This window comes from Pholcus phalangioides, unplaced genomic scaffold (genome assembly GCF_987345545.1).
Source record: "Pholcus phalangioides strain wild (caught in Gottingen) unplaced genomic scaffold, Ppha-v1.0 ptg000017l_1, whole genome shotgun sequence".
Classification (NCBI taxonomy): Eukaryota; Metazoa; Arthropoda; class Arachnida; order Araneae; family Pholcidae; genus Pholcus; species Pholcus phalangioides.
The window spans coordinates 46,578,604-46,643,389 of NW_028301610.1; the positions used below are offsets into that span (position 1 = coordinate 46,578,604).

The 64,786-nt window shown below is 34.5% G+C and overlaps 1 protein-coding gene across 4 annotated transcripts; it reads left to right on the forward strand.

Annotated features, from left to right (window-relative positions):
* Positions 1–21,423: 21,423 nt before the first annotated feature.
* LOC149073969 (E3 ubiquitin-protein ligase Mdm2-like) lies at positions 21,424–60,462 on the forward strand. Of its 4 annotated transcripts, none has more exons than XM_089247044.1 (11): positions 21,424–21,637; positions 42,278–42,359; positions 42,565–42,636; positions 46,100–46,233; positions 47,760–47,800; positions 49,339–49,392; positions 49,487–49,617; positions 53,066–53,215; positions 54,086–54,214; positions 55,777–55,959; positions 56,711–60,462. In XM_089247044.1, the coding sequence occupies exons 2-11, from the start codon at positions 42,279–42,281 to the stop codon at positions 56,909–56,911; spliced, it is 1,176 nt and encodes a 391-aa protein (XP_089103170.1). In that variant the 5' UTR covers positions 21,424–21,637; position 42,278; the 3' UTR covers positions 56,912–60,462. The 4 variants fall into 4 exon arrangements, with proteins under 4 accessions (XP_089103170.1, XP_089103172.1, XP_089103169.1 ...); XM_089247043.1 differs by lacking the exon at positions 21,424–21,637 and adding an exon at positions 21,950–22,036 and having other exon boundaries at positions 56,711–57,022; XM_089247046.1 differs by lacking the exon at positions 42,565–42,636 and having other exon boundaries at positions 21,498–21,637; positions 56,711–57,263.
* Positions 60,463–64,786: the final 4,324 nt, after the last annotated feature.

A 64,786-nucleotide genomic window follows, 5' to 3' on the forward strand; every position in this document is an offset into this window, starting at 1 on the left:
TGGTCTCCAGACCACTAGTCTAGAATTTATTGATCACCCTGTTAGTCCGAGTTCTATCAGGACCGTCTCAATATCATGGGCCCCCCCCCCCCTAAGCAAAGTGATGCTATGGTAGTCCCATACTTTAGCTAGAGTGGGACTGACAGAGCTACACAGCCCGGGACCTAATATGGTTTTCATCATTTTTTTTTTCATACAATAAATTTCATATAGGGAAGGGGGGGTCTGAAAAATTTAGCCGCGGAATTGAGAAAAAACCCCATCCTGGGGAACTTGTTGCAAAATGTAGGCAGTGAGGCCTGGGTGGGTCATGCCCTAAAGAAGGCCCTGGTTTTATGGGTGGTTTTGTTGGATTCTTTCTCTCACTGTAAGTGTTAGTCACTAATATAAAATCTTTATTTCTTCACACCTTAATTTTTCTTTTCAGCTCTCCAAACCACCTGTCATGGCCCCCTTTCTCCATTTTCTTCCGTGGCCCCCTTGAAGTATCCCAGTACCACAAGGGGGCCATATGGCCCCCGGTTGAGAACCACTGCTCTAGATCATGTCTTGTTTGAATGAATTCACTCTAACACTCTAGGGTTGCGGGATTTTTAAATTCATTTTTTGCTCCTATTGGCGTTCAAACTAATAATTTTGAGTGCCTGTAATAATTCCTCCGGATTTTCTTATATTTTTGTGCATATTTAAATGAGCAGAATCAGTATTAATTTTTTCAAAACTTTTTGAAGACGTCACCTGGACTCCCTTTCCTTGTTAGATCAATCAGCAAAGCAAATAACGATATATTTAGTAAGAATTCTACTAAATTACCTTCTAAAAAACTCTAAAATCACTTTGTTGTATTTTAATTTTGTTTTTTAATTAATTTAAGAACTATATAGGCTGTGGGAATAATCGCAAAAATGCTGCTCTCAAAACGGCTGTGTTAAAAATGTTCCCTTTTTTCAGTTGTCTCTCTCTCTCTCTACTCTTTTTGTTAAAGGTATACGGTACTCAAACTAATTTTTACAATTTATAATAATTTTTACAATTAATTCTGAATTTACTTTATGGTTAAACTTATTCCTTTCGTTAAAATTCTAAATTTTTTAATTTTTTCTTTTACAGAAATTAAAATTCTGTACTTTAAAATTAGGGTTCAAGGATTTCAGGAGTCCAGACTCATTGAGATGGCCCTGTTGATAATGCAGGCTGGACGAGATAGATCGGTGATTTCACATTACATGTTGAAGTTCAGCATCTCACACATTTAACTGCGACGTGTTTAAGCGTGTCTTGAAATTAATTGTCACCACCCTTGGTGAATTAATTGATCACTTCGGAGCAATCGGTAAAGGATTTTGCCATTGAAAAATGTTCAAGTTATCTTAATTATCCGGGGTCTTTAATGACTTTCGAAAGAAATTCGAGGACTCTCTTGATCGTGTTACTTATGTTACGGCCATCAATTTGTCATTCGTCGGCTTTCAGAAGCAATTACCGCAATTTCTGAAAAATGAGCCATGGCTTTTATGGTTTTAAAAATGAATTTATTTTTGGTTTCTGCGGTTATAACGACATGGAAGATTCCACGAAATCTTGCCATTTTCAAGACCTTCTTTGGCATACTTCGCATTAACTTTTTATTTGTTTATGATAGGGCTAATTTAATCGAAACAATTGCGGGAAATCGTAATAACATTTATATGGAACATGATCAATTGTCGCCAAACATGTTGCCAAATTTCAACGAAATTGCAGTATAATCTTGCTAATCCGTAGTAAACGGGACGGTGTCGTTCTCTGTGCGAACGTGCCCTGTGCGACCCGTGCTCTGTGCGGCCAAGATGGATATCGTCGTGCCTGAGCGACCAAATCCTTCTCCATTCTTTACTTGGGCAAATCCTTTCTTTTGTGATATCCTGGTGAACAGAGCAATCTTTCGATTAGATTTCCTTTCTTCCTTTGTATTGAAACTTTCCCCCATATCACCAATATATGTAGAACTATAGGAATACAGAAGATATACCATTTATACGACTTTCTTGAATATCTCCTTTGTGGTATTTTTACATTTATATGACGCATAGTGTCGGTATTTTACCCGAAAAGAGCTGGCCAAAATTATTTTTACATTTTCAGTACGCTATTATGAGCTGAAATGTCGACTGTACATCGTTTTAAAATACTAAAAAAAATAGTTTTACGGAATACTTCTACTCTACATCGATTATGGGTGTGAAGCACTACTAAAAAGTTCGGGTAGGCTTTCGTGGACGCATCCGCAAATTTACATGTAAAATAATCTATTTTAAGTCTTCATTGTTTGAATCCATCTCTATTAGCCGAGAAATTGCGTAACCAGTTCTGTGGTGTGTTTAAATTTTCATTGCATTCGAGATACAATGAAAATTTTTCACTTAAAAATTCTGAATTTCGCTGCTGAAGAAATTCCACAATTTCGACAGATAACATTTGAAGTCATAGTTTATTATTATAATAGATTTCAAGACAGAGAGAGGAGAGTGCATTTATTAGTAAAAAAACAGTGGATTGAGATGAATTCTTCGAGAAAAAAAAACTTCAACGTGGCAAATAGGCCTGTGACAGTGGCGTCGGAACCGGGGGTGCTGTGGGTGCTCGAGCACCCACGGAAGTTTGTAAAACGGGTTTGAGCGCCGACAGAATTGATTCAGAAATCGAAATTTCCTACATGGAAATCAAGACGAGAACCCACAAGTTCGAAACACTTCCGACGCCCCTGGCCTGTGATACACACACATGTTAGTGAGTAGCACAAAAGCATGCCAATTTCGTGCTACTTAGTAGCATGTGTATCACGGGCCATATGCGAGATGAATATTCCTTTTTATAGTCGTAATTATCGCATTTTAGTTTGAGTTAGGTAGATTGTTTTAATACTTGATTTCAATGAAGAATAAAAATTCAAGTTGGCTTGATTGAAAATGCGTAGAAAAGACGGGACATTTTTTCCAAAAAGTCGGGATGGTAAAAATTACGGGAATGTGATATGTGGCACAGTTTTAGAGAACTTAGCGGTCCCCAGTGCGGTTCTACATCACTCAAGTTACCCGCGGAACATTCCCAGATTACTTAAGTGATCCGTAGAATAATTACGGATTACTTGAGTGATACGTGTGATGCGTAAGTGGCCCGGACACATTCCCAGAGCACTTGAAGGATCCGTGAAACATTTAGAGATCACTAAAGTGGCTCTGTTGGGGACTTATCAATAGGGAGAATGTTAGTTCAGGTGCCCAATAACTATCGAAAGGTTTTTCCGTTTTTGGCTCACCGAATAAGATGTCATTAAGAATATTTCATATCTTCATAAAGGGTGGTTGATGACGTAAGCATCATCCTACCCGTCATCAAATCGGAAGGCTATAGCCCTGAGGTCCGGGATAGTTGCCATCATTTTTTGTTTTTGTTTTTTCATGCTATAAATTCACTTTAAAAGGGCCCGTGAAATGTTTGGCTTGGGGGACCACCAAAGATCCCAGCCTAAGAGCACTGCTCCAGGATGCCTTCAGTCTTTGGCAAGTCCTCTTCAAACTAAAATGTTCCTTCTTATTTCCTCTTCAGCTAAAAATCCAGCATTTGTAGGGATAATGAAACAAAACGCGTTCTTTGCGGAAACAATATATGATTGAGAATTTGGCGAAGTAAATCCGAAACCTCGAACTTTCGAGACTCGAATTACCAAGACTCTACTATGTACCAAATGGTTTTTTTTATAAGCAACCCTTGGCGCGAAAAAAAGTGCTACAGAAAATTTTCTAAAATGTAATTTCACGAGAAAAAAAAATGAAACTTGGCAAATACGTGAGATGACGCAGTGTATAAATTATGCAAATCGCCTTCTCATTTCTGATTCTTGTAAAGATAGGGAATTAAAGCAAGCTTCGTTGAAAAAAAACGGGACATTTTTTTTTGTAAAAAATAATCGGGAGAGGCGAAATACGGAAAATATTTCGTATAGTGGTCATGTCAATTATTAGGAAATAAGAACATCAAACACGCAATAAATGTCTTTTTTTTTTTTTTAATGCGAGGTATAAATAGAACACCAGACGAACATTTCTTGAATCAGATTAGCTCTAGTCTAATTTCGTGGGTGTGATCAGCCAACTGTTCTTACAAGAAAAGGGTCCCAAGAAGACGTCTTTCAAAAAGTTTTGAAAAATTTACCACTGGTTCTACTCGTTTAGGTATGCACAAAAATATAAAAATTCGGTGAAATTATTATGGGCCACTCAAAATTTTTTTTTTTTTTTAATATTATAGGCCAAAAATTAATTTAAAAATCTCGCAACTCGAGAATGACGTCATTTACACAACACTTGATCTAGACCCCTTTATATACGAAAGGCGTCTAAACTTGATCAAGTACAGCCAGTACCTCCTTGTGATACTACGGCCAAGCTATCTAGGAGATATTGGTACAGCACAGACAAAGAATGAGAAGAAAAAAAAGAGAAATAAAACTATACACAGGGTGATTCAAAACCCAACGTACAAACTTTTAGGGAAGGTAGAAAACACAAAAAACAAAACAGAATCACATAGGAATGTATGATCGTGAACCACGACCTGGTCAGCTGGAGGATAAACGAAGATACAGAAATGACAAGCCAATAATGGGTGGAAAAAAAATCTTTATTTAGAGATACTTTACACGAGGACAATACGTAGTCGTAGAAAAACGACTGAAAAACCAAAATATTGACCTACAGAGCGAGAGACCAGATCATTGAGAGACCCGGAGCCTGTGAACTCTTTCCGGCGCGGTGTGTCCCCATAGCGAAACAACCTTTTCAAAATTCCATCAAAAAATAACAAATTTTCGCACAGGAATCATTTAAATCCTATTAACTAGCTTAAGATTTGGATTTTCTGTCAGAGATGGCAGCATCATACTGACTTTGTTTGGCAAGTGGTAAAAAAATCCGCCATTTTCTCTATTTTTATATGCTACTTGATTTAAAATTTATTTCCTAATAAAAAAAAATGTTTTTTTCAAAAATTGCGGATGGTTTTTTATAGATCTTGTGTCCTATTTGTTGAAATCAAGCCATTCAATAAATCTAAGAATAGTTTAAAATCAAATTATGGAAGTTTTAAGAAGGGGGCCGTTCAAGTATTACGTCATCATCGATGGGGGGGGGGGGGGTTGGATAATGCTTACGTCATCAACCACCCTTTCTCAAAATAGGAGTTAGGATTCAGAGGGGCAGAGCTGCTGACGAAATTTTGCTGACGGGGGGGGGGGTCAAAAATGGCTAAAAATTTGCTTACGTAATACTTGAACGGCCCCAAGGTGGTTTCCATACTGAAGACACCGCAAGTGTCGTCAGTATGAAACCCATGGGCGGAGGGGGGCACGCCCCCCCCCCAGCATCAAAGGTGAAGTGGACTGATCTAATGCATATATGTATAGATGAATTGATGTATGTATAGATGAAATATGTATAAATGAATCATCATCATCGTGCCACCCCTCCCCCAGACTTCCAAGTCTATATCCGCCTATGATGAAACCACCACTCTGAGACGAAGCGACCCCTTGTTTTTCTTCATTTTCTCCCTTCTTGTTTACTAGAAAATGAGTGACCGCAGCAATGGCGTTGAAACATATCGGATGTGTATTTGTGGAGGAGTTTCGGGGGTTAGAACTCTATTGTTTTAACTTTATTTTCTGGAATTTCTTTTGCCTTGAGTTCCCCCCCCCCCGACTATTATGCATTTATTACTTTTATTGGTGGCTCGAGCAGCCACGGAAATTTGTAGAACGGGTCCGAGCACCCCCCCCCCCTTCAAAATTGATCCAGACATCAAAGTTTCCCACACGAAACTCGAGACGAGCACCCACAGGTTCAAAACACTTCCGACGTCCCTGCCCCAGATAAATAAATTAAAGCAAAGCTTACTGCATGGATGATAACGATAATGATGCTGCTGTATACACCAAGGGCGTAGCGAGGGGGGGCGAGGGGGGTCTGGTCCCCCCTGCAATGTGAGAAAATTACCGAAAAAAAGTGAAAAAGACCAAATCTACTGTTTTATCACTTTGCCCCCCCCCCCCAAAATTTCTGGCTACGCCCCTGGTATACACTCCCCCAGTGCCTGAATCTTCTAGAAAATTCAGATGGTTAGGGAGAAAAAAGCAAGAACCAAAACCCAGATTTCAAGGAAGTAGTGGGACCAGTGATGGTAACTCGTGGGAAAAATTGGCCAAAATTTGTGCAAGTGGGAAATTTTGAGAGTGCATCAAACAAAATAATTTTTCGAAAAAATAAAAAAAATTAATGCAGTGTAATACTTTTTTATTGTAAAATACTTGATTACGTATTTTCCCCGCTAGATGGCAGCACATTTTTTCGGCACATATACATGGAAATATTTAATCAAAAGGGAAATTTTTGAGGGAAATTTTGCTGTAAGAGGTTACCATCACTGAGTGGGACCATCTCGGGAAATTCTAACAATGCTGGATACATCGCCGATCTCGATGTTCTTCTTCTTTTTTTTTTTCAGTGTCACTGATGGAAAATTTGGCATTTCGAACAAATTTATACGCCACTCAAGAACGAAAATTTACACTGCCATCTCATTGAAAGAGATGTACTGGCTATCAGTATGCGTATATGTTGATCATTTTGTGCTACGAAATTAGTGGAAAGGGAATTTTTCGAACAAAATGTTACATTTCCTGCATTACAACCTAGGGAAACTTTCAGTGTTCTAGGCAGTGGCGTTGGAGCCGGGGGTGCTGTGGGTGCTCGAGCACCCACGAAAATTTGTAAAACAGGTCCGAGCACCCACAGAATTGATTCAGAAATCGAAATTTCCTATATGGAACTCAAGATGAGCACCCACAGGCTCGAAACACTTCCGACGCCCCTGGTTCTAGGTGGGCGGTGTCCCCGATGTGAGACCACCTGTTGTCAGTGCCGTCTTAAGGCATGACCCGGGGGCCTCAAAAGAAAAGGGGGCCTCACAAAAATGGGATCTGGTTGAGATTTTCGAAAATTTTGCTGGTAGGGCCTCAGAAAAATCATTTGGCCCGGGGGTCCATGATGCTCTTAAGACGGCCCTGCCTGTTGTTGGCTGGATTTTGATGAAAATAAAAGAATACTTGCAAAATACATTTGTATGAGTCCTATGTACCGAGTATATGAAGTTAGTTTGGCCAAAAAAAATGTTTTTTATATAGTGCCCCTCCAGGGGCGAAAGCATGTGAATGACCAAAAGAGTGAGCTACAGCATGTGCAAGCGTGTAAATGATTAAAAGAATGACCTGTAAAGCAAGAAACCATGTCCGTGAGGGTATCCGGAAATTTCACCCCTGAAACGTTTCGTCCCCTTTACGTTTCGCCGCCGAAAATTTCGCACCTGATATTTTTCCCCTGACCTAAATGTATGAGTGACTGACTGTGTGAGTGATCAAGTGATTAAGTAAGTGACCATATGAGTGGGTAATTGACCGTATGAGTGACCAAATGAGTGTGATATTGGCTGTATGAGTGAGTGACCGTATGAGTGACCAAATGAGTGTGATATTGGCTGTATGAGTGAGTGACCGTATAAATGATTAAGCGAGTGACTGAATTAGTGACTAAATGAGTAACTAAATGAGCTACCGTATGTGTGAGGGTGCAATTGACTATATGAGTGCGTGACTGCATGAATGACCAAAGCAGTGACCATATGAATACTCAAGTGACCGCATGAATGACCAAAGCAGTGACCATATGAATACTCAAGTGACCGCATGAATATCCAAGTGAGTGACCGCATGAATGACCAAAGCAGTGACCATATGAATACTCAAGTGGCCGCATGAATATCCAAGTGAGTGACCGCATGAATATCCAAGTGAGTGACCGTATGAGAGACCAAGTGAGAGATCATATAGTTAACCGAGTGAGTAGCTAAACGAATGACCAAGTCAGTGACTGTATGAGTATGTGAACGTGAGCGATTGCGTGATTGAGTGAATGACCATGTGAACGATAAAATGATTGACCGTATGAGTGACCAAGTTAGTGAGTGATTTGCACTATGAGTGACCGAGTGATTGACTGTATGAGTATGTGAACGTGTGCTATTGTATGATTGAGTGAATGACCATATGAAGGATCAAGGGAGTGACCGTAGGAGTGACCAAGTGCATGACCGAATGAGTGACTAAGTGACCGTCACTTGGTCACTCATACCATCATTCATATGTTCACTCATTCGGTCAGGACAGGCAAAATGTTATAGGGAAAATGTCCAACTCACTTTGATCACTCATTTAGTCACTCATACCATCATTCATAGTTCAATCATATGGTCATTCATAGTTCAATCATATGGTCATTCATACAATTACTCATACGGTCAGGGCAGGTGAAATGTCGGAGGTAAATTCCAGCTCACTTGATCACTCATAGGCCACTCACCTGGTCACTCATATGGTCAGAGCAGGCAAAATGTAACGGGGTAAATGTCCAACTCACTTAATCACTCAGACGATCACTCATTTAGTCATTCATACCATCATTCATATTTTCACTCATGTGGTCAGAGCAGGCAAAATGTAACGGGGTAAATGTCCAACTCACTTAATCACTCAGACGATCACTCATTTAGTCATTCATACCACCATTCATATGTTCACTCATGTGGTCACTCATTTGGTCAGGGAAGGTGAAATGTCGGGGTGAATGTCCACCTCACTTGATCACTCATAGGGTCACTCATACCATCATTCATACAATTACTCATACACTCATACGGTCGGGCAGGTGAAATGTTGGGGGTAAATGCCCAGCTCACTTGATCACTCATAGGGTCACTCACTGGGTTGCTTATACGGTCAGGACAGGCGAAATGTCAGGGGGTAAATGTGCAACTCACTTGATCACTGATAGGGTCCCTTATATAATCACTCACTGGGTGGCTCATACGGTCAGGACAGATGTATTGTCCGGGGCGAAATATGTCAGGGACAAAATTTCCGAGAACCAAATGCACCGGGGGCGAGATGTCGGGAACGAAATGTCAGTAGCATTTTCGTAAACCGTCAGTGAGCGACCAAAAGAGCGGCCTAGAGTGTGTACAAGCATGCAAATGATTAAAAGAATGACTTAGAGAGTGCGTAAGCAGGGGAGTGACCAAAAATGAGTGAAATAGAGACACGAGTATGCTTGCAGGAGTAGGGGGTATACCAAGCAGATTATAGCACAGGATAGCGAATTCGAGGCAGGGCCGTAACTAGGCTGGGGCAATGCCCCAGGGCCCCGAGACGAATAGGGACCCAAAAAATTTACACTTATTTTATATAATAACCCTTTCAAGAAGGGTCCCAAGCAAAAGTCTGCCCCGGGGGCCCTGAAAAGGCACACTGGTTCGAGGAAAGAGTAGTCAAAAAATTCGACTAGAATGGGAGAAGGGCGGAAAAATTCATGTAGCCCACAGAGGCGGCAAAACCATAATTGCGCCTCTGCTCAAGGCCGCAACTAGAAAAAATAAAATGTGGTCTGTCACTTGGGGGGGGGGGGGGTCTGTATCCATTTTGGCAACCCCGTCCCGTAATTTTTAACGGATACATAGTGAACTCGACTCCCTTCCTGGTCCAGTGCCCGGAGAACCCACCCTCTATACTACTCTCCTTCAGTTGCGGACCTATCTGTAGTCAGCCTTTCGCTATAAATCTTCAATTGTGCAATCAAAAGTGCTCTTAAATTTTTACTATGTTCATAGTAACTCCATAGTATATACTCTACTGCAGTGGTTCTCAACGTCTTCGAGCCCGCGGCCCAGTTTCATTCATTTTTGTAAGTCGAAGGCCCGGTCAAATACATGACCAACGGAAAATGAATAAGAGAAAATGAAACACTAATCACTCTCGCGGCCTGGTATGAATGAGGTCAGGGCCCAGTACCGGGCCGTGGCCCGGCGGTTGAGAAGCACTGCTCTACTGCATAGTTTCCCAAACTTTTTCTTCCATCGCCCTTTCTTCAGAATTTTTTTCTTTCATCGCCCCCCCCCCCCTCCCAACACAAGCTAACCCATAGGATCCTATGTTATACCCATTGCTTCTATCGCCCCTCCGGACCATTCCATCGCCCCCCCCCCAAGGGGTGACATTGCCCACTTTGAGAAATACTGTTCTACTGGATGGTTGATGCTAAGAAAAAAATACAGTCGAATCCCGTTTTAACGAGTACCATTATAGCGAAAATCTCGTTTTAACGAACACTTTTCTAATCCTCCCAGAGTAGTTTACATAGAGCCACGATGCAAAAAACTTGGAATTCCTTTATAACGAAGGGATTTCTCCGGTCTCTTGGAGTTCGTTATAACGGGATTCGACTGTAGTATATTTCAAAACAATGTACTGCTTGATCATTTTTTGTGATGCCCCCTTTCCCCTGGTGCCCTAAGCACATGCTTATTTTGCTTTATGGTTAATCAGGCCCCGAGACCCATGTATATAGAAAAGAAAAGATCATTCGTTATGATAGAGCAGTGGTTCCCAACCGGGGGTGCGAGAGGGCATTTTTGGAGGTGCGAGATGGAAAAAAAATTACAACATGTTGACTGATTATTCAGGAAAATTAAAATGGTGATAGAAATTAAATTTTTCAATTTCTAAAAAAAATTGAATCGTACCAATATTTTGACTTCTGCTTGCAGAAATGTGTCTTAGGCCGGTATTACACTGTAAAAGTTTTCTAAAAGTCCTTTTATAAAACTTGAAAAATTCAACCAATAAGATTATCGGTTGCATTTGCTCGAATGTAACCTATGAGCTTCATTATTAGGATTTTTTAAGTTTTATAAAAGGGATTTTATCCAACTTTTATAGTGTAATACCGGCCATAAGAATAATGTGTTGTAAAACAGTTTCTTTTTCGATTAGCGATCGTATTTGTTTTCCATTTCGGTTGAGAAAAAATATCATTATTTAATACTTAAACTATTTCGTGGTTTGTTTACATTGGTACCTCGTGTTATTATCGCATGTTGTGCTTAGATTTGATGCTGTCGTGAACACGCATAACTCAGGAAAAACGTCAAAAAAATTCAGTCAAGTGTCAAAAAAACATCAAATTATCCGACTACATTCGAGAGCACTTTTCTATAAAACGGTACTGGAGTGAACTTTAATAGCATTTTTTTGCGATAGAAAGGTGCCTCGAAATGGTGAAAAAAGTAACAAATTTTCGTCCACCTAATGTCATTTCCTACGAAAAAGGTCATCTTTATGTTAAATTTCAAGCAAAATTCACGTAATATTCGAAACACGATTGAAAAAAAAGTTTTGTCAATGAAATGTTTTGTTATTTTCACAATATATTTAGATAGTCGTGGTGCAGGTTACGAAGCAAAATTTGACGGATTGCATGATATGCTCATAAGTTACACCCAGACACGTTAACGTACGTGTGAATTTATCGAAATTTCATCCTACATTTATTTCGTCTACAAAACAATGCGATTCAAAAAATATATGTAATACACCTTAGATTTCTGTTCATAACCTAAGCAATATATAGCAAAATATCATATAAAAATTTCGTAATGATACAATGAATTGATTTTTAGAAATCATGTCACAAATTCAAGCAAAATGTCAAAAATATTGTTCGTAAAACACGTTAAAAATTTTTATTCACGAATTACTTGTATGTACAAACGCAACACTTAAGTAGACGTAACTTCGGTTCTGAGCGTAATATAAACAAAACAAGGCGTAATCACAAAGAATAGGGCTTTCATAAAACATATAAATAAATAAAAATCGATATTTTCTTCCAAAATGACGTTTTCAACGTAGTCGGATTCAGGGCCGCAACTAGATGATTGGTCACCCGGGGCAAGCGCGCATTTTGACGCCAGTGCCGTCTTAACGCATGGGCCCACCCGGGCACTTCAAGAGAAAAAGTGCCTCACAAAAACGAGATCTGGTAAAAATTTTCTAGAATTTACCAGGTAGGGCCTCAAAAAAATCACTTGGCCCGGGGGCCCTTGATGCTCTTAAGACGGCCCTGTTTGACACCTCCCTTGTAATGTTGAAGGAGAGGTTTCGGAATGAAATTTGCGCCCCCCTAGGGTCCAGCGCCCGGGGCACGAGACCCGCCTGTTCCCCACTAGTTGCGGCTTTGGTCGGATTCCTTAATTTATAGTTGTTACGGCTCTAATCAGTAAGTGAAGAACTATATAATGAATCTTTTTTTAGACATTTCAAATTTTTTTTTAAAAATAGTGGGTTTTTTTTCATTTTTGAGTTTGAATTTAACACAATAATTTTCCAAAAAAAAAAGAAATGAAGTCAAAATTAAATATTAGTCATAGTCGAAATTACATTAAACAATGAGTAAAAGAATTCATAGAATTTCTATGAATTCTTTTATAACTGAATTTTTAATTCTTGAATTATCTTAAATTATCGGATAATTAATGTAATCAATGACAGAAAGAAACCTGAATTTTCGAATATATCAAAAATGTGTCATCCAAGGTGGTACGAGAAGGCAGGGGAGTAGCCAGAAATTTCGTTCGTGGGGGACCAAAGTGATGGAACAATAAATTAGGCGATCTTTTTCCCTTGTTTTGGTTATTTTCTCCCATTTCGGGAGAGAGGGGGGGGGGGTGACTAGGCCCCGAAGTCGTCATCGTCCAACCCCCCCCCCCCCCCCCCCCCTCCCCATGCCTTTGCGAGAAGGTAATTCGCATTGCACTGGGGTTGCGGGAAGGAAAAAAGTTTGGGAACTATATGTATATACTGCGAGATAAAAAGAGATTTTTTGGCTTCGTCTGATAGATTCCGAGCTACATATTTAATTAATCGGAATATAGATGGCAGCACCTTATGCAAGAGTCGCCGAAATAAAGAAAATATTGGAAGCACTGAAAGTTTCCAGTTGTCCCGCAGTGCCAAAGCCTCTTAGATACTACTTCTAGGAGGCTTTGGCAGTGCCGGCTTAACACACAGGCGCACCCGGACAGCCCGGGGGCCTAAAAAGAAAAAGGGCCTCACAAAAATGAGATCTGGTCGAAATTTTCGACAATTGGAAAGGTGGGGCCTCAGCAAAATCACTTGCGCGGGGCCCACGATACTCTTAAGACGGCCCTGTTGTGTTGTCCCGTATATACGAGATTTGAGGCCTTCCGAAGGAGGGGCGAGTGGGGTGTTGCATTGTATATATATATTACTGCCAAAGCCCGGAAATGGCCGCTTCGCGAAGCGTCACGAAGTGGCCAGCCTAGTTGACCCGGACAATGTTCGAAATTCGGGCTTTCGCCGGGCAATGGCCAGCCCTATACGTCGTTCCGTATCTCTTTATATATATCACTATATATCGATATTCAGATTCCTTTGAACGTTAGGGTTGCCATAGCTAACAATAATAACTATGGTTAGCTATGGCTAATTATAAATGGCCATAATTATCATAATAATTATCATAAAAAAATTCGCCAACGCGGCGATGACCCCGAGTCACAGTGATCGAAAAAAGGATGAATATGTAGGGGCCGGCCAAAGACCGAATTTCGGACGTATCCTTCGAAGGATCTAGAAATGTGTCACGACTTCAGTGCTCTGGAACTGTGCTGTGTGTCACTCAAGTGATCCGTAATTATGCCACGGATCATTTAAGTAATCTGGGACTGTGCCGCGGGTAACTTGAGTGATGCAGAACTGCACTGGAGGCAGCTTAAGTGCTTTAAAACTCGGTCACATATCACTCAAGGGACAACGTACCTCTAAATGTGCCACGGACCACTTAACTGTTCTGGAACTGTGCTGCGGGTCTCTTAAGTGACCTGTGAATTTGCCACGGGCTTACTTGAGTGATCTGAAATGTGCCACGGGCCGCTTAAATGCTCTGGAATTGTGCCATGGCTCATTTAGGCGATCTGTAAATGATATCCAAAATGAGATCCACTATATCCACTTATAGGGGCACATTTTCACAAAATTAGGTTTGAGATAGGCACATCAGATCCCGAGGGCCACATTTGGAGCACGGACTATGGGTTTTATATATGGCTTCCTTAAAGGGTGGATCGCAATGAATTTCTTAAAAATGAATTTTGAGTTCTTAGCCTTCAAATAGCATTGAAATTAACAGAGAAATTGATTATAATAATATATATAAAAGTATTTTCTTCCAAAATTTTAATTTTCTTTAAATATTTTTTGCATCAAAGACACGAAATTTTGCTTACGCGGGGGGGGGGGGGGTCAAAAATGGCTAAAAATCTGCTAACGTAATACTTGAACGGCCCCTTTAACAAGGTGGTGTGGTCTAAGCGTATATTGTTACCAGACATGCCCTCCTTTTTGATGTCATTTCAAGCGTCCTCCTACGTTTCGGGGAAAGTTCTCCATTTTGTCCTCCTCCCTATTGACACGTTTAGAGAGGAATGCGATAGACACATTGGGGTAGATCGGGAGGCTATCCATGCTTAGAATAAGTTAGCCGTGAATATTTTTTATGGACATTGTATAATATTTAATCATGTAGATATGGTTTTTAGTTTTTGTGATTGCATTTGTAATTGGGTTGCTGTATTTTAAAAATATATGACATCCATATTTGTTATGTCGTGCACCCTTTTCAACGTCACTTTTCCCAATTTTCACAGCAGAGGGTACCACTACGAAACAGCATTGAGTGTTGTTTGCATCCCGTTTTCTTTGTTTTTGCATCCCCTCTCCTTTCCACCTTCAGTACACTAGGGTTACTAGACGTCCTCCTAAAGGTGCTTTGATGTCGTTTGAAGTGTCCTCCTACGTTACAGAAAATTAACCCTTTTGTCCTCCTATTCCGGTGTGTTTTCGGAATTATTTTCCTTTTCTTTCTGGAGAAATTTTCCCCACCAACCATCGGTTAATGGGTAGTTTGGTGGGTAAATTTTTTTCCACTCTGAAACATTAGGCTGTATCAGGAATAACCATACGCCCCGTATTTCCCGGGACAGTCCCAGTTTTTTCCGTTTTTCTGGCTGTCCCGACCAGAGCCGCAACTAGTGGGAGCAGACAGGTCTCGTGCCAAGGGCGCTAGACCCGAGGTGGCGCAAATTTCATTCTGAAATCTTTCCTTCAACATTACAAAAGGGCGTCAAAATGCGCGCTTGCCCCGGGTGACCACGCATCTGGTTGCGGCCCTGGTCCCGACTTTTTTGCAAAAATATCCCACGTATTTTCAACGAAGCCAACTTGGCTTTTTATTCGTCATTTTATTCATCAAGTCAAAGAATAAAATTATCTTCCCAACTCAGAGAAATTATATTACAACAATTACGACTACAAATAAGAATACTGATCTCACGTATTTATCGTGTTTTTTATTTTAATTCGCTGCAATTTGAAGTGGCGCTTCATTTCCCGCGATTGGCGATTTTCTATGATTTTAGTATGAGTTGGCAACTTTGCTTACTTTTGGCATCATTTTTGGTGATAATTGGCAATCTCCCGTATTTTCCCGTATTTTCAAGCCCGATTTCCTGTATTTTTCCCGAGAAAATATGGTCAGCCTAAAGCAAATATGGTCATCTCTTCATTGATATCAGTGTTTTATAGAGGGTTTTTTCCACACGCAATGACCAATATAGCCGTCGAAATTCACAGAATTTTTTTTCTGTTTTTGCTTTTTTTATGCAGTTTTGTTTCAGTTCAGAAAAATTATTGTTTTATGGCCGGTTTGTTGTTGTTGTTGTGGTTTTTTTTTAGCAGCGATCAGTATAGTAGCGGCATCTATTGTGGAGACTGGGAAAAGTGACGTTATTAAACAGTGAAAATCATTGAGATTCATCCAGGAGCCCCGTAATGAAACCTGCCAAATTTCTCAGGGGGGGGGGGGGAGGCTGACATAGACCATTGTCGGGCATCTATTCTGTGAGAGGGCCACGAAAAATTTTCATTTTTATTATTTTCACAACAAATAAAATCTAGGGCCCCAACCAATTATCCAACACAATTCGCATACTTTTAGTGGTGCCATAGAATGGCTTTATCTCGGGTTTCTGCTATTGCAAATTTCACAATGTTAAAAAACAAAAACATTAAGATTCATCCTGGGCCCCCCGAAATGAAACCTGTCAACTTTTCCACGGGGGGTCCTGACCTGGACGCTTGTCGGACATCCCCCCCGTGACAGACACGAAAATTTTTCATTTGTATTCATTTAGCAATGAATAAAACCCAGGGCCACCCAACCAAGGACCCGGGACCCAATTCCCAGATTTCTATGGGAGGCCCAGACTGGATACATCTTGGGCTTCCGCTATTGTAAATTTTTCAATGTTAAAGCAGCAAGGAAACAGTGAGATCCATCAAGGGCCCTGGTAATGGACCTTTTAACTTCTCCGTGAAGGTATATGTGCAATGTCCCGCCCTGGGTACCTCGACCCTGTGTGTTGGGAGTACTGGTCGGCATGACCCCCCTCGGCAGGGCTGACATATATAGAATGAATTATTTATGAAAGGCCATGTGAAAGAAAAAAGCATGACATGACACATATCATATTAATTATGGTAATGATGTTCGGTGTGATATAGCACACTTTGTAATGAAAGCGGAACTTGAATCGCAAACCAACATAACCAGCAACGTACTCAACGACAAAGCAATGATTATTGAAATCACTTATCCTTATAATTATCATTACTAATATCATCACTATAATTTTTATTATTATTATTCATCTTTTATTTCTGTTTTGGTGAACTTTTTCTCTTCGTGTTTATGGAAATATATATGTATTGAGTCAATATATCTCATGGCAATGATGATAAATAAAAATGTTTATCTCTGCAATTCGCTTACTGATTCCGTGAAAGCCATTGTTTTCCCCTTTTGCGTGAGTGTTTATGTTTGTTTGGTATTTTTTCATTCCGAAAACATGTTCCCACAGGTTTTTTTCAGCTGTAGAATGTACGCAGGAATGCTAAAACTGGTTTAATATAACTCTAAGGCCGGTATTACACTATAAAAGTTTGATAAAAATCTTTTTATAAAACGTGAAAAATGTAACCAATAAGCACATCTGTTACATTCGAGTGAACTTAACTAATCCGCCCATTGGTTGCACTTTTCAAGTTTTATAAACGAACTTTTATCAAACTTTTATAGTGTACTACCGGCCTAAGAATGATCTTGTACTCTTTTCTGTTGCCACTTTATACAGTACTGTATTTCGTAATTGCAAATGTTTTTACTGTAAAAAAAAAACATTAAAACACACAAATCCGACTATTATTTCAAATTGAAGCTCTAACATATGTAAAAGGAATGAATTCTGGTATTGCATACATGCTCAACCCATGACCCGTGGGTCAAATGTAGCCCTCAGAATCATCTAGTATGGCCCGTGACAAATAATCAACTCAAATGACCCTCGAAAATCACTGGCACATTTCCAGATCATTTAAGCTGCCAACGGCACATACGCAGATCACTTAAGCGACCCCTAACACATTTCCAAATCACTTGAGCGACCCGCGGCATGCCTCCAGTTCACTTAAGGGGATCATGGTACATTTGCATATTATTTAAGTTACTGGCGGCACGCTTCGAGATCACCAGAATGGCGCGCAGAATACTCACAGATCACCTAAACCAGACCAGAGGTGATCCGTGACGATGGTACGGGGGATCCGCAGGTAGACTTGATTATTTTAATTCAAACTAAATGAAAAAATGTTTTTATTGATATCAGTAGTATCCTTATGTGTGTGGTGTGTGTGTTGAAATAAAAATTAGACCTTCATACTTAGGGTAACCATATCTAATCTAAGAAAAGACTGGAAATTACAATATTAAATATTGTAGGCTCGTACGGTTGGGTATACTAAATTTATTCACAGGAAAGTATCACCGGTTGCATTTACTTGAATGCAACCGGTGATCTTATTGATTGAATTTGCATTTGCTTGAATGCAACCAATGCGCTTATTAGTTGAATTATTCAAGTTTTATAAAATATCTTTTATAAAACGTAAAAAATTCCACCAATAAGATTGTTGGTTACATTTTGGAAAATGCAACCGATGATCTTATTGGTAGCATTTTTCAAGTTTTATAAAAGGGATTTTATCAAACTTTTATAGTGTAATTCCGGCCTTAGGCCGGGGATTATAAAACTTAATGGAAACGTGGAATTTTTCAAATTTAATCAAAGAGCTTTTACAAAACTTTTATAGTGTAATCGCGGCCTTAGGCTGGGATTACACTATAAATGTTTTCTAAAAGTTCTTTTATAAAACTTGAAAAATACAACCAATAAGCCGATCGATTGCATTCGAGCAAATGCAACCGATCTGTTTATTGGTTGTATTTTTCAAGTTTTATAAAAGCACGTTTACAAAACTTTTATAGTGTAATCCCAGCCTAAAATTACACTATAAAAATTTTATAAACTTCTTTTATAAAACTTGAATGGCCTTTCAGAATCGACAGTAAATTGTAGGTACCAGAGCCGCAACTACATGCTTGGTCAGCCGGGGCAAGCACGCATTTTGGCGCCCCCCATAATGTTGAAGGTGAGGTTAAAGAGTGAAATTTGTGACCCCTCTAGTCCGGCAACCGAGGCACCAGAAGACCCGTCTGCACCCCCCTAGTTGCGGCCCCAGTAGGTACACCGTTCTAATTAGCTCTCGTGTGCAGAAAATGACCGCGGTGTGACAAACAATCAAATAATACTTGAAAAATTCAACCAATAAGCTTATCGGTTACATTCGAGCTAATGTAACCAACATTATTATTGGTTGTTTTTTTCAAGTTTTGTAAAAGATCTTTTATCAAACTTTGTAGTGTAATCCCGGCCTTAGGAGGGACCATTTCCTCTAGACACGACCTCTTAGATTATCTTGGACGAGGGCGCTCAACCTTTTCGAGTCTCCGGGCCACTTTATTGATTTGAAAATGCGTTGAGGGCCACTTCATTGGTTTTTCAAACACATCGTGGGCCACTAAAGTGTTCTGTAAATGTGACTCAGATCGCTTGATTGGTCTAGAAATGTATCGCGGGTCGCTCAATTGAAGTGAGAATGTGCCGCGGGTCACTTAATTGATCTGTAAATGTGTCGCGGACCACATAATTGAAGTGAGAATGCGCAGCTATCCATTTAAGTGGTGAAAAAGCGTCCCAGGTTACTTAAGTGATCTGTAAATGCGCCCCCATGTTAATTGATGAGTGCATGGCCCCCCTACATCCTGGAGCAGGGCCCTAGGCTGGGAACTTTGGCGGGCTCCCCCCCCCCCCCACCCTCCCATCAGACCAGAATTTTTATGGGCCACTCTGTAGTGAATTTATAGTGTGAAGAAAATGTGAAAGGGCTCCAGGACTGGAGCCCTGTCACTGTCAGCCCCATCCTTGTAAAGGCCATGACTAAGTGATCAGTAAACGTGCCGCGGACCATATAATTGAATTGAGAATGTGCCACGAACCACACTTAATTGAGGTAAGAATGTGCCGTGGACCACACTTAATTGAGGTAAGAATGTGCCGTGAACCACACTTAATTGAGGTAAGAATGTGCCGTGGACCACATAAGTGACCTGCGACACAACACAACTGCAGATCTGTAAACGTGCCCTTGGTCGCTTGAGTGGTCTGGAAATGAACCGCAGACCACACTTAATTGAAGTGAGAATGTGCCGCTTGCCACTTGAGTGATTTGGAACAGCATCCCAATTAAGTGATTTTAAATGTGTGCGAGTCGAGTGATCTGGTACATAGGCAAAGATAGACTTTAAAGGCTAGGGTGGACATGATGATGATGATGATGTCAATTCATATATATGAATATATATTATACAGTCGGCTCCACCATTGACGCTGGGTGTGGGGGGAGGGGGCAATGCCCTGTATCGCCGTCTGGGGAGAGATCATATATATGATCTAATATATAATAATAAATAATATAATATATATATTTACCTCCTAGAGATATATATACTCCTTATATCTATAGAAGGTAATGTCATCGAGCTTATATATTACTGGAGGGAGCATCCAGCCGACGCGACGTGGTCTACATCTAATGCAAGAAAACCACGTGACTCGGTGAAAACAAACACGATCCCCCATAGAGATCAATGTTAAAATTGCCGATTTTAGCATAGAAATGCGGAAATTTCGTAAGGTTTTCCGCCGCATAAATAATTTTAAAAATTGAATTGAATTCTCGATTTTTGAAATATTGAGTTCGCTTAGAGATACGAAGCCCAGAAAATTAAATATAAAATAATGAGCCAGACCCACTTTGGAGGTGGATATTTATGCAATAACATTAATTTAAGCTTTTTATTTATGTGTTCTCAGGCACGAAAATGAAAATTAATGTCTTCGTATTGTCTTATATTATCCAATTGCATCAATCCATATAGTTTAGGGTGTTTTGAAATTAATTATGGAATTATTTCTTTATTTCTTTCATTGATTCTGGAATTATTTTTTTCATTGATTCTGAAATTATCTCTCATTAATTTTGGAATTATCACTTACATTGATTCTGAAATTATCTCTCATTAGTTTTGGAATTATCACTTTCATTAATTCTGGAATTATCACTTTCATTAATTTTTGAATTATCTTTCATTAATTCTGGAATTATCACTTTCATTAATTTTTGAATTATCTTTCATTAATTCTGGAATTATCACTTTCATTAATTCTGGAATTATCACTTTCATTAATTCTGGAATTATCACTTTCATTAATTTTGAAATTATCAATTTCGCCAATGCTGAAAGTATCTCTTTCATTAATTCTGGAATTATCTTTAATTACTCTCATGAAAGGAATGCCACATGCGACCCCTCTCATGAAAGGAACAAATCTAAATTAAAGAAACACAGAAATGAATCGATCTGCCTGTTTTTCCTTCAAAAAATGCTTGATTAAAGCTGCGGAATTTCTTCAATACAGTTTATATGGGCCCATAATTAATTCCAAAACATCCTAAACCATATGGATTCATGCAATTGGATAATATACGACAATACGGAGCCATTAATTTTCATTTTCGTGCTTGAGAAGATATAAATAAAAAGCTGAAATTAATGTTATTGCATGGATATCCACCTCAAAATTGGGTCTGGCTCATTATTTTATATTTAATTTTCTTGGCTTCGTATCTCTAAGCAAACTCAATATTTCAAAAATCGAGAATTCAATACAACTTTTAAAATTATTGATGCGGCGGAAAACCTTACGAAATTTCCGCATTTCTATGCTAAAATCTGCAATTTTAACGTTGATCTCTATGGGGGATCGTGTTTGTTTTCACCGAGTCACGTGGTCTTCCGAGAAAGATGTTGGGGGAAACCGTTCTCAGCACTGCCAAGGCGAAGACCGCTGACGTCATGCTCCCTCCAGTAATATAAGCTCGATGGGTAATGTCTCTGGATCCGCACTTGGCGTCATGGGAAAAAAGCAGCCTATTTCGAAAAATAATTCGCCAAATGTGGAGCCAAGAACAAAAAAAACTTGAATTGGTTGTCGCTTAGAAAAACGTGCAGCGGCGTGCTCGATTATTTTTGTCGAACTAGTAGGACGCTTTATTTATAATTTGCACCTATTAATTAAGACAAATTTTGTTGGTTTTGTAAAGAAATATTTTAACAATGTAAGTTACTTATGATTCTTCACTTTTTTAAAAGATAAATTATGTTGATAGATCTGATAAAAAATATTGGTTGAATGCGTATATTTTTCTTTACGCTTATTCATTTATTACGGAATGTATATATTTTTAGCTACCATTTTTTTTTTCCTTCTACATCATTTCATTAATCTTCTTTCTGTAAACTCTTATTCGGATATTTTTTGATAATTAGACGATTTATTTTCAAAAGACAAATATAACAGACGACAAATGTGTGGCGAGTCCGTTAGATTGAAGAACATGTGCGGATTCTGCTTATTTTCATTTGTGGTGCGCGATGTGATAGTTGTGATAAAAACGGATCCGCGGTATGCTGCGAAAAAAATTACCCGGTTTATTCTTTTTTGAATATTTTTACAGGTTCGTTATTAATTATCTGAATTTATTAATTAAATTCCTTTTTTTTAAAAAAAGAATTTAACCTTTCAGCCGGCCCGTCATTTAGGGGGGGGGCGAGAGGGGGCCGTTGCCTCCCCCCCCCCCGGCTTTTGAAAATACACTACAAGTACAAATGGTATATATATATGCGTACCTTTAGTACATGCTCTTTCCCCCCCCCCCGGAAAAAGTTGAAATGACCGCCCTGCCTTTCAGGAATAATGGTGTGTTGAAGTTGTATTCAAATGCCAAGTCAATGCAAAATTTACGAATCTTTCTTTCATTATAATAAAAAATTAATTATATTTTTACAACAAAACCCTTGTAATATTGACAGAACATAGTAAATGATTACATTTTCAACTGTTGAGCTCAGTATTTTCCACAAAATTTTTTAATGTAAATTATGTATTATTTATTTAACGTAAGCTTTTTCCACAAAAATGTAATCAATATTTTAACTGAGTCAGGGCTTGAAAAATCCAAAATTAATTTAGTCATCAGCCAAACTACATATTTGCCTGTCGTAACAGTTTTTAATAATTTTATTTTCCAAATTAAGACCTGAGGTATATGTATGTACACTCGAGGGTTATAATAAAGATATCGACCCAAATTAATTTTTAAAAAAAATCTTTTTAAAGGACACCCAATATTATTGGATTCATACGTATAAATGCAATACAATACGTTTTTAAATCTGTGATGATGAAACTCTGTATGGATCCACACGCGCACACATTGAAAATGGCAGAGTTTAAAACGGTCATTTTTCTATACACATTTGTGGCAGAAACATACTTAATATCATACTCCTTGGTCTGAGGAATTGAAATAAACATGAATCAATCAAAAAACATTAATTAGTTTTAACTTGGGTGTGAAGAGGCTAAGCAAGGATTTTTCTTAAGAATAACGGCCCAAATTAATTTTCTTTTAACTTTACTGGGACTAGTTGATAAGATTTTTGCAGCCATCATTTTATGAAAATTGTTTGTTCGGGTTTGAAGACCATCGTCTGTTTGAGTTAGTTCTCAACGTTTCCCTAACACTAGTGGTTAGCATCATCAGGAGAATTGATAAAACGACTTTTGATCCAGTTTTAGCAATTCTCCTGATGATGTCAATGTTGAGAACTAACTCAAACGGAAGACAGTCTTCAAACCCAAACAAACAATTTTCATTTACTGAGACTTATGACCAGTTTCCGTGTTAAGATGCATTGTCAAAATAAAAAAAAATTTGACTTCAAATTAGCAATCGCATATGGGGGAAAAAACTGATACTGTTCTTTTTAGACCCCCTGGCGCATGGACTTTGTCAAGCCCTGCTCTAGGTAACAGTCATTCATTTGCTGATAGTTATATTAAGCAAACTGGTCTTTGCTGCATGCTCTACAGAGGTGGATTTATAGCTTGGCCACCTGCCGCTGTGGTGGTTGAGTGGTCATAGTGATGGACTCACATTTCAGTAACCCTGGTTTTTGAGCCCCACCATCGCCGTGGTGGTCGGCTGAAGTTTCTATGATTCTCCCAACTTCGGGGCACAAATGCGAGCTGATCTCCCCATTAAAAAGTCTCAACACAGAGGGCAGCAGACCTACAAACAGTATAAATATTCAGTCATTGCACTTCACTCATTTCACTTCTGAAAAATATGGCAGCACTGAAAAATCAGATGCAACACTAGATATGCACTCACTGTTAGATACACACACACTTCCAGCACAACTCACTAGGTAGTAATTTGCCTATGGCGATAGACCTGAGTTGGCTCCGTTTGAAAAAAAAATAGCTTTTCCACTCTGTGGGCTATTTAAATTTTGTTGCCCTTCTTCCGTTCTAATTTGATGTTCTTGACAACCAGTTATTAAAATTTGCCTTCCTAGGCTAAAGCCTGCTTAGTCTTCCTGTAAATATGTCTTTGATATTCAATCTTAATCCTTTATTTTGAAAACAAGTGTCAACTGTATAACGTGTTTTCCACAAAAAAGTAAGACACTTTTCACTATGTAACTCTTTCTTTTGCTGATATACTATAGTTGACGAACTACTCTTTGCTGTATAAGCCTATACTCAGTCTGTCTACTGAATATGTACTTATTATGGAAATGGTCTGTTGTATTCAAACGTTAAACCATTGTGAAATATGACAACTCTGTTTGATTGCAATTGAACTGTACTTTTCCGTCATAACCATCCAAGCATTTTTTCAACACCAAATTGGTGCATTTTGGCTTGATTCTTTCCTCATGCCTTCGGTGTGATACTAGGCGTGTTGGTGTGATATTCTTTCTGCCCACCTTCGTGAGATACTACTTTACCGCACACCAACTCTGGTCATATATCGCCATACAGCGATTTCCAACCAGTGGAGCTGGGTGGGAAATGGAAACTCCATCCATTGGTGGTTGCCCCAGGCTCAGTAGGTAAAGAACTTGCTTCTGACGTTCTATGCCTGGATTCGAACCCGTGAACCTTAACAGTAACCTTCATAGTGGAAGACGAGCGTCTTACCACTGTACCACTCAGACTCGGTGGGATACTAGGTTCGTCAGAGATGCTGTGGTACTCTAATTCACCTAGGTTATCTGTAAAATCTGGGTCTTTTTTTGAGTGAAAACGTGAAGTTGTCCCCACCCACCCCAACATCATTATCTGTGACTGTGAATCAAACAAATAATTAATTTCTAAAAAATGTTCAATCCAAAGATTTACAAAAAAAAAAGGTCAATTTACTAACTAGGTTTAGTTGCGGCTTAACAAATCACAGGTGTGAGATCGCCATGGCAACTAGAAAATTGAAATTGGCTCCTAAAATTTTTGTATATGCAATTTGTTAATTGGAGTTTAAGAATAGTACAAAATTTTCTGATTTTATGACAGTGCATCTCAAGATTGGAAGGGATATTAAGTCCAGAGAAGTAGAGAACACATTATTTTGAAGCATTTTTCTTGAGCAAAAACCATGTTTCGCTCCCAAGAAATTTAGCTGGTGCCCGAATTTCTTTCAATTTGTCAAGCCCTGGTTCGGTTACTTTCATTGCTAGATATTCTAGTAGATATTGCTAGATATACTAGTACATATTGCTAAATATGCTGGTAGAGACAAGCTGTAAAGAAACCCATCAACAGTGAGGAATCAACTAGTCAGCTTTCTAATTAATTTGTCATTTTTAAAGAAGTTTATAAAATTAATTTTCCTGATTAAAATTTTTTATGAATACATTTAAACTGACTTCCTCATGTTCTTAAATGTTTTTTAAAATCATAAAAAAATTATAATTGAAATAATTACCAATTAGTTTTCAAAAATTGAAGTAATTATATTAAAAATGGGCGTGACAGCATATGCCGTCGTAACCACCTGACTGGCTAACATGTATAATAAATCTAAAATATATGGGTCATTCCCAAAAAAAGTGTACATTCCACATTTTTGAGATTAAAAATTCAAAGTTGAATTTTCAAAATAAAATTGTTCTCAAATTATAGCCAATGACTTGAAGTTTAATATTTCATAAATATTTTTCACTTTTATTTTGTAATATTTTATTTTTTGGGTTTTATGACTGAAAATAATGGATTTATGTTTATAATATGGATATGTTATGTTTATTTTTTTACAGCGGAAATACCGCTGTAAAAAAATAAATATTATTATTTCTGCTGTTTTTACCCATTAAAATAATGAAATCAGCTTTATTTCTTACACATGGGCTAAAAAAAGTAGTTTAAAAAATTCAATTTTTTTTTTTCTGTCGTTTTGATCGGTTTTCATGATTTTTTTTAAATAGCATATAGAAAAGTTTATTTTTTACATTTTTTCAACTACTTAAAATTAATTTTTTTTATTTCTGGCAGACAATGGGTTGATAACTTATAATTTAACATCTTAGTTTGAAGTACTTTTTAATTTTTTTGCCTGTGAACTGCAAAAATGCTTCCCATAACCTTATTTTTTCAACAATTATATAGACAATATGAAAGGTATCCCAGAGACTCCTCTACGACATCTGAAAAACATCCATGCTATGAGGAAATTCAAAAAACACTCCCTCCTCTCCTGGTTTGAATTTTGGCTCTGGCAAAATTTTTAAAATCTGCTCAAAGTGGATGTAAGAGATATCTTTGTCATCAGCTCTGAACAGCTTCCTAGCATCATTCATAGTTTTGAGACACGTAACTTTGACCTCCCCATCATCTTCAATGTCATTTTCGGATACAAAAACGTATCTGTATGTAGATTTATATACACCACCAGATTCAAATTTCACGACCATATGAACACCTGCTTTAATTAGACCAGTTGGCATTTCTTCATTGCTGTTTCCTTTGGAATCTATGACAGTTTTCACTATTTTCTTGAATGTCGTTTTCCACAGATTTAAACTCTGAAATCGATTATGGAACTTCCAGTTTTATACTTCTTTGGCAAGAGTAAGTTTTCTTTTCGTAGCATTCACAGAGATAAGCATTTCTTTCACAAAAGCAAGAGACACCTAGCAATCCATTGCCAGTTGCTACTATTTGGTGGACTGCCATAGTGCCTTTCAGCACAGGTATATCATTCAGTATAAATTTTTTTATTTCTTAATTTTTGATTTCGTGTAATTTTACGTTAGTGGCATCTTTGAGAATTGTGAAAAACTGAGTAGCATCTGATATGTCATTCCCACATGCAACGAATCTATCAGCTGTCCTCATCAACTGCCCCTTTGCCATGGTTTGCTTCAAAAGAATTCCAAGTATACACCACTTGAAATATTTTGCGACATATTTGTACAATAAGTAAAAATTTTTCTTTTGTTTGTACTGAGCACAAGGTCCATCAGAAAAGAAAGTGAACCACATTTATTTCATATTCTTCTTTCGTCACTTTCAAAATCAGTTCCAAATGAGCCCAAATAGATGAAGGTCCATGCTCCAAATTCAGTGACACTAAGCAGAACGAAATTAGCTTCTCACATTCCGCAACATACAGCACACAGGTATAAAGACATACTTGAAAAATCTGGTACTAAAGACATAACGGGGTGAAATGTGATAGGTGACCCAGGGACTCCTGTATAACCTTTGCAAAATGTTCACCCCCTTAGCAAATTCCAAAAACATGCCCCCCACCTCATAGTTTAAATTTTGGTCTGGTAAAATGTTTAAAATCTGGTCAGAGAACAATGGTCTTGCTCAACTGTATACACTCAAACCTGTTTTTGTGCGGTATATGAAAATTTCAATTAAATTAAAACATAATTGACAAAGTTATCAATAAAAAAAAATTAGTAGGTTTGATCGGCCATTTAGTTTTTTAGATTTTTGGTATTTCATCACATTACATAAGTATTGCGTGTGCCAATTGCATTACATATGTATTGAAGTATATAATTCAAAGTTCTTTCATATTCCTGGACTATTAAGATAAGATTAATTTCAAAGCGTAAATTGAAGGTAAATTTATTATTTTTTCTATTCAAATATAAATTTTTAGGATTTTTATTTTTCGACATAATCCCTGACAATGAATAAGGGCAAAAACAAATCGAAGAGAAAGGCAATTTTCTTAGAAACTAAGACTACAATTTTAAAACGAATAGCAGAAGGTGAAGGATCCACAGCTCTTGGTTCCACTATAAGAGGCATTCAAAAACGTGCAGGGGAAATAAATAAATCTAGTAATTGTGCCACAAACGAAAACGCTAAACGAGCATCAGAGAATTAATTAAACAGAAAGCTATACGGTTTTATAATCAGCTGAAGGATTTAGAGCCGTCTAGTTCATCGTCTCACATTGGAAGCCCGAAATTTTCTGCAAGCAGTGGCTGGTTAGTCAGGTTTTTACGACGACACACACTTCACAATCTTAAGATAAAGGACGAAGCTGCATCCGCTGATGAAACGGCCGCTAAAAATTATTCTAAAGTGTTAGCAAAAATTATTGAAGACGAGGGATATTGCCCGGATCAAGTATTTAATGCTGACGAAACTGGGTTGTTTTGGAAGAAGATGCCAAGCCGAACGTTCTTTGCCAAGTCCGAGAAAACTGCAAGTGGTTTTAAAGCTTCAAAAGATAGTAACATTCTTACTTTGTAGTAATGCAACTAGAGCGAGAATGTTTATATGATAATGACGTAACAGAGTGGACATCTGACAGAGAAAAATCTGGTACTAAAGACATAAAATGAATATTAAGTTATTTTGCAAAAGTCAAATCCAAAATTATTGATCAAGCATTAAAATTAAACCTTTCAATGATCTCAAAAGTGTTATCAGATTTAATTTGGTATAAAAATATATTTCCCAAATGCCCATAACAGAGTGGACATTTTAAAATGGAAAAAGTTTCAAGACGAACAAAAAAATAGTTTTTCATATGAAAAAAAAAAATTTCTCAAAATTTTATTGTCAGTTTTATTCATCTATGGCACATATATAAAATGTGATTCCCAGTTTTCTGAAAAAAAAAATTCCAGGTTTACACCAAGTCACTTTCATGTTTAACACTTTTTTGAAGCTGGGACAGCCAGATTTTGATGTTTTGCTACAAACAATGATTTTTAAAAAAAATTTGATACCATCTGAAACAAAGTAAGAAACACTGCATGACAGAGAATTACATGAAAAACTAGAAAAAAATTAAAATTATATACCACCATAGTGTGCTCTGAAATTTTGTAAAAAACATTATGAAGTCTCGGAAACAGTTTGTACCAGGGTTAGCAAGGTTTTGGACAGTACGATAAAAACCCTCCTGTCCAGGTTGGTAAAAAAAACTGGTTTTTTTTGGTTTAAACCAGACTTTGATTTAAACCGGTTTTTTGTTTTAAATAGTAAAATACAATAAAATTAGTAAAAAGTAAGTAATTAGTAATAGTTAAAAACAATAAAATTTCTGAAAAATCATTCAAACTTTTAATAATTAATTAAAATAAAAATTTAATTAACACTATTCCCATATTAATTAATCAATAAATATTTCTTACATTTTTAACAAAAACCAACTTTTGCAATTTAGTTATTTTTTCCTTTAACTAAATGAATTACTTTGTCTTTGAAAATTCTTAATGTTATTATTAACCATATAAAATACAGGTTTCTTCTCCAGTTACTTTCAGTATGTTTAATTAGGAAGCTATTTTGCAAAAACTATAATAAAAATTAGGTGAATATAATGTATTTATTGAAGTATAAATAATTCAGATTTATTAGTGATGATTTACGATATACAGGGTGATTATAACTAAGGTTCTGATTTCAAAACACTAAAAAAAGAACGATAGTTAGAATGACTTGAAAATTGACATGCATATTCCTGAAGAAATAGAATTGTATTTGGTAAAGGGGGAAAAAATACTAAATATTAAATTAATGACATCATCCAACACGTGGGAAATTTGCTTGCAGAATGGAAACGATAGCCAGTCTTGGCAAAATAATAACTTAATTATAGCATTACACGATTTCATAATTCATATAAACATCACACAAAAAATGAAGTAATTGAACAAATAACTACTACTTACTCAAGAAATGTTAAATATGTTGTCCACCGTGTTCTGGCTATGAGGTGAAAGCACAAAAATTCTTGTTCAACAACAGATCAGTATGTCATGATGTGGATGCACTTGCAATTCACTTTTTTTAAACCAAACACGCCCCCACATTAATATTCCTGAGGAACTTCTAACATATAGGGGATGTGCTGGAGATTGCAATTCACCAAAGTTTGCAATCTGACCAGTGTTCATAACATTTTCATGTACTCCCTACAGCCAGAAGTTGCAAGGGTGAAGTTGCATCCAGTTATTGTCAAAATAGGTCTTCAGCTGATTTGCTGGTATTGCAATGTGCATCTTGATAGTAGTTCTATCTATACACTGATGCTGTGGAAGTGCCGAAATGATGTGGTTGTACAAAATAGATTATATTGCTTTCCAAGTACAGCATCATCTACTTGCACATTTTGCACTTTTTCCTTTTGCGAAAGAAACTTCCATTGCTTCAGGAGTATCCATGCAAATTTCCAAGTCATTCTGACCAGTACCTGTTATTGTATAGTTTGAAATCAAAACTTCAATTATAATTACCCTGTATATAGCTGATTATTTTTCATAAATCTGTTACTACTACTATACAGTAGAACCCTGATTAACTGGGCCTAACAGTGAAAGTATATAAAAAACAACTATTGAATTTTAAGACTGGGAGATATACAGTAGGAGATGTGCTACTTATTATGGGAAAGAAAATGAAAATGTCTGAGGTAATGTAACTACTAGTACACTGGTCTTTGTCCTTTAAGGACCACCTGCCCCTAGCATGATGGTGTTACTACTGTTGCTGCTTCTTTGTGAATAGAAAAGAAACCCTGTGAGATAATACACCACTACATTTAGACATGTGATGCAATCCTTATTCATGAATTTGCTAAAGATTGAGCATCAGAATATAGCCAAAGGTTAGAAAATATAGTAAGAATGAGAAATTTTGGCTTCTGTATAAAACTTTAAATAACTAAGATACTTTATATGAAAAAAATATATATATTCAGGCCACTTTTATGAGAATTTTTGAAAAAAACAACTTATACCATCTTATGCCATTTAAAGGTATTCCATCAAAATGTACCCCAAGAATATAAAATGTGGTAAAAATGAAAAAATTTGGCTAATAATGAACCAATATAATATTTTTCAAGGAAAAAATGATATTTAGGCCACACTTTTATTTGATTTTTTGAAAAAAACCAAACTGGTTTTTTTTAAAAAACCACTTGGTTAAAACCAACAACCCTGCTCCTGTCCTAAACTGTCCAAAACCTCCTATTTATAACTATAAGTGAAAAACTTTGCAATTTGATGAAGAGGTAACTTCTATAATCAAATAATAAACTTTATATTATTAAAATTATATTATATTAAAATTATATTATATTATTAAAATTATATTATATTATTAAAATTATATTATTATATTATTAAAATTATATTATTATATTATTAAAATTATATTATTATATTATTAAAATTATATTATTATATTATTAAAATTATATTATTATATTATTAAAATTATATTAAATATAAAATTTTGAAATTCAAAACAGTATGTGCAAAGTGTTACATGACTGATATCAGGTTATCAAACAATTGAAAACTGAACTGTCTTGAGGTTAAATATTAGATTTAAGGAAGCATGAAAGATACAAGAATGGGATAGAAATTTGTCACATGAAAATTAGAAAAAAGCAATAGGGGTCATTCCGTGTCAAGTCAACACAGTGATTTTACTCCCCATCTCAGATTTTGATGAAACTTGGCACAGAGGTAGCCTACATGTAGATAAAGAAAACTACCCAATTTCATTAAAATACGTCAACCCATTTTGAAAATATGGCGATGTGAAGTTGTCAAAATTCACCAAAAAACACCCCACTGCCATAATTTCAAATTGCTGTTGCAACTCCCCTAATTAAGCTAAAATGATGGGACATGTGTCATTTTGCAGCATTTTCTATGGGCTTTTTTATGATATGCAACACAATATGGGTTTGAGATGAAATGTTTTTTTAAAATTTAAATTAAAATTTAAATTTTGAATTTATCGAAAAGCGCATCTTTAAAAAATTTCAAAAAATTATATACAACACTTCACATTATTGTTAACTAATTCCCCAAGTATGAAAGTGGGACTGTCATGGGTTTACTACTTTATAAAATTTCAAAAATACATATTTCACTAAAAAAATTTACATTTTTGTCAAATTTATAGATTTAAGTGAAAATATACATAACTTACCCATAAATAAATCTTTAGTCGTTATTCTTAATATATCTATGTACACATTGAAATTTACTCTTAACACATACATTCAAATGTCACTTGCCAAACCTGATACAAACAGTATATTTTTTAAGATTTACACTGTCTTTTTGAACGCTTCATTTGTTTTTACAGTATCATCCCCAGGAATTTGATATATTCTTCCTGTTGGTGTTACTGGGTTTACTTTACAAAGAACATCATTTACAGATACCCATAGAATATCAGGTTTTGTAGGATATGCATAAGACAGTGATGGGCCAGCTGGGTGAAGGAAAGTAGCTTTAACTTCATCAAGACCTTCGTCTTTTGTTAAAACATAAGCTAGCCACCATTTCCTGTCGTAGATGGCAGTAACATATCCATGAATATCTCTTAAAGCCATTATTTTGTGACTGTTTCAACAGTAGATTCTGTTGTACCTGAAAAAGTTTTTACTAATATTTTTGATGTACTTGATGCTATCGGTATAAAGGCATGTAACCTCTGTGTTCCTTTGATGGTAACAGATTGACTAAAGCGTTGTTCTAGAAATCTTTCAGTTTCAATGTACTCTTCTTGTGTTGAAAATTCAAAGTGTACAGATGTAATGTTTTTAACTACCCGATCAAAAAGTTGTTGTGGAGTAAGAATTTGGTTCTCATATGGCCTCTGCAGACTTGCTTTTGTTGCTAATCTCTTAACAGTGCCACCGACACCATCGGAAGGTCCTTTTCCATGTGCAGAGGCAAAAAAATGCCATTCTGTATCAATGCCAAAATCTTCTTTGTGGAAACATAAGTTTATAAAATTCTCTTTATTCTTGTACTGGGCTGCACTACCATCCGAAAAGCAATATATCTTCTGTACAGTTTGAAATTTGGTTTTTAAAAATTGAATTAGCTTTTTTTGAAAACAGTAAACTGCTATAGTGTTATGCTCTAGACAATTAGAAATTATGACATAGCTCATATGCTCTGTTTTCTTCTCTCCTTTGTAATACATTACAAAGGGGTGCACTGTTGCATGATCACTTGACCAATGATAACTCAGGGCCTCATCTTGGATCACAAAAGTGTAATTCTCAGAGAAGTCACATCTAACAACATATTCACCCTCATTCAAGTTTTCCTTGACTTCATTTACCAAAGAGCTTTGCTGCTTAGCTAGAAAATCATGGAGTATCAGTGTGGTCAATTTCTCAGAAAATAATTCGATAAACTCTGATGATGTCTTCTGTATGGTTTCTAAGTTACATCTGTCTACTGAAACCCATTGTTGAAAAGTGATATTCTCAACCATATTATTATCAAATGAATTTTGTAGTGTATTTTTTATTGGGTCACTTCCTGGGCAAGAACTACAGTTTCCCATAATGCAATGAATTGATGCTGGGTTGCACAGCATTTTTGCCAAACAGTGTTTATAAGAGGCCAATTCTCCATTGGTTAACATACCGAGCTTAGCATTTTCTATCATAAGTTTGACATTTTGATGTGTAGTGCAAACACATACTGAGTGTGTTCCACTATGTCCTGCTAAAATGCAGTGTTTTGGGCGCAGTTCTGCAAATTTAGAAAACCCTATCTTTATTTCTTGAAATTTATCTTTGAAAATTTTATATGCTTCTTTTAAATTGCACAAAATAAGTTTTTAGATATTACTGTTTTATCTCCATCCTTCCCCTTCACAGTTAGTCTTTCTTTTCTGGCATTACTCTACTTATTTCATCATTTTCATAAAAAGAACGTACTGTTTGCACAACTTCTTGTGACAAATTCTTTCCCGGTTTTTGGTCAGGATTTTCTAACATACCTCTTTCCTTCAAAAGCCATTTTGCTTGGCGTACCATGTAGTTAGGAGCATTGAATTCACGCATTATCTTTCTTATACGCCAAGATTCAGGCAAGCAAGTCACTAGCATTACTTTCTTTTTCCTGCTACTAGAGGAAAAGCTAGCTTTCAGATTAGCTATAACAGATTGTTCCAGTGACTCACATTCATTTTCTGAGGAATCCTCTGCATTAGCAAATAGTTGTTTTTTAAGTGCTAACCCAATGCTTTTAAATTTTTTGGTTGAATACTTCTTCATCTGAAGTTTTGTACTACGCACAGGGGACTCTCCTAATTCCTGGAGAGACATATTTAGTGTCTGCACAACAGCTGAAGGTGGAGGAACATAGCTTGTTTCATCATCCAAAAATTTTCTGCAATCATTTTTTCCTTGCATATTTTTCAATGAACCAATCTGCTTCCTACAATTATCACAAATTTTTGATATCTTTGGCATATCAGGAAACATACCACACATCCATTGAGGCACATTTCTTAGTCTCCTTATGTTTTTCACAGAATGATTGTTTTTTTAAAGGATTGCAACATTGCAGTGTCTGATATCTTTCTTTCTCCATTGTATAATATCACACAGATCTCAATTAAAATATAGAAAAAAGTTTCTGAAGAGAACACTAAGAAAATATACTGAAATAATATTTTTTTTTTTTCACTAATACCACACCTCACAAAATATTAACATTTAAAAAAGAAACTTATTACCATCACATTAATCACCAACAACATTCACATCCAACTGCCAATGAATCAGTATGAAGACTGATCAGTCTGCCTATGCCTACAGGCAGTTGGAACCAGTTGGACTGGTTTAAAGTGGCTTAAACTAGTTAAACCATAAAATAATCACCCATCATAGTCACTAGTTGTATTTTAAACACATTAAAAATAAATTTATGAAAGAAATGAAAATTTATTTATGGGTAAGTTATGTATATTTCTGCTTAAATCTATAAATTTTACAAAAATGCCAATTTTTTTAGTGAAATATGTATTTTTGAAATTTTATAAAGTAGTAAACCCATGACAGTCCCACTTTCATACTTAGGGAAATAGTTAACAATAATGTGAAGTGTTGTATATAATTTTTTGAAATTTTTTGAAGATGCGCTTTTTGATAAATTCAAAATTTAAATTTTAATTTTAATTTAAAAAAAACATTTCATCTCAAACCCATATTGTGTTGCATATCATAAAAAAGCCCATAGAAAGTGCTGCAAAATGACACATGTCCCATCATTTTAGCTTAATTAGGGGAGTTGCAACAGCAATTTGAAATTATGGAAGTGGGGTGTTTTTTGGTGAATTTTGACAACTTCACATCGCCATATTTTCAAAATGGGTTGACGTATTTTAATGAAATTGGGTAGTTTTCTTTATCTACATGTAGGCTACCTCTGTGCCAAGTTTCATCAAAATCTGAGATGGTGAGTTAAAATTTATATAAAAATTGTGTTGATTTCACATGGAATGACCTATAGATAGACTACAGAATGAAATTAAACTTGCATAACAATCGAACACTAATAATCAAGCGCAGCTGCGCCTTTTAACATTTGATAGCACATAACTAATTTAGCTGCCTTATCTGTGCCAAGATGATTTCTAAGATAAAATTTGAAAATATTCTTTCAATTGATGTATAACTTGGGGGACACAAAAATTTGTCTTAAACACATTGTTTTTTTTGTCTTTTGATAAGCCTTCTTCCAGTGTTTTTCTTATTGCTGTCCCCTATGTGATAGAGTTGTGAATATAGCTTGAATTTATTCGGTTAAATATTAGCTTCTACTCTCATAAGAGCAACACTTTAAATTTAAAAAAAATTTTGGGTCTTGAAGTCTTTTATAATCATGTAGGTGTTATCAGTGTTTGTGAAATTGTGTTTTGTTAGTCATGTGTAGGTGCTACATAGTGGCCTCATTTTCTTTGGATATTTTCCTTTATTTATAATTAGTTTTTGAAAATTGAGAATGTAAAATAGAAAGTTCACTTGAAAATTTAAAGGAAAAAGTTTGAAAAGTCAAAATAGAACAATTTGCATCAAATAAACATTACACACCTATATATTCAGATATATTGCTATCTAATAAAAAATAATATTTATGTCGACTTTCACAATAATGCAATAATTATAACTGTGACTGCATATTTGGTACCTTCAATATAATGAATTTTTTAAAGAAAAGTGTTTGGGGGGGGGGGACAGATTCGGCAGGGTTTTGGACAAGCACTGTCCTAAATACAGTACCTGTTTCATAATCATAAATGAAAAATAAGATGTGAAGTAGAAATAACATTTACAACAAACTAAAAAATTGAAAACAGTTTATTGAAACAGTTATATATGAGTGATGTTAATTTACTATCAGATTTCCAGCCTAAAACCATAAATTTGGTTCAACAATTAACTTAAAAAAACCAAATGACACCTTTTTGAAATATTTTTGATTTAATTAGTTTTATTTTCTGCTAGTATTTTTTTTTTAAATATGTTAGTATCATGAAAAAAACCCAAAAAATCTAAAGGTTTCCACATAACTTGTTGAAACTTGGAGGTTTTGGACAGTTTCAGACACTTTTGGACAGTTTATCCCACGTGTCCTGTCCAAAACCCCAACCCTGGTTTGTACACTTTTTTTGGGAGTGACCCATTCATATATAATTGAGAGTTAGCACATTATAGGCCTATGTATAAATCAATCTATTATTTCTCTTCTAATTGATTTTATATTTTAAAAAATATTAGCTTTATCAATAATATCTTCTGATTAAATTTGAAGCAAATGATTCCGATTCATATTCACCTACTGATTCATATAAATCCTTTGAACAATTTCCAGCTGGGATTGTTTTTTTCTCTCCCTGATAGTCCACAACCCTGGTCTTTCACCATTTAATTGCTGCATATTTCACACCTAAATATGTGAGCTATGTCAGATTTGTGTGGGTGGAACATAACGGTGTGCCTGTGTCCAGTAGGTGGTACTATCTATCCTCAAAATCGCTAATGTGTGCTAGGTCTGCTGATCATCATAGCTAAGGCAGCTTAAGACAAAATCTCTACCCATGCTGGACCTGTTTTTTGGCACCTCTCTACCCACCTCCCAATTTTTCCCTATCCCAATATTTCTTTAAAAAAAACTTTTTCACCCTTTTATCTCAGAGTTGGCGCCCCTCCTAGAACTCACAGAAATACTTTTCCTTAATTTTTTTTGCCCTTTCATCTTGGAATCAGCACCCTTCCTAGAACGGCACCCCATGTGGCCACATGACTCAAGAGTCACCTAACCTAATGCAATAGAGCTTTTTTCTAAAGGATAGCCAACGCAGAGTATGTAAATTTCAGAAAATCTCATTTATCTGAGCACCATTGTGTATTATCGGGTTCCAAACCTGGATTTTTGTTATGTGAAAATGTTACGACTGCGTAGCAGCTAGATGACAAAACTAGGTAATCAAGCTAGAGTTTTTACAGATTCAGGTTTTTTTTCCAACAGTCTCAAAAATTTTTTATAATTCAAACATATTTCAGTTCTATGACTTTTCAAAAAAGCGCATTTATGTTCTTGTGTTAACGAAGCAAATTTATGCCAAAATGATAAATCAGTCAGTCAGCCAGGACATGTGAAACTTGTCCTATCTCCTTATATCTATATACAGTGAAACTTGTCTAAGACTGACACTGTATGAGGCAGAAACATGTTTTAAACAGAACAAATAGTCTTGAGAATAATTAATGCTTTTTCAATCATAGCAAACCTCTTTAAGAGGGAACTGTCTAATGTGGAAATGTGTGTGGAAGGCATATTTGGTCTATTTGTAGGCCCCAAAGCAGAATATGCCGAAATGTGTGACGTCCGTCACAGAACAACCAGTGCTGTTGCAGAACAATCTGGAAGAATTTTAAGAAAAGTGTAAAAAAAAAAACGCTATTGTGTATATGTGAATTTTTACACATTTTCCCGAACATTTTCAGTCAGCTGGAGGCTTGTGTTGCAGAACATCACAAAAAATTCTGCTTTGGGGTTTGTAGGTACAAAACTGTTAAAACAAAAAATTTTTGGCCAAGTGCAAGTTTTTGTTCTTTGGATTGGAAGAAAGTCGAGTCGTTCTGATCTCCCTAAAGCTGCTTGAAAGTGCAGTTACTCTTATATAGCTGCCAAGTCTCCCCGATTTCTACTCTACCTCCCAGACTCCCGAAAAATTCTTTTATCTCCCGAATTTTGCCTGTGATTGTAAAAATCCGTACATTAAGGGAAAAAATTATTCCCCAAGAATTTACTCCCTCCTCCAAAAAAAGCAACCTGCTCCTTCATAAGCATTTTTGCAAACTGTCACCATTTTGTCAAATCACAAAAAAAGATTTCATTTTTGGGAAGTAAACGCAAAATTCGCCAATCAGCAAGCATCAATTCGGCCTTTCAAAATCCAAAATTAACACGATTGCGTGTATTGGCTTTATCCCTATGTCCGTTTTGCGTCCGACTGAGATTTTTTGGTTTGAGATTTGATTTTTTTAAGAGGTAATTTAACCCAAGGACTTTAAACCTACTGGTTGGTTATGATTGGTGATGGCTTGCTCGGTGTCATGGTTTTTGCAATGGGAAACTTAAAATTTCCCTTTTACTATTAAAAAAATCCCTAAAATGTTTTAAAAGATCCCTTTTAAATTTATTTTCATACGGAATTTGGATCTTTCACAAAACTTCAAAAAACAACAACAAAAAAACAGCCAATAAGCCTATTGGTTACATTCGAGTGAAAAACCCCTTCTTAGCGAGTTTTTACGTCATGAAATAATATTATTGACCAAATTTGATATTTATAGCTTCAGCGTTTTTGGCTGGATGATTATGAATCAGTCAGGATATGTTATTTTTTATATATATAGATTACATATTTTTCAGTTATCTGTGCATGACTAAACACTTATTCATCTATATGAAATAAGTTCTTCCCTTTATTAGATTAAAAGCAATTACTCTAACCCTATCCCTTGGGTATAAAGATGATAATTGTTTAGTATAAGTTGACGACCTCGTGATGCGAGTCCGTCACTATGACCACTCGACCACCACAGCAGCACACAAATATACTGTATAATCTGCAAAGTCTATAGTTTATTCTGCAAATATTCTATTAGACTATCTATATTAGGCAAATAGACTATCTAATAATCCATTCTGCAAATTATATAAAATCCCACAATATATTTCAACTACTTATAACATAGATGTAACTTCCTTGATTATAGAAGCAAGCCTTTGGGGTCATTTCAAATCACCCAGCAAAATGACACCCATAGAGTCAGATTTTAATGATTTTTTTTTATTTGTTGCTTTTACCATCCTTATTAACTGTGTGAAATATTATTTGCATATCTCTAAAACTTATTGAGCAAAAAAATGTTGAAATTTATCAAAAAATGATGCAGATGACTTTTCCGAGGCTCAATTTTTAAGTGGCATTGTTTGAGAAAATAAATCATAACTTTTTCTATTTTCAATATACTCAAGTGATATTTTCACTAAAGTGTTCACAAAAATATACAGAATATGAATAAAAATAATTCATACGCTTACATTTGAAATTTACATGCACAAAAATTATGTAAACTTCGTTTTTGTGGAATTTTTCGTTAGAAAAAATACACTTTTTTTAATGTATTTTTAGACCAGAGGCACAGCAGTTACCAAAACAACTTTTATTTTAAATTTCTCATAAATATATGAAATAAAATACTGGAGGAAAAAAAATAATGGTTTTTTGACCATTAATATATTTATTCTGGCTCGCAACACAAAATTCATCGAAATAAGACTGGATCGCTCCGATTTCAAATCATTCAACTAGGTACTGAAATGCAACCTATCATCCCAGATTCCAATTATTATTTTTTGTTTATTACTTCTACCATTCTGGTTGACCATGCAAAATTTCATGTACATATCTCAAAAACTTTTTAAGAAAAAAATGTTTTCTAACCTCACAAATGACGTCTCTTAGGCTAGCCCCATTCAAGCCATATTATTTGTGAAAATATATCATAACTTTGCAGATTTTCAATACATTGAAATAAAATTTCCACTAAAATGCTCACAAAAAAATGTAGATTATGACTAGGAAAGAAAATTTAAACCTTTGCATTAAAAAATTAGATTTCAAAAAAATTGTTAAAATTTAATTTTTGATTCTTTTTATAATAAAAACACAATGGCTCACCTTTGCTTTTTCATTTAAAAAAGCTCTCCGGCTTTTCGCACAGCATATTCAGTGACATAACTCTTCGCAGATTTTTTTCCTTATTCCATGAAGCAGGGGCCAGAGTTTAAATTTGAAACTTTTCCCTTGTTGTGATGGTTAAATTGAGTCGCTTTTCGAATTAACTCTATCAAAATAATATCATTTGCTTTCTGTTTAATATCTTCATTAAGTGTGCTTTGAGATTCATTTTCTGGTAATTCTTTAAAAACTTTACAAACCTTTGATTTTAAAGTGTTATAGGCAGATTCAACTTTTCTTTTGGCATAGTTTGACCTGCACTGTGGACCTACCCTATGAAGTTTTGATAACTCTTTTGTATGTTCTGTAGAGATGAATTTATTTCTTCAAGTGTTTCTTGTTTCAAAATTGACATTTCCAAGTTAATTATTTCTACATCAATATCACTGTTCATCTCTTCACAATATTCAGTTTGTTCACCTAATTTATTGATGTGTTTATTCACTTTGTCCCTACAAGCATGGCATATTTTTTGCCCTAGAATTGATTTCGTAAAACCATCTATTTCATTTATTTTCTGTGAAAAATACAAGTTTAATATCTTTAAACCTTTTATTTTTTTCTCATGACATTTAAAAGGATTAAAGTATGCTTCCGGGTATATTTCATACTTTGAGAAAAAAGCTCTATGATGCTTAAACACAGTAGGTAAATGTTCAGAACTTGCTCCACTCCTCAAGATCAAAAGATTGTTGTCCGATGGACCCAATGATGTAATGGGTAACAGATTTTTCACTTTTGCATAACACTTTTTATGACAGTCAGATCCAGTTTCTTTTTCAACACTATAAATTTCAAGTGTCTTTTCTGACATTTTACTTTGAATTACAAAATGATGATATAAAATATTTAGCTCAAACGGAAATTGTGTTATCATAAGGAAAATTTGCTAACCCTGGAGTAGGCTACTCTATGGAGCATATTCTCTGTCTTGAGCAAGATCATAATTGAGACTTGCATTATTTGATGGGGGGAGGGCAGTTTAGTTCTAACACTTTTGTTTTAGTTTTCTCAATGAAGCAGCAGCAGTGACTTTATCATCACCTGCTGGGATGATAGTCTTATAATCAAACAAGACATCAGCTGCCCTCTGAAGGACAAAGACCAGTGTGCTATGGTTTATATCTTTACAGAAGCTATTATTTTTTTTACAATCATCATCACAACAAGAAACATCACATCTAATATATCCCCACCAGGCATTATATACATTAGGTTTTAATTCTACTCTCTTCCCTCTGCCTCAGCTACAACAATCAGGTTGTATCTGATAATTATTTCATTCTTTGTGATTTGATGCCTCATATTCTGGCTTTTTATCAGCAATTTTAAATTATTTCTTGTGAAAAATCTATAGGCCTGCATAAATATTATAATGTAGAATTTCTTGCCACACAAGTATAACCATTTCATATTTATCATATATATTAAATATATGTCTATTAAAATATATGCTGTTAAAATCAAATTAAAAAAAAATTAACTGTTTTAGTAAAATAACTGTATAATTAACATGTTAAAAAAACTTCAAAATACATTTATATATATGATTAATAATATTATCTGGATTTCTCAAATACAAAATAATTCTTTATGCAAAATTATAATATCAGATTGCAAAAGTTCGCCTTTGTTGCATCATAAGAAATATTTATAGATCAATTAAAAGTGAAATTAATTATTCTTTTAATTATTTGGAATTTGAACACTTTTCTAAGAATCTGAACATGAACGTTTAATTTAAAAAATTATATTATTCAACAATAAATGAATTTATTGTAAGTATAAATTTAAACCAAAACCTTTTTTTTTTCACCAACTCTGATTTGACACATTAGATTAACATTTCTAATTATTTCATGAATTCATTTAATCCTAGAATTTTAAAATTTATTAATTGTTTTGAATTATTTGCATTAACTACTTGGAGTTCGGGTTGCTGTGTATTTATAATTGACATCCATACCTATTTTTTATGGGCATATTTATATGCTTATGTCAGAGAGCTACTTCGTTGGGTAATTTTTGCCTGTTGTGGGGCTATTGAATTTGTATTTAATAAGGTATTTATATCGATAAGTATTACAAACTTACAATAGATATCTTATTTCCTGAGCATGACTAAATATTGTCAACCTTTTAAAGTGCAAATTCTTATTTCATAATTTAAAATTTACCATGGTAATCTTCTTTGGCCATGTTCTTTGTTTAAAATTTATCACTAGTTTCTATAAACTACAAACAATAGAAAATAATTTAGTTTTTTTTCCTGTTGTTTCTTTGATATTAGAATGGCCATGGCTACTGGTGCCCAAGCCAGTAGTGAACAAACAGAAGGTTCATTTGATGAAAAGCTTTGCAAAACACCTATGGTGAGTAGAAATATTTGCAGTTGCAAGGTTTTAAAAACTTGTTCAATTAGTTTTATCAAAAAGAGTCTTGTTCACAAGAATTGTGTTTGTCGACAAAAACAAAAATCTTAATATTGTCAATTCACCCTAAATAATATCTTTTATTTTTTACATTACTTTCAATTTTCCTGTGTTCTACATTTTTTTTTTTTCAAATTTCTTACAGTTTATTCCTCCAGCGTTAAAGAAATTATTATCTCATCACAAAAAAATTGACGTTGTTGACACATTAGAGCAGGTAATTCATAGACTGTTTTATCGTTTGGAGGGTATCATTGTTTGTATAATATGACGTGTGAATATTCCGTGTACAATATTTAAAATTAGCTGATATCAAGAACATAAAGTCAAAAATTGAAGCATGCAGCCAAATAATGGTCTGTTGCATTTCAGCAAACTCAGTTTTTTGACTGAATAATGTTCCACATCAGGGGTCTGCCCAGCCAAAATTTGGGTCCGGTTTTCGGACCCTTCACAAAATTTTGGATACGAAATTGAGAGCCCTTCACAAAATAAAAATTAACAAAACTATAACTTTAGCATTTCATTTCTTTTGTAATAGATTAACTGTATTAGTTTGCTTCCCACAAAATTATTTTCACAAAATTAATGACCCTTTTCACAAAAACAGGACCTTACAAAAAAGTCTGGGCAGACCCCTGCCTCTACATCTTCCATTACACATTCCTAAAATAAGTTCATGAAAAGTTAATTTTTCTATTTTCTTTTATGCATACAACATCTTCGGAAATTATCACACATCATTAGAAAACTCTTTGTAATTGAAAGTATGCTTCTTTTTTTTTAAGTCAATAGTTGCGGAGATATCTGCTGTGCAAACAATTTGGGACACCCTGTATGTTATGGTAAAATAAACTGTTTTTTGGTTTTCCTTGTATTTACTTTTCACTTTTGCTTTCCTTTTAGTTTCTCATTGAATCCGAGTTAGCATAAAAAAATCTGCTTACTAAAAGAATCTGAGTAATAAAAAGTTATGTAGACATTATATACCGTGCCATACTGTGAATCTTTATCACTGCACTCACAAGATTCATGCACCAGATCATTCGAATCGATGATGTTTGGAAAAATGGGCTCACTGTGAGGACTATCACTAATTAACCATACATGCACCTCTCATACACATTCCTCTTCAGAATTTCTAACGAATATGCACATGCCAGAATGTGTAGCCCTAATGTATCTATATGTTAAAGTTGCACTTGTTTCGTGTTCATGCTGCCATCTGTCTCCCATTTTCTGAAGTAAAGACAGAAATACTTGAATTTTCATGCTATGTCAGTATCATGTTGTAGATCCGCCTGCTCTATGCGGAGAAACCTTTTTTTTTTAAATGGGAGATTGTGAGGACTGGGGGTATATATACCACCTTCTGATTCTTAATAACCAATTATCTATACATAAGAATCGATTCATAAGAAGCGTGTTAAGAATCAAGCTCCTAAGGTAATCGCGATGCAATTGTTAAGGTCACGTGACGATGGACAGGCCGAAACATTTCCCTTACGGGAAATTTTGCCACTGACCAATCAGCGCCTAGCTAAAAATTAATGTGGTGTTGACAAGATGGGGGGAAAAAAGGAAAAGAAATTTTAAAATGGCGCTAGCCTGAAAAAATGGCGGAGTTCATTTAACCCTAGATTCATAAACATGCATGGGAGATACACTGTTCATAAACATTTGTCTCTGAGACGAACATATTATATTGACGATTTTTGTTTTATAGAATACAAGGAGCAACAAAACACTTTAAATCTGAAAAGCTATTTATTAATCATTAATTTTCTGAAATGAAAATGAACACAATAGTTATTCTGAGCAATCAACACATAATAAACCGCTGTGATCCATGCACATGAATTTTTTACATTGGGTGCAACAGAACCAATGCCTTCTGCGATTTTATAATCGCAGAAGGCACAAATTTTTTTCTGAGATCAACAGGGTTGTGTTTGATCAACGGAAGAAGTTTCATTAAGAACTTCTGCAATTTTCCCCCGTTTCTGCAATTTGCACCTACTCTACAATCGCAACACTATTCATAAACATTCGTCTGTGAGACGACCTACTCACTAACTCCATTAGCATAAGTGCACTCTGACATGCGACAAGCGCAATACTAATTATTGAACAATCTAGGAAGGTACTTAGAAGTTCATCTTTCTATCTATTTCGCTTTAAAAGTTACAAGTGTTTTGTGCAGTCTGTGAGACGAATGTTTATGAATCTAGGGTTAAGGAAATGTAAACATGGTTGCAAAAAAATGATAAATGCATAATGCTTTTTTTGAGCCATGTTGCAGTAAAAACAGAAACATATGCATTCAAACCTCGTTAGTGCGTCACCCGGTTAACACGTCACTCAGCTTACCGGGTCACTTTTTGGAAGTCCCAATTGTCCTCAGACAGGAATTGGCACAGCTATGGCTTACTCCGTTTAACGAGTCACTCCGCTTACTAACTCATATTTTTGCTCTCTCAAGAGTGACTCATTAACGAGGTTTGACTGTATTCATACTTAATTATCCGATATGATTCGAATCAAAGATTCTGTCTTCCCACGTCCACATGGATGGAGCACATTGCCCCCCCCCCCCTTCACAAAGAGTGGCTATGCTATATATGTTATGATGGAAGTGCTAAAGAGCTGTTATGAATAATCATCAGCTATTTCGGTAAGTTTGATAAATTTTGCTCACGTACCGTGAATCTATCACATTTGCAGGTCATTATGCATAATCGTCAATCTATAGCTAATGTGATAAATGAGTCATTGTTATGTTTACATTATGTATGTAAGTAAAGCTAACATTGCAAGATTAACAATAATTTTTATCATATGCTTCTTTTTTACTCAAATTAGTTTTCATGGCAAAATGCTCAGATAATACACAGTAATAATAAAAACTAACATCACTTCTGTAATGTTGGCTTCTTTTACATACATTGAAGTGTGTGGGGAAAAAACAAATGCAGCAGCAGGTTAATAATGATTTTTATACTTGTGTACAATTATATTTTGGCCGATTAAGAGTTTTTTCTCACATATTTTGTGTGAAAAATTCAATTTTCTCTCACTTTTTAAGCTTAGAAAAATTGTCAAATCTACAATTTTCCATAATGTAAAAAATTTGAAGTATTTACGACCTATCAATCATGATATTTATGGATTGAAAACTTGAGAATTACGCATAATCACTGAAAAATGTAGCAAAATTTATCAAACTTTATCGAGATGATCTGATATTTTATCCCTGTTTCCAACATATATGTGCTATTTATAGACTCCAGCACTCTGTTTTCCACTCTCCCACACAACCTTTCGATAACTTAAAAAGTTGAACAAATTCCGTATTCGGCAATTAAAATGCATCTGTAATCATATCAATAAAATGCATCATCTTGTCATAACAAAATAGGTTTTCGACATGAAAAACCTATTTTTGACGTAGAAAACCCAACCTTGGTTATCAGTGAGGCTGGCTAATATGTTTTGAAGGTATCTGAGGTTCCAGGTATGTATATGCAGCCAATGTAACTAAATTATTAACGAAATTTTTTTTCTGGTTTTATTTAAATATGTTTGTCTTATCAAGTTCAGTGTGTATAGGTAACTCTTCTCTTACACTCAGTTTTAATATACTCACATTTTTAATCAAATAATATTTCATTCTTTTGTAGGTGCTTGAAGCAACAAAAGAATACATTTATGGGAAAAAACTGTTCAACGCTCAAAATCCTGTGATAATAGATGCATCAAATGACGAGCTTAGCGAACTTCTGGGAGTCAAGATTTTCTCATTGATGGAAATCAAGTAAGAGATTGTTGCAAACAGTTGACATTCTTCTCTATTTTTATGTAACTGCAGTATGTTTTGGTTTGCAAATGTTCACATACACAAAAATAAATACAATGGACTTGTTAATCTAGCACATATCAGACCAGAGTGGCACCTCTGATAGAGACATTGGAATTTACTATAAAGCATATGATGGTGCCATTGACGCATCAAATACCCAAAATTTTTGTATGAAATTGAGTTTCAGTGCATAAACCTCCATAATTCTCATTCTCCAAAGTTGGCAGCTATGCATTGCACAAACATAATTTGGGAAGATACAGGCGTTTTTTTTTTTTTTTTTTAAAGCGCTTTAAATTTAATTATTTTGTGAAATTTCTATAACTTGAAAATTCTGTTTCTTTTCCCAACCAAATTTCACCATCTTACCTGGAAATGTAATCTTTATTATTTAAAAAGATATATCCAGTAATACAGATGCAAAATCATGATCAACAGGGATAATCAAAACCAAAAAATAGCAAAAGAAATCTGTTCACACACAATTTATTTTTTAACACTACCACTTAAGAAAGTAACTAGAATTGTTTAAACCATCACTGGTTTAACATGATCAGTTAATGTATGATATCATGTAAAATACCAATCAATGTAAACAAACATGTTAAACCCTTTACATATAAAGGAAATGGTTGTATAGGCTTTTGGCAACAAATTTCGACAATGTGCAGTTGAACTGGCAGAGATAAATCTCAAAAAGTGGTATCATTGTTAACGCATAGAAAATTAAAGGAAAAAAGATTTCTCGAACAGGTGTTCCATTCTTTTTCCCTCTTCCAGCTACCCTTTCCCTATGTATGTAATGTTTTTTTATGTATCAAACCGTGGCAATAAAGGGGGAAAAAATTTCTTTAACAGGATTACCAATATTGAGTCTCAAGAGAAGGGTGTTAGCACAAATATATATTTCTTCTATATACTTGGGGACCTGTACGTTAAGGGGTTAATGCAAATTTAGGTAAGATAATGTATATTTTTAAGTTTTCACAACCCACCATCAGTTTATTCAAATGTAGTTTTATGTGATCTAATGTCCTGCAATGGATTGCAAAAACCATAATTTTATGTGATCTGCAAACAACGTGTGAACTTTTCCCTTTCAGAAATTCACAAAAAATAGTCTTAAATAAATTTAAAGACTCAAGGGACTAATTTTTATTGTGTCTAGATTGAAAACCGGTTTTTGATATTAAATCTATCACAAAAAGCAAATGTATAGTGAAAAAGTGCTTTTGTATAGTGTTTTTCTGTACAAGTTATACATTCTAAATCATTCGAAGTGTGTGTGGTTTTCAAATAATTCTTACAATATTGAGATATAAATCTCCCATGGTGAGTGTTTTTATCTTATTGGAGGTTTATTACTAAAATAATTTCAAACTTTCTGTTTGTTACCAAGATCATTAATTTCATTTTCATGTTCTGATTATGAAGTTTGTATGCTACTTTCTGTTTGCATAAATGTCTGATATCCATATTAGGCGGATCTTGTTGCGTCTGTTGCTTGCTGAAAATCGTGAGAGTAAGTGATTAACTGTTCATTTCAGTTTTTTTTTCATCTCCATTATAACAAATGATCCTATCATTAATATGTTTTGAAGCATCTTGCAATTTCAGGATACATCTGCCAGACTTTCAATAATAGAAAACTGGTTGAAAATACCTTTTTTCAACAGGTCTTATTTGTATTTATACGTAACCAACTTGTAACACACTTTAAATATGTAGGATCAGAATAATATTTTTTCATCATTTGCCTTTGTAACTAGAATTTTTAATTATACTCTCAGACATTAGGAAGAAGTTGCAAAAAGAGTTTTTCTAATGTTGTCATACATCATATTCTAATTTTTGTATTCTATAATGTGATGTTTATTTCTTGTTAGGAAGAAAATAATAAAGTATAATATTAATAAAGCAACAGGTTTGGGATAATTTCATGCTATCTGAAAGTCGACTATCAAAATGTTTCAACTTCAAGCAAATCAATCTCCAACTTAAAATAAATGAGAATACATAAGCAATTTTTCTAAAGTAGTGTGAGGTGCAGGTGTCTTTCTAAGTTTTCTCTTTGAAAGACATACTGCTGTTTTTTAAGCCTCTCTTGAAGTACAAATTGTAGCTCGTAAAAATACTCTAATGCCAAATCAAGCCAATTAAAATAAGCCGAGCTGTCACTCCAGGAATCAAAAGATGTCTGATTTCTACCTGACACAGTATTAAAAACATTAGTTGATTATAAAACAAACAAGGCTTTCATGGCCATCATGTGAAGCAGAATTCAAATTTTTCATGTCTTTTAGCCGACGTGAAATAACGTTTTTGTCTTTCGACGTTTCGTTCACACAGGTAGCAAAAATTTTCAAGAAATAAAATCTTACGTAACTGCAGGAAAAAGGCTACTGCTTACACCTTCTCCCTGCTTGAGTCACACTATCTAGAACCCTTGGGAACAACTTCGGCCAATGGGGAAAACATTTCTCAACGGATCAATCCTGACAAAGCGTGTTACTCAAGCAGGCAGAACGCGTAGGTAGAAGAAGTAGCTTTTTCCCCACCACTATGTAAGATTTTATTTCTTGAAAATATTCACCACCCATGCAAATGAACCGTCAAAAGACCAAAACTTTATGCCACATACGTCAAAAAGCCAGAAAACTTTGAATTAGTTGATTATGTATGCTAGTTTTAAATTGCTTTTTGAGTTGCATTTATAGTTATCCTTGCCTTGGGTTGTGCATTCTTAGTTTGAAGAGAAAACAGCCTGTGGATAAAGATCATGTTTCTAAGATAGAGATTATTAATACATGTAAATAGCATCAAAGTGAAACTAAAAACTACTTATATTTCAAAATGGTTAACCAATTTTGTGTATTTCAGATAACCTTGTACCATAAAATGGGAATTTGAATTGAAATTGTCAAAATTCAAATTTTATTGCTTCATCATCTGATGATTCCTAACAAAGATATTTTTATTTGGTACCCAAATATATATATATATTTTTCTAACCAGATTTCTTGCTTACATATTTCACATTTGTTCATTGGTCTTTCTTAGATGCAAAATTGCTCCAGTTACCTGAGAATAAAACCATTGCAAAACGGAAAAAAGGTATTAAATTTTTCTGTTTGGAACATTTATAATAAATTGAATTTTTTATACATTTTGCTCATTAAATTCAAAACATCTGACATTTTCTTTGCAGGAACTTTCAATGATGTTTGTGCTGCTTCATCTCCTGTTAACACAATGCCAACCAAATACATTTGCAGTGACACACGTCATCGATTAACACCATTAGTATCAGATGACAGCTCATGTAGCAGTGACATTGAAGTGAGACGAAACTTTACACATGTGTCAAACTTTGCTAGAGTTACAATTAAAATTTAAAAAGGGGAAAATTTCAAAGAAATCAATGAAAGGAAATACTAAAATTATAAACAATTGTTATCTTATTACTTTCAAATATCTGTTAATTGAATTTTATTATTTTTATTTATTCTTTGTATAGGCCCATGTGAAACTTATTGTAACAAATGTGTTTAAAAAAAATTCATGATATATTTTTTTATTTTTTTCCTTATTTTTAGTGTAAAATTTTAGAATATATAGTGAAATCTCAGTATAATAATTATTCTGCAGACCGAGAAATAAATGTCACTGTAAAAAGATCATTTTATTGAGACACTGCATCAGAGATGGGACGAATATTTGGCCGGCCGAATATTGCTTAGGTCAGGGTTTTCCAACGTGAAAGCTCGTGTGGAACCCTTAACAAATTTTGAAAATTTCTTCAATGTACAGGATGTCCAAAAAGTCTGCATTCACTCTTTGGAACAAGAATCCTCACTTGTTGTAGATAAAAGTGTCAAAAAAATATATTTGAGTTACATATAGTGTGAAAATAATTTAAATCGTGAATTCATTATTTTAACATGTATGAGCTGCAGGGGTGGCTCAAGCTTACCTGCCACCCGAGTGCAAAGCCTCATATGCCGCCCCTAAAGGCGACCCTAGTGGGAGGCTGGCAGAGCTTCAGTCAAGCGGACCTCCAGATAAACCTTATTTTTTCAGAAGAAAGCCGCACACCATTGTTTACCATGCAAAATGATGGTGACTATACACCCCGGTTTTGAAGCAGATTTTTCTGCTTTTTGATCCAGAATTATTTTACCGTTCCTAATGCTGCGTAATTTAATCCCTAAAACAGCACTTAATTTAGGGAACCATAGTCACTTATCATGTAAAGAGGATGTATAACGAGGTTATTTTTATTAAGAAATTTATTTCAAAGGTGTTTCTGGTACTCCAGAGACCGGATAAGTAAGAAGCCAAATTTTTTCCTTCACTTCCGGATCATTCCGGAAAAAATACTGGGTGAGGAAACCAAAATGCATACTTGTCCCTTTTCATAAAATACAGGTGCGGCTCTTGGGCCATGCAACCTATTGTGGCTGCATGGGGTGGCACGTCCATGATGAATGCGTAAAAAAAGTTTCATTGGTCAAAGAAAATGATTTCCATCCACTCTGGAGAGACGTTAAATCTGAGATGAAAGAACAAAAAAAAATTTTTTTTGTTGGGAATTGTTGTGATAAGTTATGAGGGAGGGGCGTGACCCACAAGGAAAGAGTTGACAGGGCTCCATCCCGGGGGCCCGGGACTATCCATACCATCTTTTTTTCACGCTATAAAATTACTGTAGAAGGGTCCACAATTTAAAATCTGGCTTGGGGCTCGTGAAAGATTCCAGCCTAGAGACCCTGACATAGGACGTAGGAAATGTCTATTTATTTCAAGTTTTCTCAACATCTCTGTTGTTGTGGTATGACTCAAAAGCGTGATGTCATATGTGAATTTTCACTGTGTTAAAATTTTGAAAATGCTGCTGCCCCTTACAACCTTGCATAAGCCACCCCTGGTGAGCTGTCTTTTCCTTATTCAGAAAAGCGATAAGAATCTGACATAATGAAGCTCAGTTGCGATATTAAAAAGAAGAGAGACCGGGGGGGGGGACAAAGTATGCAACTGAACTATTCAAAAGTTCAGCATCCTTGGAGGAAGACCCTCATAAAATCTGTACGTATATTTTGAGTTTTGGGAATACCAATTCCCAGAAAGTCGTCTTGGTCTTGACTCTGTTGTATGAAGGACTTGTGTGTGAGAATAGGAAGAAAACATTGAACTAACATAAATATTGTTTGTCTCCTGCTGGCCAAATTATCCCAAATTTTTTTAGAGTACACGTCCTCAACAATTGCTTCAGGCGAAACAGTAACAAGAAAATTTTTGAAGCTATCAGGGTTCCATCATTTTTGATTCTGACAAAAATATTTTAAAAAATGATATTAATTGTAATCTTTTGCATAAATTAACAATTTACTGATTATATTTTGTTGTGTGGTGCATACCTATCCCTTTCTGTGGAAGAGGTTATGTCCGGGTAAATTTCTAGGATAAGTAAAACAGGAAGCTGAAAATAGAATCCTACCTGTTGGGGTAAATCGAGAAGCTATCCATACTTAGAATAAGACAACCATAAATATATATTTTATGGGCATTGTATAATTTATATATATATAGTATGCATCAACGAGAAAATTAACAAAATCAGCTTTCAATGAAAAATTTCAAAAACAGATTTCAATGAAAAATTTCAAAAGTTAGAGTATTGCGCCACAGCTTTATACACATAACCCGAAATAAAATATTATGAAAAGGCGAAAGATGAGAAGTTATTGAAAAATTGTAAAAAGGAAAAATATGGATCAATGAGGAGGTCGTTCTCAAGGGGGAGCCCCCCCCCCCCCTATTGCTCCAAACTGCAAAAATGTTTCTAATGATGGTAAGTCTAATTGGCATAAAATTACCATCAGTTCCCCCGACATTTTTGCGATAAACAAGCTTTGGAAGTCAAACAGCAAAAATGACAATATACAATTAGAATCAAACTTTGAAATAACAAATGAGTTAAGAACACAAAAATATATATACACAAAGTGTGTTAAAAATGGAAAAATGAGAAAACTTGAAGAAAAACATACCAAGCGTAAGACTCTTTTTTAAAGCATGCCGCCTGAATGGACTATAAGAAATGTGTTGGACAACTTTCAAGAATTAAAAAAACTTGCAATAATGCTAAGGATTTTTTAGAAGCATATTCTGAATTTTTAAATATCTTGAGTGACAACAGATTTCCATCTTTTCTGGGTTTCAAAATTTCACCCACACATTTCTTATAGTCCATTCAGGTGGCATGCTTTAAAAAGAGTCTTACTCTTGGTATGTTTTTCTTCAAGTTTTCTCATTTTTCAATTTTTAACACACTTTGTGTATATATATTTTTGTATTTTTAACTCATTTGTTATTTCATATTTTGATTCTAATTGTATATTGTCATTTTTGCTGTTTGATTTCCAAAGCTTGTTTATCGCAAAAATGTCGGGGGAACTGATGGTAATTTTATGCCTATTAGGCTTACCATCATTAGAAACATTTTTGCAGTTTGGAGCAATAGGGGGGTTCCCCCTTGAGAACGACCTCCTCATTGATCCATATTTTTCCTTTTTACAATTTTTCAATAACTTCTCATCTTTCGCCTTTTCATATATATATTGTTTCTAGTTTTTGTAATTGAGTTTTTAATTGGGGGTTTCTGTATTTTAGAAATATGATATCCATATTTGTTATGAGCATCTTTTTCTCAGCCACCTTGTTGGGCATTTTGCCTTTATTTATTTGAAATGTTTTTAAAAAATTTTTTTTTTCTTTTAATTTTCAGGATGATGGTTCAGATTCATCCGACAGCGAGTCAGACATTTCATTTTCTGGTGAAAATATATTTGCTGAAATGTATGATGTTGAATATGAAATTGAAGCTGATGATTCTAGCAGCTGTGAATCATCTTTTTCTACTGATAGTGAGATAGAGGTAATCTACAACCCCCTGGAAAAGAATGTCATAAAACACTAAGAAACTGGGAAGATATTTGAAGGAACATTTATCACTGGTGAATATTCGAAGTGAAATGAAATTAGTGGGGAACAAATTAGTTTTTGGTTAAATTGTAGAAGGCACAGAACTGGTGTTTTTCATCAAGATAATGCTCCCGTGCATGTGTCCAACATTGCAAAAACCTAATTTCAAAATGAAAAATGTGACCACTGAGTCCTGATCTCAGCTAAATAAAAAGGTTGTGGAGCATAATGACTCAAAAGTCTACTACAGTGGGTGACAGTTCATCTCGCTGAACACCTGGAAACATGCCATAGAAACCAAATAGTATAATTTCGACCAACTAACTCCAAAGTTTAGTTCCTGCAATGAAAGCTCACTGGTTTGATGTCGTTTAAAATAGGAAAATTATCAGTTACTAATTAACATGGGTTTGTCAGAAATTACAACGTATTTAAAATTCTATAAACTTCTGCGATGGTCTTCATTTTTCATTCGTATTTTTTTTTATTTTGGGGTATAAAAATGTTTTTTCTTTCAAATGAGTTATTGTTGAATGCCAGCAACATGTCTGTAATTCAATATTTTTTACACATTCGTGCATTTATTTTCATTCGTCTGAAAAACAACTTTTTTTGAGCTTCTGTAAACTTTTGGGACAGAGTGTAGAAACAACCAATAGATTGATTATAAAAAGCGTTAGTATTCTAAAAATAGAGCAGTGGGATTTCTAAACAAATAAAAAAAAATGCTGCAGTGAATAACATTCATTTTACTTGTAGCTGCACTATCTTTCCCAATTAGAAAACTTATATAATAGTAACTCTACATATATGTGCATTACAGGGTATACTGCATTTCACTGCTCTCACTGAAATAGCTGCTTCTGAAAGTGATGAGGCTTTTATGGCTGACGAATCTTCTAATGATGATTTTTCTGTTTCTGAAAGTTCTGATAATGAAATTTCTACATCAGTAAGTATTTTTCAAAATGAGTGTTGTGTCATACACACACTCATAACATAGTGTGTCATAATTCCTGAAGTTGGTTTTTCAAACATGACTTTAAAAAATATGTCATACGATTTTGAAATTGTGCAAAATATTTTGTCAGTCGAGTTAATTTGTTTTGTTTTTTTTCAAAAATAATAATGAATTATAGTGCTTACGTGAACAAGAAAAACACTTTTTGAGCTCATCTGTAAGATTAAAAAAACTACAGCACCAAAAATTCTGAAATTTTGTAGGAATATTTATACAATGTGTTCATAAAATGAACCTTGAATGTCTGATTATTCATTAGAATTTTTTTTAATGAATTTTTAAATTTATTATAAATTTCAAAAATCCAAATTAGATATTAAAAAGAAAAAACTTCCCATGGGTTAATTTCTAAATCTGAGGTTCATTTTACTAGCACACATCAATTAAACATTTCTGCAAAATTTCAGAATTTTTGGGGCAGTCATTTTTTTTATCTCACTCAAAACTGAAAACAATCCCATAAAAATTTGAGAAGTACAATATACACGAGAGAGAAATAAAACTTGTTTTCGCTTTCTCGATTTTCTCTTAGGGTTAATAAAATATTAATACCTTCAAAAATGGCAAGTTGTACATTTTGTGAATTTGGCTGGAGCGTCATCAATTTTTAAAGCCTTATAACTCTTTAATTATGGGTCAAATAAAAAAACTGAAAGCACTTTTCTATATTAGTTTTTTAGAAGGAATCGTGTGTAATTATTGGGCAGTCGGTAGTTACCATCCTGTATATAATAATAGAATGAACAAGTGTATGAGGAAAACAATAAATTATTAAAATTTTTGTGGTGAACAGTGGTGCAATTAAAAAAACTCAATAATGAAATAAATGAGGTAGAGAGAGAGCCGTAGATGCATTAGAGGGTAAGATGAATGAGGTGAATATAGCTATGTACAGGGTGTCCTGTAAGTTCCAATTCAGCCCCCCATCCCATCAAGGACTCGTCACAGAGGCACGATTCCAATCCAAAATGAATTCTCAAAATTCATTCAGGAACCACCCTCAAGAGTGAAAACAGTGTGTTAACACACAATACTCGACACATTCGCTCAATCGGCGCATAAAGGTTAGTTTTTTTAATTTCGCTGGGAAAACCTCGAAAAGTCAGATACTTGTTTGCGATGTACGAAGGAGAGAGATATAGAGGGGGAGAAACCTCCCTCCTCTGGATAGTAATGATTCAATTCTATAATTCTTATGTTTCTTGGCAATAAATGTAATTTTTCAAGTTGTGGAGCTTATTTAAATAATACAGGTAATGAAATTGTTTGAAATGGTATAAATTGAGATGATTTGTAGTTAACTCATGATTAAGTTGAAGTAATTTTTTTATTAATCAGTTTCTTTTTATTTCTTCTGCATTCACAGGAAGAAACAGTTCTTCTTTCTGGTTTTTTTCCACTATGATTACTCAAAATTAATAGTCACTGTCACATATAGTATAATCTTATATTCTCAATTATTTGAAATGTTTGAAGTAAGAATTTTCTTACAGGATAAGTGGATCTGTGTGTGTGGGAGTCTTAACAAACCTACCATAAGATTTTGCATGAAATGCTATGAGGAAAGAACTGAGTGGGTGAGTGAGAGAGAAAAAAGAGGCAATGTGTGTGTAAAGGGACGAAGGCGAAAAAAGAAAAAATTGTGCACAAAAGAGTCAGAAGGAAAAAAGGAAAATGTGAGCTATAAATTTTTTTTAGCAATTTCAAACTCTAATTTCTGTTCAAAGTGTTCGAAAATTTGTGCCTAAAAGAAAACGGGGGGCTATATCAGCAGCTACTCTCATATTCTTAAGTTATTTCAATTATATGCTTCAGTGCTTGACTAACAGTTGGAATTTTTAGTCATTGATAAAAAGGCAAGCTTTTACTCGAATTACTTTAAAATTAGTTTTAAAATAACACAATTTAAATTAACTTGAGACTTATCTTTTTCAAAAGCTACTAATCATTACTTAGTATAAGTTCAAATGGTTTTTGCTTCTATGATGTCTATGAAGTGAAAGAGATAGCAATAAAAGACTATTTCACACAAATTATCCCTTATGCATGCGTAATACACAAGTTTTTGCTTTTCTATTTATTGATGTTCCTAATATGTATGAAAAATTTAGTCCAATTTATAAACAGTGAATTAAGTTTTAATTATTTTGTATTAATGTATTACTTTTAAGTGTCAAATTTATTTTTTTTGCAATTCCCTTTAACTTCATTATAAGCATGTCCAACTATAAGAAATTATACCACACTGACAAAAATTTGCATTTTGAGAAACTGTGTATATAAAATTTTAAATAATTGATAAAAAGAATTTATGAAATTTTAAGAGAAAAATTAAAAATAGCTGGAGCAATTTTTAGTTTCTTCTTAGGGCATGTCAATTTTACTGAAAGAATCACATCTATAAATGAAATGATTGCTAACTTGCAGGTTTCTTCTGCTGAAGTTACAAGTCGAGAGAATGAAGACTTGTGCATAATTTGTTGCTCAAATAAAAAGGATTCTGTGATTGTGCATGGTCGAACTGGTCATAACGTAAGCTGTTATAAATGTAGCAAAAGGCTCTATGTGAGCAATAAAAGTTGTCCGATAGACCGCATACCAATTGATAAAGTCGTATACCTATTATAGGTTTTATGATACGCCTGCTGTTTCACACATGTAATACAAGAGCTTATTGATATGAGTGATGGGTATATATACCTACATTGTCATGAAATATTTATGTGTAAAAAAACTGAACATTTGTTTAAAGTACATTAATATAATTCACTGTTGGTCTACTTGCATTACTTTTATGACTTCCATGATATACATTGCAAATTTATAATCGTAGTCAGGGCCGTCTTAAGAGCACCGTTGGCTCCGGGCCAAGTCATTTTTGTAAAGCCCTACCAGGCGAATTCTTGAGAATTTCAATGAGATATTATTTTTGTGAGGCCCCCGGGCCGTGCTCGGGCATTAAGACTGCACTGATTGTAGCAAAAAAAAAAACCACTGAAATTAAACATAAAAACCAGATGGTTTTGGCAGAAGGTCCTTTGAAAGTTTTGCATTAAAGATCTAGATCACTATATTGTTATAAACAAAAGCAGATATTAAGGTTCTTAATAGAAAATGAGCTGCTGTTTGAATGATAAATAACTTATCCATTCTCTGATGTTCATCATATATGTTGGAAGTTTCACTTTTTTTATGCAAGGCTTTCAATACGCATATTGTTCTAAATAAATTTTCTCAAAGTGAATATTTAATATTTTTGTTATGGTCTGTGCCATAGTTTATTCTCTTCTATAAATACATTAAATACTTCTGAAACTTCACATAGAAGATTTGATAATTTTCTTTCCAGCCATGTTGTTCGTAGGCTTTATGAAATTAGTATATCTATGTTTTCCCTCTCATTAGTTATTTGTCCTTCTAAAACAGGTCAATATTTATTCAAGAGAATATTATATTATTACTATAAGTTATATTTATAACTTCATAGCATTTGCAAGTTGTTTTGTTCGTCATTGTGCAGGTTATCTCCATGTCAGTGGTTGAGAAATTAATGTTATTGTTGAAATTTTGTATACACACTCGATAAATTGATAATAGATTGGAGGGTGAATTTTTTTGTGTGCGTGTGTGTTAAAATACTACCATTTTCATATTCGTTTCAAAGAGTGCAATTAAGGTACTGAGTGATTTTTGTTTTTATTAGAAATGAGTTTTATGTTACTTCTTTCTCGATTCAGAGCGTGAAAAATTACTGTATTATGACTATATGTATAATTTATAGTGGATTTTCTGATTTAGTGGAACCTGTTTAAGACAGGGTTGGCAAAAACCCGCCTGGGTGTTTGTGAGCACAATTTTTTAAAAATGTGTCTGAGCTTTTTTTTAACTATTTTGTTTTTGTTATAACACTCTCTTCTCTCATGCAAAAAATTGTTTTATTCAGCTAATATATTAATTTCTATAAAAACAAAAAAAAAGTAGTTTTGTGAAAGACTATATGAGTGGGATTTGCGGGCTAACAAATTAGTTTTAGCAAAAACCCAGTGAGATTTTGTAAGTGGGCTTGTACATTTTACACGTTAGAATAACGTTCTTCTTCCAAGCAAAAAAATTGTATTCAGTTGGCGTAAAATACAGTGAACTTATCGTTATAGATGGACTATATTAACGCTATGGGAAGTGCATAGGGACCAGAGAGTACTATTGTTATATAGGTGATTATTGTTATAGAAGGTATCTATACATCTTTTTTTTTTTTTTTTTTTTTTGAGACAAAAAATGCTTCAATTGAAGATGCAAAATTTCTTCAATGTAATTATGGGCCATTATTAGTTTTTAAAAATCTTAAATTATATGAATTGATAGTTAAATACAGTATTAATAAAAACATTTTTATTTTCGTACATGGTAAAAGGTAAAACATAAAAAAAAGTTAGATAACCATGCAATAACATTGATTTTGACTTATAAAATAATATGCTGTACCTATTTATAATAAATTTTCCAGCTTCTCTCTTATCTCCAAGAAAATTCAAGATTTCGAAAACACAGAATTCAATTAAATTTTTAAAATTACTGACATGGCTAAAAACCCCAAATGTTCATTTCCTCAGTGAAATTGGCACTTCTAACACTGTTTTTGGAGACAATCATCCCGTGCTTGTCCTTCAAAGCACTGATACTGATGATTATCATGATGTCTCTGCGAAAAGTTTCATTTAGGATTTTCACTGTAATATTAGGCTATATATATAAAAAAACTAAGGCCAAAAAGGTTTTGTTGTTTTGCTGAAAACTATAAGTAAATGGGATTTGTGGGTTAACAAATGATTTTAAACAAAACACTTTTTCTAGAAAATGGGTTTTGTTAAACATAGGTTTTAAACAAAACCCACCTACAAAACCCCAGTGGACCTGTACTTTGTATACATTAGGATAACAATCTGCTCTCTCATGCAAAAAAATTGCATCAGCTATATACCGTTAATTTATATTTAAAAACTAAAGCTAAAAAGGTAAAGTTGTTTTGCTACTGACTAGAGCTCAGAAGTTTGGGTATTAAAAATGCCTTAGATTTATAATTAACGGAAAAAGAAAATCTTAAAATGTGAAAGAAGTAGCAGCCACTTTTGCAAAAATGTGTACCGGAGGTATGAAACAAAAAGACATCCAACCTTAAATCATTAGCATTGTAGCATTTTGCTAAAGCTTTTCCCCCGATTTTCACTTTTTGCTAAAGGAATTTTTGATCTAGCTTATACCCTGGTGTATATATACGATATAAAGGGTTTGAATACTAGTTAAAAAATTCGCTGCACTCACCGAATCTACTATTTTGATAACAGATTATAATAACTGCATTATTTGTTAAGTTGATATTATTATGCCAAAAGAAAAAAATTGTTTGTGGTCCTTCAAGGTTAGGTTGGAGTCTGATTTAATTGAATACTTAATGTGTATTTTTCAAACATGCAAGTGCAAATGTGCTAGCTGAAATTGAAGCATCACTATAAAAAAAAAATGTATAACCTTTTCATATAGAATTATTTCAAAAAGCATTTTCATAATAATGACATGTTTTAACTTGCAATGGTTGTTTGCAATGCATTCATTTATGGTGTAAAAACATAAAACCAAAACAACATGGGTCCCAGGGCCCTGTCAGCTCCTACCCCATCTTGTGTGATTAATGGCATGAACTGATGACAGTCATCGGTTAGATATTCATCTGCAATGCTGTGCAATACATGAGCAAGACATGTTATGTGAAGCATGTGGAGAAACAAGCTTTTCTAATTTATTCTCGGCTTTTCTCATACATGGGTTGCTTTCATCTAGAACCCTTACAATCTTGATGCAAATTTGATGGTATGTTGATTGCTATGTATAGCAGCAATGAAAAGTCTTTCATCTCAAAAGCATCACTTCTATGGATAACCCCACTTTTCGTGTCCTTCAGGCATTTACGCCTATTTGCATTCAAATCGGGCCAGGAATGAGGGGGGGGGAAGCTTTCTGATAAGAATATATATTAAATTATTGGGTTGTGAAGATTTTTTAAAAAAGTGAAAAATTATTTTAAAACTCTCAATGCTAAAAATATCTAAGTTCTACAGAATATAGTCTCTAAAATTCAAGAATGAACATAGAAAAATGTCTGAAATAGACATTTACAGCAGAAAAAATTAAAAAAAAAAATTTTTTACAAAAAAAAGGGTATTTATGGAATTTTACCTGAACTTCCGGGCTCTACTAGTGACAAATGTAAGTGACATTTCCTGGGCTAACAAAATTATTTTTAGCAAAGACACACTTTCAAGTGAAAACCCGCTGGGTGGGCCAACCTAGTTTGCCAACCCTGCTTTGAGAGGCCTCTTGTGTAATCAACTTCATCTGTAAATTTGGGATCCTAAGTCATGCCTTGATTTGAATATTTGCATTCATCTGAAACACTTGCTACAGAATTACTTATGCCTAACTCTTCTGCTATTTCGGCAGCTTTTTCTTCTAGAAAAGGTTTGATATGAGTACAGTTTATAATCAATTTTTTTCCCATATGCAAACTTTATTCTAAATTTTACTTTTTCATAAAGTTAAAACTCGCTGGCATTTCTTTTTCTGGTGCAAAAACTCTTGTATGATTCATCATGCTGCAAGAATTGTTAAATGGTGTCTTAATATGCCACATTGATTTGAAAATGCAGCTTTGGACAAAAATTTATGTATACATAAGGCACTCTGAAAATTTTGCCCAAATACCATGCTTATTTTAGATATGTCGTTTCTTTTAATAGGGCCATATATGTAGTGAAATACAAAATTTTATTTTTTTAATACGGTCCCCGTTATTCTTCTAGTTAGAAAATTGCTGTCCTGTCTTTTCTAAGCTGAACAAAAAAAGAATTGCTTCTTAATGCAATATTCACAGTGATATTGCTGATTGCAAGTTAAGGAAACATCTCAGAATTAAGACAAGTTTTAATGACGAAAGAGTGGTTTTTTTTAGAGTTTGTCCCTTGATACATGCTGCTCTTTCCATCATTTTCAGCAAGTTTTGAACTTCAATATCTGTGCTTTCTAACATATAATTTTTTTTGTTGGACTCTGAAGAGACAAAACAACAATTTTTTAATTGGGAGTTGAGGGAAGGGGAACCATTACACATATAAAAAATTTTATATCTCAGTTCATATGTAATTTCTCCTACTAGAGGCTGTATATCTCTATCAATGGTTCAAAAGATGTATAAGGATAATACTTCACACCTCGTATATATAATTATAAATGAAATTTGAATAACAAAAATTGAAAGTAGAAAGAGAAATATAAATTGTGAAATTATATGACAAATGTTGGCAAGCTATGTTCAAAGCAATTCACACTGGGAGTATATTGATGCATATAGTTTAAGCTTAGTTTTGAGTGAGAATTTTTTATTTAAATGTTGAATCAAGAAAATTAACAAAGTAATTTATTTCAGGGTCATAACTTAAGAAATGTATTTGAGATTATCAAAATTCATTTTTCTTGAGTGTTTTTGTAGCATATTTCATTGATATATATATATGTATGGCAGCTGTAATATGCAGTGTAGTGAAAAAACATTGTAAAAGTTCCATATTTTTAATCAAATACTGCAAACAAATTAATTATGTGAACTGGAACGCGATAGCAAAAATATGAAAATCCAAATATATGTATATATATATGTTTGTCAATTTTCAGTTTATATTCTAATAAATTGCATTTATCTTCACACATTCGCATCAGGAAATGAAAAATTCTTGTTTTAAAAAATAAGCATTGTTGGGAAATGAGAATTCTCATTTTGTGATACGTGTGTGCTTGCTTTCCTTATAAATTCTTTGATAATAGGATATATATATTTATAGTGGTACATTCTTGCCTTTGTTAGTGCATATATGTATATGAGTGAACATTTAAATAAAATATATTAATTGCAAAAATAATTATCACAATTTTAATACACGTTTAAATATCTTTATATCACTAAAATACTCTGATTATGAAAGTTTTAGGAAAAATAGCCTGATGCAAATGTGTTAATCAAATAATTTTAAAAATTGGCTTTTTTTTTTAAATTTGTTTTAAAAAAAACCAAACTGAAACTTTTTAAGAAAACACCCTTTTCCTTACTACAGCTGAGTCTGTATAATTGCTTCATTCCATTACAAAAAGTTGAGAAATAATTTTGAGTGTCGATTTTTTTTACGATATTTTTGACGCAAAAGAGAATGCCGATGAGAGTACAGATATAAGATGTTGACAACATCACCCTATGTAGAGAATTCAATGACAGTTGGGGGGGGGGGGGCATTCCAATCAAAGGCTATTATATTTATAATAGTGTGGGCAAAAATTTAGGTTAATTTTAGAGGCTCATTTAGATGTTTAGGAGAGTGAGAGTAGAAAACTGGGAGTATAAATTTGTATTTTTATAGCCCATTTTTATCTGGAAGCAGATGTATCAATGTTCCTCATCATAGAGTGTGGAATGATTTATTTGTATAGTACTATCTGATGGGGGGGGGGGTGAGGATTGACAAAAAAATTGATATATTTTGCCATGGTGCATATGCCTTTCAACTTAGAACATAATTTCCTAGAATTTCAAGGAATGAACAGTTAGGAACTCGCTTACCTCTAACAGCCAATGTTCAATGATATTGGCCACCAAATGGCGACTTACAGAGATGATTCACGTTCTCCACTGTTTATCGCTGAGTTTTGTCTGACTCCATTGTGTACATATATATTTAATTGCTTGTCACAAGGCTGTTCTGCTATAAGCTGTTCATGTCTTGTTTGCGTATTCTAATATTATATAAATGGTTTTTGTACAGTGTTTTCTAGTCAGGTTAGGTGACTAATTTATAAATAAAATCTAGTCCTATTCTGTGAATTGTTTTTTTTTTTTACCACCTTCCCAAATTTCCAAAAAACCACCTTTCAAACTGATTTAGTAGATATAATATAGTAAATTATAGATTTGGATGAGATTTGATTTATTAAACTTGAAGTATTCAGCAGCAATCATTTATTTTAGCAAGATTTTTCTTCACAGAAAAAAAATGGAGAATACACCAAAAACTAAAATAACCAGTGAGTAGTGACTTGGTTTTAATTTGTTTCATAGTTATTAACTGTTTGAGCTAAAGGTATTTTGAATACCTAACTAAATATGCTGAAGTTGGAAAAATTTACTATATTTTGAGGATATCTTCAAAATATAGTTATAGATACATAACAGTTAATTAGATGAACTTTGGATATATACAATAAAGTTCCATAAGTCAAAATTATCAGTTCTGAGGTTACTTCTTAAATTAATTTAAAATTTTTAATTAATTTTTAATAAATCTAATTTCATATTGTCACTGACTGTCATATACAATCCCCATTCCTATTTAACATAAGGGAACAACATTATTGCACTTCAGCCATGGGGGGGGGGGAGATGAGAATATGTGTATGGGGAAAAGTAATTGAAATGAGGGCGCATTTCAAAAACATGTAAAGTTGTTTGCTCTAAAGTTTGGTTGTGAATTTTTTATACGAAGGGATACTTAAACATCGTCATTTAAGGCAGGCATCTTAAACCCATTGCTCGCATGCACCACAGTGCTCAATGCTCATGTCCGATTTCATGCTCGCGAGCACTTGATAAACTCTCCAAATAAACACACTGTTCAAATTGCATTCAAGGATTGAAATCATCCTGATTTTCTGCATTCGCATGTCAAACTTGCCGTAAGGGTGCTCTTCTTTTGATGATGGGTACAGGCAGTGCTGGTGACTAGAAAAAGGTTGAAGACCTCTGATTTAATGTGTTGAAGTAGCCAATCACATAATTGGCTTTTAGATTGTTTTCTCTTTTAGTGACATCAGTCTAATTCAGAATACAAGTATTCAATTGCTGGGAATTTATTGAGTGCTGTAAGGTCCACATTCTATATGTTAAAATTATTTCCAGTAAATTTATTGCATGGATAAAAGGTTGTCCTTTTGACTACAGCCTTGTCAGCCACTCTTCCCTCATGGTAGGGCCATCGCTAAGGTACTGGTTTTCATGAAATAGGAAACCTATCGCAACAATATATGAGGATGCTGATATCTTGTATTGAAAACCTCAAGTGGGAACTAGGTCGATCAATGGTGGTGTCATGTGGCTTCTGCATCTGTAATATTCCCAGAATTTCAGATGTTTTACCCCTATCAGATGCAATGCATGTCATTCACATTACAAACAGTTTTACTTAGTTTTTATCTTAATTCTTCAATTGCTTTACGTTCAAGCTGTTGGCAGTAAATTTGAATGATCTGTATTAGACATATAGATGGTGAATGTAGTAGGTTTTTTCCACATTTAAAAAAGTAAGGAGAGGAAAAAAAATAAGGGTGAGGAGGAACAATACCAAGATATATTTAATAAGAGTATTAGTACAGTGCCTTGCTTTTTCACCCTCATCTACAAACTTGTTT

Coding starts and splice junctions, on each gene's coding strand:
- LOC149073969 (XM_089247043.1), top strand. CDS start 21,987: ATGCTGCGAAAAAAATTACCCGGTTTATTCTTTTTTGAATATTTTTAC. Junction 46,234..47,759: donor TTCTCATTGATGGAAATCAA/GTAAGAGATTGT, acceptor TATCCATATTAG/GCGGATCTTGTTGCGTCTGT. Junction 47,801..49,338: donor GCTTGCTGAAAATCGTGAGA/GTAAGTGATTAA, acceptor GGTCTTTCTTAG/ATGCAAAATTGCTCCAGTTA.